The following is a 62,296-nucleotide window of genomic DNA, read 5'->3' on the forward strand; positions in this document are numbered from 1 at the left end:
CTTTGAAAGGAGCCATTTAGTACATTTGGAATTTTTATTTGAGTACAATTTTTAACGCACAACTTTTTTGCAGGGGTGTTTTTTGCAGTGGGGCACTGCTAAATTTACCCAAGTAGGAGAGCTGAACAGTTGTCCCACCCCTGATTACAGATACTGCTTCCGCTGTTAGTACAACTACTGCTGCCACTGGTACAACTAGGCTTCTCTTACGGTTAAGAGTGAAATATGTGGGCAACACAAGTTAACATCAGTGAACACATACAATATATTCAATATATTGGTATCTGTTTTAAAGAAATTGAAAGCTAAACTCCCCAAAATCTATCTGTGTTCTTTATTTTTTATAGTGCCAATAATTAATAATGACTCATGTCTTGATTGATATTTTAATATACCAATATAATATAATAACAATTTATCAATAAATGACAAAAACTGAACATTTCTACGTTTCCTTCCTCGAAAATAATTTATTTTTAGTCGCATACTGATCCACTGAGCCTAAAACATTATGTTTTTATTAAAATGTATGTTGCAAATTTAAACCACAGCCCTCTGCTTCACATTCCTGCTGCCTCTGCCCTCAACTGGCCTTTCTCCCCTTTTGCCTTGAATCATTAAACCGCTGTGTCTCTTTGCTCAGGTCTTTAATGTCTCCTCTCTCTGTCATCTCATTAACTAAAATGTAATGCCCGGCCATGTTTTCACCCCCCTCCGCATATTGTGCAAAACTGTGAACAAAAGAGGAGCAAGGAAGAGCAAATGGACTAGAATGAAAGTGGACAATGGACCACAGAAGTAAAAGGTTAAAAGGTCACTGAGGTTGTGACCCCTGTGGTCAGATTGTAGTGATGTGGTCTGTGCTGCCACCAGCTCAGCAGCTTGTTTTTGCTGGTCAGGTTACCTCTATCTGTCCTCTCATTTAACCACACAAACACAGCAGGCTTACAATAATATGTGGATAATATACAAATAAAATCAATTTGCTGGAAAATGTGAATTTTTGTCATGTCTTCTTGTTACTTCTACGTTATGTTTTTTTTTTTATGTCTTTGCTATCTTTCCACTTATGCTAACTGACACAGTGTGACCTCCCAGAGCCTGCAGAGACCTTCCCAATATTGCTTCTGAACAGGGTCCAATAAACAAACAATTACAAGAGAGGAAGACGTATCAGGGATGAATTGCGTTTAATTTCTGATTTCACAGTCTTTTGGAAGAGGGGACAGGGGGCCAAGCCAAACAGCAGTCACTTTCCCAGGGACACACACGCTGGTTCTCTCTCCCTCGCTCTCTGTTTTTCACACACACACACACACACACACACACACACACACACACACACACACACACACACACACACACACACACACACACACACACACACACACACACACACACAGTTATTTTCATGCCCCTACTGTTTTTGAACGACCTGCAATCACATCCCATAGCTCTTATGTCATGGATCCCATTTTCAATTTAGTGTATAGATGTAATGCATTGTGGCCCGAGGAAAACATCCATCTCTATCTGGGTTTTTACATGCTGCTCATAACTGAATTGCATATTGAATAATTCAATTTGCAGCCATATATAATCACTGCATATTGCGGAGAGTAACCACAGTTTCAATACTCACCTAATGGATTGATTCAGTTATAACGGTGGGCTGGAGTAAGTAGTTTTCCTATTGGCTTGTCTAACCGCATTGTAGCCATAAAGACCAACATTAAGCGACATAGATCAATACATACCACTGGAAAGGGGGTTGAAGGAAAATATCTTGAGTAATATCATGATGAAGCCTTTTCCTTAGTGAAAGTTAAATGTTAAAAGATATAAAACATTAACATGTTCTACAAACATTACACTTATCTTGAATCTGAGGTTAACTACAGCAGTGGTTTCTAACCCTGGAGTCATGATCCCCCAATGGGTCTCACCATTAATTTGAACGGGTCACAAGATAATTCACAATTATTAAGTCTGCTTTATTTTCTGTCTGTAATTGTAAAATGTAAAATGTGTATTTAATGTAAACATAAAAATTTAAAATACTGATAGTTTTATCTCTTCAGGCTTCTAAAAATGATTGTGATTAAACAATCCAAGAAGGTAACGTTGAGAATCACTTTGATTAAACTTCTCGCAAATTATAAACATAGCCCACTGTATGCAACCCTTGACGAGAAGTCAGGAAGAAGTCTTGCTTTGCCAGACCTTCCTCCAAGGCGCGCTGAAGGAGAGTCTGAAAAGTGCTCTGGTTTAATAGGATTTCTTTTAACCAATCAGAATCGTCATGGGCGGTGCTAAACAGAGCCGCTGCAAAATAGTCGTGCGAAATAAAACTCAGATTTGACAGTCTAGCTAGCTGTCTCAATTTACCATGCAGAGATATGAGGAGCAGTCAACAATAGTCCTCATAAATCCACCGAATTTGAAATTAAAAAGAAAGCGGAAGGAAACAGAAAATACATGCATCTGATGGAATTTCCTGCAGCAGTGGAATGCAAAGGATATTGACTAGTCAGGAGTAGACTTTGAGTCACAGCAACTTCATATAGCCAACATATACATATTCATAACCTTCAAGAAAAAAAAGAAGCACCAAAATGTACAAAACAGTCCAATAAAATTAATTCAAACTTTATTTAAAAAGTAAAGAAGTATCAGCTGTAAATTGAACTGTAATTGAATGTATCAAAATAACTCACGGGGCAACCTCTAGCTCACGCAGTTGAGTGTGTGTCCCATGTAGGCTGAGTCCTTGGCAGCTGCACAGGTTCAAATCCGACCTGCAGCCCTTTGCAGCATTTCGTCACCCCCCCTCTCTGTCCCCTTTCTTGTCTTCAAACTATCCTGTCAATTAAAAAATAATCTTTAAAAAAAATATGACTCATTCAAAGGACTGGTTCATTCCAAGTTGTTAAATTTTAATGTCTTAATTTGTTAGAAGCATTGTAATGGTGTAGCTGGTCCAGGTGCTGCTAGATGTTATTGTTGCACTGCACTCATATACTGTTAGGTTGTCATGTTGTTTGAAACTATTGAAGGTAGCAGGTAACTACAGCCTTTATATGCTGCAGTAAAAATTACACTAGTTCTTATTTTTTCTTCTGACTTTTTGCTTGTTCTACTCTATTATTGTTACTTTTATTATTATTATTTGTTAATTTAGAGTTTGCACTACTTTACCTAAAACTGTTAAAACATGATGAATTTGGGGGTTAAGAACCCAGTCATGGCGTGATTAATAATGTAAATTAATGATTAGAAAAAATAAAGTATCCTATTTCTTTCTGAACGTAGTGGCATGAGAGTCTCACAAAAAGAAAATGCTCAATTTTGATATATGTACTTTTGTGCTAATGCGCAAAATTCTCATTTACAATAAAGAATATTAAGTGTGAGTGATGTAAAGACTCATATATCCCCTCACTTTCTCCTCTGTGCCCTCCCTCTTTTTATTGCCTCTTTCTGGACGGACACACACACACACACATACACACACACACAAACCGACACGTGCGCTCGCCTGCTCCCATTGTTCCTGTGGTATTGTTCTCAGTGGATTTCTGCATATCATTCGCCCCCCCGATACATCTGCCAGCCCTACTCCATTGTCCAGCAGCGTGCCACACAAACAGGCATCAATTAGACAGGCCGTCCCTTTACTGTAGCGATGTGATTGTTTTGGCCTGGTCTCCATTGTAGCACTTGTCTCACACATGTTGGAGTCCTTTGATGGGCCCTAACTTAATCCCTGTTCAAATTACCCAGGGGTAAAAATAGCACGGTCAGATAATGATTAGTTCAGTTAAAATTTCTTTACTGTACAAATTATTACAACCAACCACAGGACAGCGTGTATGCCATTTTTCATTCAAGCCCAGTTGAAGATCATCATGGGTATTAACACATATAAAAGGCATATTGTTAAAATGTCTCTATATTTCAGTGATCACACTCGACTGATACTGCTGTTCTTGAGGGCTTTTAGATTAGTAAGGTCAGTACTGGCAGAGCTCAGTTAAATTGAAATTGAGGAGATTAGTTGATGACAGAGTGCTCAATCATGACAGTAATCATAGGGTCACACAGGTTATCTATTTACTAATGTATTAGATAAGTATCAGACATATAGCTTCAAAAATGAATCTGTTAATGCTAAAATTGTATTCCATTGTCACACATTATCTATTCACTTATTTATCACAAATATTTTATTTTATTTTTTTGTTAAAGTTATATTATTCTGCCATCATGGATGTACATTGCTGTGATATCATCCGGGCGCGTCTCTCAACAACAAATTTCAAAATGGTTCATAGAGAGCGTCTCTATGAACCATTTTGAAATTTGTTGTTCCTTTCTTCAAATTATAATTGCATCTTAGTTTTCGATGGGCTTTCTATGCCTTTGTTAGAGTCAAGTAGACAGATATATGCGGGAGGGGGGTTCACAGCCAGACTCTATCCTTCCCAACCTAGGACTTGCAATCCATGGTCAGTGTCTTCAACCCCTACCGGGGCACCTCATCTCTCTATAGACTTTAACACATTTTAGTTTACAGTTTAGTTTTGCTCATTAAATTCACTTGTAATTGAGTGTAGAACTGCCTCAACCACTTCCTAAAAGCACATCGTTATAATGGGATTCAGTTACATATAATTCTCCACAGTCTAATTTCTGTTTCATGGGATTTTCTACACTGCCAAGAATAGAAACAGTATTACTAACTGCTAAAATCTTGTTTTGCTTTTGTTGACATGGCAAAGTTTGAGAGTATTGGCAGAAATGTCAGCACTGGCCTCCAAAAACAAAACTGAATATCTGTCCTGATAAAACTACCACAGCTAAAGATGTCATCCTGCATATGGATCTCTGACATAAATGTATTGTCTCTAAACTCTGAAAATGTCTTGATACAAGCATTGCAGATGCTTTCTTTTTTATTGTACTCTCTGTAAAATAAAAGCAGGCCCGAATAGTACCATAATGTAACATAATTTGTTTACCTAAAGCAGCAACCTCCAGTGCTGAAAAATGAAGCCAATGAGGAAGTGCCAGAATCTGCAGTTCATTATGTGGCCACTTGAGGCTGCCTCCAAAAGGAAGTAAATCGCTAGTTTTATACAGTCTATGGTCAATCCTCATAGACCCCCATTTTAAAATGCCCAATATGTTTACAGCCTGGTACAAAAAGATGGGGGGGGTAAATTATATTCAGACGTCACAGAAGGCGAGCAGAGCCTGAAGGCTTCAATCAGCCTGCCTCAGCTCCTTTAACCATTTTTAGCCCATTGCCAAATGGCGACGGCCAGAGCCACCGGGAGCTGCCCACTTTGAGCATCAGAAACCTATAGGGACGTCCCGGAGACTACGTCCATTTTTTATACAGTCTAGTTTGTTTTCTCCCAACAAAGACTGCAGGAAGTGGAGTGAGTGATTCGATAATGAAAGCCAGAGCCGAGTGCTGTAAGGAGCCAGTGAGGAACCAGACAGTTCACTCACAACTCATGTGTACAACTCATATACATTTGTAACAATCAGAAATACACAACAGCTGATACAAGCTAGTATCTACACCAGTCTCTGACCTGCAGAGTTGTTACTCATTCCAAAGGGTCACAGTGCTCCAAAAAGGCCCTTTATTTTGGCTGAAATCACACCAGCTACACCATACCACCCCATAATAAAAATAAAGTTGTCCACATCATAGATGTTTTTATTTCAAACCTTTATTTATTAAGATAATAAAAAATAACAGATTTGTTAAAGAAGTAGACTATGTAGTAAACTGACTGGAAAAGCATGATTTCACCATAGTGGATCAAATCCCAGTTTGTAAACATTTCATGCAAATTTAATGCAAATCCACACTGAATTATAGAAATGTGAAAATATACAAATTATAGCAGTGTAGAAAAAGACACAGTGTGTCTGTGAAACAGAAGCCACTGCATACTTCACCAATCATAATATGAAACTGACATGCTTTTGTAAAATATTAAAGAAGCAACAGTGCAAAATTAAATCCTTGTTTTCTGTGGTTTCCATATGTCAACATCCACTGATGTGCATTTCATCTATGTCCGCTCGGATGGTGCAGAAGTAAATATTAGCTTGTGTACAAAAAGATACGGTTAATCTGTTCTCAAACTTAATGGTTTAAAAAAAACGCAGCTAATTAACCGCACACCAAAACAGGAATACATTTTAATATTGATCCCCTTATGTCCCTGGTGCATTGTGTGTGTGTGTGTGTGTGTGTGTGTGTGTGTGTGTGTGTGTGTGTAGACAAGAGTATGATTATGAATATTTTAAGAGCACATTTAACATGGCGAAGCCAGAGCAGCCTCGGTGAGGGATTTGCGCCTACTCTTCAGCTAATGACCCCAGGCGCTTCCAGCAAAGCTTCTTCATATTTTAAAGAAAGTCGATAGAGCTGCAGCCCAGTCAGCAGCATTAAGATTCATACAGATGCCACAGGGATCCTGAAAAAATTAATAACACGCGTGTCTAACAATCCTTCCTACGATTTAGTGGAGCACCCAAGCTCTCTGCCTGAAATGCAAAGTAGTAATGAACACACAGTTAAGATCAATTCTGAACATGCATCCCCTACACCTCGAGTCAGTGTAAAAAAACTTAATCTTTACACCCACTCTTTCCTTCATCTCCTTCTCAACAAACACTGACCAAAGATATCCAAACACATTCTTAAAGACCCAAGATGGCACAACTGAACAAAAGCTTCTTCTTTTTTCACTTTGCCTGGCTATAATGAATTTTTCAAGACTTGTCGTCTGCAGAGGCATTGACAAGTCCTCTTACTGCAAAGAAGGCCTTTGTCTAGAATCCATCTCAACAACTCTTTACTTGTTTGCTGTTCACCAGAAGTTTTCACGCTGTACTGCTACCGGTCAAAAGTTTGGGGTCACTTAGAAATTTCCATTTCACTCCATTATAGACAGAATACCAGCGGAGATCAGCTGCATTGCTTTTTTAACCAGGGCAGCAGTTTATGTGCTTACATAATTGCAAAAGGGTCCTCCAATGTTTTCTCAATTAGCCTTTTAAAATTATATCAGATCAGTAAACAGAATGTGCCTTTGGAACATTGGATGAATGGTTCCTGATAATGGGCAATGTAGATATTGCATTAAGGATCAGCCACTTCTTTCTACAACAGTTGTGAACTCTTTTGCAATTATGTAAGCACATAATGTAATCTGAAAACTGCTGCCCTGGTTAACAAAAACAATGCAACTGATGCAACACTCAGCTGGTATTCTGTCTGTAATGGAGTGGAATGTAAATTTCTTAATGACCCCAAACTTTTGACCGGTAGTGTACATTTACAGTATAGTTGTATGTGTTCCTTCTTTCTTTGACAAAATTACAAGAAAACAAAAAACACAGAAAGTGTTAGCACACTCATAAAAGAGAGCTTGTATTCCTCAATGCGACTTCCCAAGTGTAAATAAAGGTTAAATGAATATATGAATGAAAATACATGTTCGGTTTTGAATAAAATCAGGATAGTTTATTATCTGTAACGTATCAGAATTTCTGTTTTAGTTAAACATTAATTAAATATCACACTGAGTGCATCTCTGCAAGGGCTGTCTCAAAGCTTAGCAAGTTGAAAAAGAAAATTACATAAAATGTACAGAAATAAGTTGAGTTTTAGGACTACCAGTAGGTGCGGTGTTGTACTGCAGTGGGCTTCCCTTAGAGTCAGGACAACAGTGCAGTAGGCTCTAGCCTCCCTGGGAGGCTAGACAACATATGGCATTGTCTCCCAGAGAACAACACACCACCCAAGCAGCCTGGCAGCCTCAGTGTGTTTGTGTGTGTGTGTGTGTGTGTGTGTGTGTGTGTGTGTGTGTGTGTGTGTGTGTGTGTGTGTGTGTGTGTGTGTGTGTGTGTGTGTGTGTAGGGGCAAGTGATGGTGCGTGTGCCTGCCTGTAGTACTGTATGTGCATGTGTGCAGAGGATGGAATAAAAAAGACCCTTGCCAAGTTTCTTTGCATGACAGAAGAAAATAAATTGATGATGCATAGAGAATAATTTAATCATAACACACATTTAAAAGGCTTTCAGAGAGATTAGAAACAACTATCTCCTGATGTGAACTCTTTTTTATCTAAGCTGTATCATGAACATGCTTTAGAAATGTGATAGAAGACGGACAACTAAATATTTCACATATGGAGCAACCATATGCACCTTTGGCATGCTTGTTGGGATGAGATGCTGTAACCCTTTTAATGTTCAGAGGCAGCATATTGTTCAGGATGCAGGACAGAATTAGTGAGCTGAATTAGATGGGGGGGTGGTGGGCGGAAGTCCTGATCGTCTAGCAGAATAGTTTCCATTTTCATGTGTGTGAGTTAAAAGGGAAAGAGGAGAATCAATAAGGCATTAGTAGAAAGCCATCAAACAATTCTGCAGCCATCTGAAGCTTATTACAGCCAGTAGGTCAGGAAGTTGGATATCATTTATTTAGGGTGAGTTACCTTAAGACTACAGTTAAATCAACTTTATTCCATCCATTTGACCACGCCGTCTGCCTCAGTTATTCAGAGAACGTGTAAATTACAATAACAAGTTGCAGGCATTTTCATATAAGCTTTGTGTTTTTCCACAATGAATTTAAAGGACGTTTTATTAAAAAATATAAAGGGAGATCATCTCTGCAAACAAACATGTCTACCCTCCACAGTAAGTATCTTGAATCCAAGGTCCTGTGCTAACCCAAACAATGCAGACCCGCAGCACAAAGCCACTTCAAATCCTCCAGTGGAGACATCGCTCTCTGAGGCCACGATGAGAGGCTCATGTAAGCAGCTCAACAGCAGCCTGTTTGCCCATATGTGCCTCACACCCCACAGTCTCCAGTGGGTTCTGGCTCTGTGCAGTGATACCATCTCATCTGCCAACATGGACCACTTGGAAAAAAAACAGTCCCTCTTCTGTTTGGCCTATTCTGCCCTCATTGGCTCATGTTATGATCTGCATAGATAGTGCAGCCAGTCTGTCCACCAAGTCAAGTGCCCAATCAAGGGCTGGCCAGTAGAAACAGAAGAAATACAGGTGAATGAAATTAAGCAATGACTGAGATGCAGAGTCAGGATTACAACTGAAAATCAGTGGAGGTACAGTGCTTTAACAGAACGAAAGAAAATCTAAAATAAAACACATAATCTAAAGTAATTCAAAAATCTTTACAAATTCACTTTATCTGATAATCAAATGTATAACAGACATGAGCAGGAGAAGGAGAAGCAGTAAGTAGTGGTGTTTCGTCAAATCACCAAGGAATCCTTGGGGCCAGTATTGATGATGACATATACTGTGGAAAGGAGACAGACAGGAAAGCAGGGTCCAGTGTCATATCAGCAGTGTGTGTCTGCAGGTCCCGCGCGGCGTTTGCTTATCCCCTTGCCACCGCACATATGTTTGGGAAATGGAACAGTTGGACGTGGCCGAGGGCTAAAATGGGTCAGACCGACACAGATGGTGAAAAAACTCCCACTGGGTCACTGTCAGATGACTAACACCCACAGAAAAACGTGAGAGAATATTTGTGTGTGTATGTGTGTAAGGGAGAGATGTAGTCAAATGTTGACAGATTTGAACAGCTTGCCAACATTTTTCTTGAAACAAGGCTAGAAATAAATACAAACACAACAAGTTTTGAATTCCAATTGGGTCATGCTATGCTCGAGTAGCCGAAAGCAAACAACAAACACTAAAGAAATCTAGTGGATGTCAAAAATTCCTGACATTAAATTTCTGCTTTTGTAACTTCTCTTCCCTGCTTCCCTTGACTTTACTTCATGCGAGCCAAAACTATATGATCAATAACTTGAGTCACTGCTCATGTTGCCATTTACTACTGCAACTGTAATCACAATAAACACACTGTGCATTTTATTTTAAATAGTGCTGCTATCAAACTTGTATACCATGAGATCTGACATTTGGGATGAATTAAAAGCTTTGGGGTTTGGCCTTGGGAACGTGGCGGCTTCTCTACAAGAAAAAATCAATTAAGAGTTCAAGAGAACCCAAACACATGGAGTTGGAGTTTAATGCACATCAGTGATGAAATGGAATCGTCCAGACCAGTAGAAGGTATATTCTGAGACAAAAGTAAAAAAAATAAAAACATAATCTCACTGAAATAATGAGGTAATCTTCAGGCAAAGCTGTCCTACTACTGTAGTTTTCACCAATTCATGGTGTCACAGCTAAAATGCATTCAGAACACTTCAGGCAAATGCCCTTGGTTGTCAAAACCTCCATCGGAATTGGAATGTGAGGCAATAATTGCAGAGATAAAAGGTCACTCCATTTGTTCATTATGAAAATCAGAGGGAAATTCCTTTCAGTATAATCCTTGGCTGCCTTTTGATTTGATCTTTCAACACCATTTCCCAGCACGAAGAGACGGTCCAATGCCGTCTGGTGAAGCGCAGTGAACCCAAAACACATTGCCTTTCTGAATGTTAGGTTACTGCCACTTATGTTTATATTTTGCTAACTGTGCTTTTATTGATTTGATGCTTTTTTAAATCACTTTTTGTAAACCAAAAGATTCCAGTTCCAGCCTCTTTAAAAGAACTTGTGTTTGACATAGATACACGTAGGAGAATCATCACAGAGCATCCTTCGTCTTTCACCTCAAATAAACCATGCCATCATATAAGACACACAAGTGTCTTCGCGCAGAATACAAGCCATGTTGTCAACCATGCATTGGTATGTGGGTGGCATGTGCTCTGTGAGGCAGTCATATGTTCACAGTGAATCTCTTGGATGAAAGTCAAGTTTGCAGCTGCAGCCTTGGAATAATTCATCCCTTGCCTTTTTACCCAGGAGGAGCCACAGGTAGTTGATGAAGTGGCAGTGCCAAGACTCCCAACTGGCGAAGACGAAGCGCAGCTGCCAGGAGTCAGCGCGGCCAGATGCCGCTGCTGATGTACCATGTGTTCCAAGCAGGGCAACAGTGTGTTTGTGTGTGAGCTGGGGTGGGAGGGGAGAGAACGAAACGCTTGCCAAGAGATTCCCACATTGATGCCAACCTGACACATGCTTGGGTACTCCCCACGGTTTGTGTTACCATCTCAGCTCTCTCACAGATCTGTGGGGGGTGCCCTCTTTCCCTCTTTCTTTTTCCCTCAAATGCAGTCCTTTGCCAAGATGCGAGTTGGCGCCTGCTCGTGGCCGTCCTGCCCATTAGTGGCGAGATCCTTTCAGGTGGTCGTTGCTGAATGGTGTGTTGGCATCAGGCCATTGCAATAGAATTCCGGCTTCTGCTAGATACTCTGTCTAATCATGTTTTTGCCATAACCATAACCATTACTCCTTATAGTAGCCATTTCTTGTCCCCTCACCCCTGACAAACATACGTGATGCCCTTTATCATCCACTCTTCGTCCATCCTGGCACGTCTCCAGTAGCTGTAGATAACACCCTCAATGGCTCAGATTCCAATCCCCGTATAACGCATGTCAAAAAATAAGGCCAACTTCCAGGAAACAAATCCAAAAACATGGGTCATCTGTGCCTTACTTTGTTTCATTGGAGACGACATTCGGTCATTTTTAGGTTGAATCCTTAAAAAAATGCGGCAGTGCAATCTGCATCAAAAAAGACTAAAGACTGTACAAATGCCTTACAAAAATAGGAGTCTCTGGAAATTACATAGCTGCTGGGGTAGCATAGCATCCCCTTGAATAGCGTTTTCCCCACGAATGGGAACGAGTGGTCTTTGACGATACTATTCCTGAGAGTGGAGGGGAGTTTTCTGAAACAAAGGCTCCAATTTCGTTAGGAACATGCCATCCTCGTTTGCAGTGTAGGGGGTTTGGGGAGGGAAGTGAAAACTTTTTGAACGTGTGCCATGTCTGTGCCATTCTCTTATCTGAGGCACGCGACTGCCAGCTGGCGGCTGAATGTGCCCACTTGCACCGTGATGATGAAGCCAGACAAGCTAGTTGGCACACTGAGTGGTAGGACTGGCATGTGATCTAAAGCCAAACACAGCTCTGTGTGAGGTAGTTGTATATGCTGCACTCTCCCTTCCCCAGCCTCTCCACTGGATATGCGGGTCCTCAAAAAGGGGTGTGGGTCTTGCCAAGCAATAAGCTTAAGAAAGTTAAGAACCACAGGATGGCAAACAACAACAAGTCATTCTAGTAGCTCTATAATCAATCTGAAACTAGCTATCTGTGGGCATGTAAGGAAACTTGTAAGGAGGTTTGAAATGACTGTGTTGCCCCTTGTGCAAAGTACTGCATCAGATCATGTGTAACATTTAAAAATATAAAAAAGGCTGAATGATCTAAAAAAAATAATAATAATAATAATGAATCCTAAAAGCAATACAATTTCATAATTATCTGTGTTATTGTGCATTTTAATCAATTCGTGTAGGGAAGTAAGAGTAAGTAAAACGACATCAAAGTAACAAAACACAATGTTGGCCGATTAAAAACTGTATTTTTGAGTCTCAGTCTTCACACAAGAGTTGGGTTTGCAGCATGGATTGTTCTGAGACAGGAACCATTTAATTTGTTTCATGCCGGAAGAGTAATGCCGTTGCGCCGTCCTTCACTACAAGACGCACCGGTTATGTTTTGGGCAAGGTAAATATGAATTAAAGTACATTATGTGAACAGCTGAGCACGGTTATTACTGTAGAAATATTGATATATTATTCTCTGTAGAATAGGGCTTTGTATGTTCCGTATTTTGGGCTGAGGTCCGGTCAGTATCGGGGTCGTCTTTCATCTGTCGCTTTCAGTTACCTAACGTTAACCATTACCTAGCTAACGTTACATAATGTCAAGTATCATGGGATCAGCATCATCGGGTCAGCATTAGCTTTAACGTTAACGTTAAGTTACTTGTTCGACAACGTTAACGCTAGTGGCAATTACAAAAAGATCAGTCCCTGTTGTAACTGGACATTGTTTTATTAACTTGATTTTAGTCGAGTTACACTGAATAACGTTATACTTGTGAAAAGTTTATCGTTAAACATAATCGACCTTTTAAATGAAACCAATTATCGCATGTTTATAGACGTTATTAAAAATAGGTAAAAACATTGATTTTAGCATATAAGAGTCATAAACAGTGGTGATAATCACACAGTTACGCTCAAAAACTCAACATTAATAACTAAAGAGACACTCCACCGGTTTAACTGCACTTTAATTGTCACCGAGAGATCCTGTGCCTGGGAGAACATTTAGCTATAGGTCCTATAGTCAATTATAAAAAAAAAAAAAAATATATATATATATATATATATATATACGCACACACACACACACACACACACACACACACACAGTACAGGGACACATTCAATGTGTTTCTTTATTTTCATGACTATTTACATTGTAGATTCTCACTGAAGGCATCCAAACTATGAATGAACACATGGAATTATAGTACTTAACAAAAAAGTGTGAAATAACTGAAAAGATTTCTTATATTTTAGATTCTTCAAAGTAGCCACCCTTTGCTTTTTTTGATAACTCTGCAAACCCTTAGTGTTCTCTCAATGAGCTTCATGAGGTAGTCACCTGAAATGGTTTTCACTTCACAGGTGTGCTTTGTCAGGGTTAATTAGTGGAACTTTTTCCTTATTAATAAAAAAAGCAAAGGGTGGCTACTTTGAAGAATCTAAAATATAAGACATGTTTTCAGTTATTTCACACTTTTTTGTTAAGTACATAATTCCATATGTGTTCATTCATAGTTTTGATGCCTTCAGTGAGAATCTACAATGTAAATAGTCATGAAAATAAAAAGGAAACGCATTGAATGAGAAGGTCTGTCCAAACTTTTGGCCTGTACTGTATATATTATTATCCTATTTTATATAATATTATTTATTATGTCAGGAAGCCTGTGTTACAAACTGGAGTTGTGGGGTGCGTGCAATGGATTATGGAAAATGTAGGATCCAGTATAGTCCAGGGATTGAGCTATATTTGAGACCAAAAGTCAGAATTTCTCAGCTTCTTCTGCTTCGATTTTAACAAAATATTCTTTTGTAATTCTTCCATCTTTAAAAGAAAAGTGCAATACTAATTTGATGGAGTGCTTCTTTCATTTTTCAATTAATCAACTAATATTTTTTTTCAATCTACCCCTTTTTCTGCTCACTATGTTTAAAAATGATAGAAGAAGAAACACATTTAAGCCAGTGAGTGTGATAGAGATAATGGAAATTTAAGGAAAAGTAATTGCCAATTTGGTCGATTAGCCTACATTTTACAAAAGGAGATCAGGAGGATACTTATATTGGTGATTCCTGTTTTGGATCAAATTTCCATGTCCCAATGATTTCCTTACTCTTATTCTAAAATTAGACAAATATTTATAACAAATTAATTGTATTATGTGTTAAGGTGTTTTCTATTGCTTTAACATAGATAAATGGAAGTACATCTGGTGAAACTATATTTGTTTTCTGTAGTTATATAATATATTATATGTTCTCACAGTTCTTTTCCACCCTGTTACTCTGTATTTCATGTGACACACCTGCTTGAGGCACCCTTAAAGTTCCACCCTGTTAGTGTATATTATGGAAAATGTTTTTCGGATAAAATATTTTTAAAAACATGTTGGAAATAGTTATTTAAGTCCTGTTCATCTGTAGAGTGTGTGCTAGCTAAATGTTGCTAACTCAAAGAGCTACAGCTAACTTAGCTAAAACATTGCATAATTATAATATTTTCAGCCCCTGAGTTTGGCCAACATGCATGCAAATGTTAAAAACATCAGATAAAATCATTTGAATTTTCAGAAAATAGGAAGCCAAACATTTTCTCCAAAACCAGAATCACCCATATGGTATTTGCCTTTAGGAGAAGATGTCAAACTTTGTGTGCTACTTGATAAAACCAAGCCTTTGTTTCCTGTCAACTCACAGAGGTCTGATACTAGCGGATGCAAGAGGTTCTGACTCTGGAAGGTCTGAACACCTCAAACATGCTGTCAGGACTTGTTTCTGCTGCCTGCCTCTCTCTGAAGTGGCCTCACTGGAAAGCCACTCTTCACAGAATGTATAGCCCATCAAAGCCAGGGCAATGGCTACTTGAAACTGTGGTTCAAAGAGGGGCTCATAGATGGTCTACAGCACCATCATCAAGGATAAACGACAAGCCAGTGTTTACCAGGGCTCCAGCATTTGGAGATAAGCTTGCTATCATAGACAACAGTGGCAGCCACAGCTACAAGCAGCTGTATCGCAGCAGCTTAGGACTTGCAGGTAGAATCAGCACCGCTCTCAACTCTGACTTTGGGCGTCTAAAAGGAAAACGAATCTCCTTCCTGTGTGCTAATGATGCTTCTTATACGGTGGCACAGTGGGCGGCTTGGATGAGTGGTGCGATGGCGGTGCCCCTCTACCGAAAACACCCTGAATCTGAGATGGAATACATCATCTCTGACTCCCAGAGTTCACTGCTGGTGGCCGGGCATCTCTATGCTGAAACCCTTGAGCCACTGGCACAGAGATTGGGGCTGCCCTGCCTGACACTGCCCCCTACTTCTAACCTGGGCACTTTAGATGGGGAAGACACCCAAGAGAGTGAGACAGGAGACTTCACGGACTGGGCAGATCGACCAGCTATGATTATCTACACCAGTGGTACCACAGGGAGACCCAAGGGAGTTCTACATACACACAGCAGCATTCAAGCCATGGTAAATGTTTTAATGTCTTTTAAACCATATTTATATATATTGGAGACAAAGCAAATTACATTTTAACTTCTTTTTGTCATAGATTCATTTGCTTCTAGTTTGATGAACAGGACATGTTAATCAGCAGTCAAATTGGTTGGTAAACAGCTTTGATATAGCAGAAGATGGGACAGCTTGTGCTAATAGCCTAAAATGCGATGGCTAATTAAAATAAAGAGCAGTGTGGGTTGTCTGTGGTTATCCAAAACCTTCATGGCAGCTAAACACAACACTGTTTTACATTAATTGAAACATACACAAAAATATGTTTTGTGTACCATAGTCTTTATGTAATCCTGTTTTAATTGATTTACCTAATAGATAACAGCATGGTAATATTTAAAATATTTGTAATGTTTCTGTGTTAGTTAATATTCAATTCATACAAGGGGACTTTATTAAACTTAACTTTTAATATTACAAATATACTATCTTAACTATCTTACCTACTATGTCTGTAGTCATCAGAATATTTCATGGGTGGTGCCTCCTTGTTGGTGTGTTGAGGCGCTTGTAGGAAGCTCAGAAATTAGTGACTCAGAGTCAGAAATCTACTTTTCCGATGCAAGAAATGTAAATTTTCTTTGTCATGCTGTCCATGTTTGTCTTTTAAATTTGCATTATTTAAACCATGGTATTTGATATGTCATACAGTGGAGGCAGAGATTATAAAGGGACTATCCAGAACTTCAACAAATAGAAACCCATTAAATGAGTGCAAGAAGTGTTTCGACATCCCTACACCCACATTTGACTCCCTGATTAGCATCATTCCTCTTTTGTTTCAGTCGAGCTTTCTGAATAATCACTAATTTATGCCATTAGAGATCTGCTGAAGCTTTTCCTGTATATTTTTAAGCGAAATTGACCTACATGTCTAATAGTGTGGAAAATTAAATTCCTCCTGAAAGAACGAGCTTCATTTGTCTCTGGTTGGCCCAGGGAAGTGAGTGAGTGAGTGAGTGAATGATTAAGTGAGTCTGTCTTGGAAGGCAACAACATCAGGTTGTCAGTCACTGGAAAGCTCTTCTGTCAGGTTAATGTGCATGAAGACTTGAGGCAAACTTGGAAGGAAAATAAATTATATATAACTTCCAAATGTAAGATCTGATCCCAATCTTCCACCATTTGTGATGTCTTTGTTATACACTGAATGTTTTTAGCATCATTTTAGGTATTGAAATGCCTGATACTGCCTACACAGACAGCTATTCTGCAACTTTCTCCCAGGGAATGGCAAAATAAAAAAATCAGTTATTTTGAATTTACATTCAGAAGCATGGGGTGGAAGTTTCACAAGACAATATTATACTTTATTATCTGCTTACACAAACATACAGTGAACAGGACACAATAACCAAAACACATATGCAATATAATGCAATTCAACCTTTAAGGTACAAATAATCCATTTTAGTTGCATGAACAGTTTATCTCACACAGCCTCAACAGAAGTTGAACAGTATAACTTTACAAAGGTAGTGTTTAGATTAAGACTATTGTAACACGTTTCATTTCAAATGTTCTTCCATGACTTGATATTCACAGTAACAAACATACAACTCACACAATTATACACAGGCAATAGTTTCAGGAGCACAAAGATAAAGTTCAATCAGTTTCGATATCCTCCATAATCAAATCTAATTTTGGCAACTAAATGAACCTTAATGGCGAGTAATTTGAGTTTCTCCATATTTGAATCAAGGATCTAAGGATAGAGGGGGTTGTACAAATTTGTGATTTTTTTTTTTTTTAGCTATATAAATAAAATTGACTTTACTAGAAGAACTTCAACGTTCTTATCCTTAATTCCTGAAGTAATTTCTGTGAGAAATAGTCCAGCAATCCACTATTTAAAATTCAGGCCTTTTATGAGACTTAAAATGTGGTATTGCATAATAACAACAACTGGCTTCTTAAATCAGACACTTCAACAAAACAATTGGCTTTACTGAACTGAGGCTATTTTGTTGGTGATTTGTCTTATATTCCTACTAACTGCCAAAAACCTACAATGACATGACATCAGGCTGGGATATTTAATTTCAAAGCAGTTTTAATGATGGTATTTCAAAACATAAATGATAAACACTAGATTGTTGATGTTCTTTCTATACTTACAGTTTGCACATCATGCAGGGATAAATTAATTGTTGAAGAGATGTATACAGTTTTCTCCACCAACAGAGTCTCAATAGACCATAATGCAGTTATATTCTAATAATCTTGAGTTATTATTATGCTCTCCAACTGCAACTAAATTCATTGTCCGCAGGGGTTGTCAGAAGTCATTCTTGCAGCAGCTGGAAATTACTAATTGAGGTGTGAATATAGCAGTTTAGGAGGAAATTAGGTACAAAAAGTAAAACAACTAAATTGCACCCCAATTCACAATTATCAGAACAAATGTCTGCAACAGTGGAAGCTGATTGAGGTTGTTGCTGACCCCCTTCTCTCTTCCCTCTCCTGTCTCCCCCCTCACCCTCAGGTCCAGTGTCTGGTTTCAGAGTGGGCGTGGTCCAGAGATGACGTCATCCTCCACACCTTGCCCCTCCACCACGTGCATGGCATCGTTAACAAGCTGCTGTGCCCACTCTGGGTGGGCGCCACCTGCGTCATGCTGCCTGAATTCCAGCCTCAGAAGGTCTCGACTGCACTCTGTGTCTTTCTTGTTCTAACTCTTTCTCTTGGTACAGAACACCTTTTCATTAAAACATCCGAACAAAAGAGCCAAGCAATCATTGAGAGTAAGGCTAAGAAGTATTTCAGTTTCAGAAGTACTGTGTGGACAAGGTTCTGCTTTGTTGAACAAGCTTTTTCTACATCAATCCTTATTTCTCTATCAGGGTTTCCCTTTCCCCTTCTTCTATTCTCCCTCCTTTCTCCTCGCTTCATCTCCGCTCCCTCTCTCCTTCTATCAGTCTCTCCTCATCCTCCTCCCTCTTTGACTGTCAAACTAAGTGTTTGGGGCTCAGTGATGAATTGCCTTGTGTGGCTTTGTATCTGACCAATGCCGACTCACGGCAGGGGCTTAAGCAGCGGATCAATCGATGAGCTGACATTGAAGGATGATAGTGCTTGTTTGGCCCTTAGAAGGGAGGGGTGTGTGTGTGTGTGTGTGTGTGTGTGTGTGTGTGTGTGTGTGTGTGTGTGTGTGTGTGTGTGTGTGTGTGTGTGTGTGTGTGTGTGTGTGTGTGTGTGTGTGTGTGTGTGTGTGTGTGTGTGTGTGTGTGTGTGTGTGTGTGTGTGTGTGTGTGTGTGTGTGTGTGTGTGTGTGTGTCAATATATGTGTGTTTTTGTATGTCAGGACCTCTACAGCTTAATGACAGTGAAGGTAGATGGAAAGGAAAGGTCTTTAAAGGACATATGTATCTGTCAACATTGGTATTGCTACACTGTAATATCAGTATTCAGCTGTTATCCCTGACCTTGTGTACCAAACCGCAAAACCCCTCTTCTCAACCTCAGAAAAAAGCCTTTATTCTCCTCCTCCTGAAGTAACAGTGCATTGATGATGAAGTAATCGATAGTCTGTCTCTTCTATCTCCTAAAATCTCTGAAGGGTAGCCTGGGCAGCAGAGCCCGGCATTGATTTATTCTGATTTTGCCTGTAGATAGTGACAAAAAATTTCAGTGCAGGAATTGTGATCCAGTAAATCACACAAAAGTCTATTTCAAGTGCTGCTGCAAACTGACAGTGGCCGGTTCACAGCACTGGTCAGATTGTTTTGTTCATCACAGCAACTAATATTTTGATTAACACATTAAGCGCCCTATCTTGCACTCAGCGCAATTGCCTTTGTACACCGACGCATGTATCATTCCTATTTTGCACCCAACGCACAGAGGACTTTTCTCTCCACAGACGCACGTCGGTAAATTAGGGAATGTATTTGCACTCCCGGGGGCGGTTCAGCAAAAAGAGGAGGCGTGTTCTGGCGCAAACGTTCCCCAGGGCTATTTTGCAGTTTCAGAAAACAATTCCGCCACAGGAAAAACCTGATCTAAAGTCAGTGGCGGAGTTATTCAGATGCTATTTTAAGGGTGCATGCTTGGCCATAATGTAGCATGTACACAACGCTTATACACTTTTCTTCTCTCATCTACACGGACGCAGCAGTTCCCATTTTTTCAAATCATACATAATTACAAGGAAAACTATTACTGAAAATGTACAGTCCTCAAAAAGTGTGTGTGGCTTGTTGTGTTTTACACAACATTTCCATGAATTATGGATGTGTTGATGACATAAATGAGGAAATATTAGAGGACTTAAGGAGACGTGATGTTGAACTACGGCGGGATCTGGTCCGGGAGTGGCAATTTGCGATGCGCTCCTGGTGGAGCGGGTGGACGGAGATGGAGTGGGGGGAGGAGGAAGTGGCACAACAGGTGCAGGTGGTGCGTTTGGAGGCCCACGCTCCATGGCTGCAGCAATCCTTTCCAGACTTGAGGAGATGCGCCTGAGGGGCCGCAGCAACTTCGCCACCCGGTCAAGACGGGCATTTATTACTTTGCCGCATCCCGGACAGGTCCCGCTGGCGTGCACCAGGCAAATCCGCCGTTATAATAGCAATCCGCCATGGAACAAGCACGCCTGCTCTTAAAGGGAATGTGAGATGACGCTCTGATTGGTTTATTGCACGTTACGCCCAAACCACACCTAGCTACTTCAGACCAACCCATTTTAGGTTTGCGTCGGGCGCAAGAGTCATTTATCCTGCCGGTATAATAACAACAGCGGTGGAGATCCGCCCACAAAGCTACTTGCGTTTCGCGTTTGATACTTGCATTTCAGATCGTTAAAATAGGGCCCTAAGCATTCATTTAGCCATAGGGGTGTCACGATTCTCCAAATCCTCGATTTTATTACATTTTCGATTCTAAGGTCATGGTTCGATTCGATTCTCGATTTTTCAAATTATTTTTTAAAGCACAGGTTGCTATGCCATTATTCGAATAATATTCGAAGATTTAATGCTCAAATGCAGCCTGTTATTAATATGTACTACACTACTCAGGCTTATGCATTTTTAATGTCACTATAAGCATGTGGTTGTTGTTACATATTCTGTCCACTAGAGGGACTTCCAACATTAGCCTGGCCTTGAAGGGGACCTACGTCACAGCGCATTGCATTTCCGACACGCCGCTCTCTGTTTACATTCATTTCCCACCACGAGCACACAGCGGCAAACACAAATCAACAGAGAACTATGTAATGAAACAATATCTAACAAGTGTAGTGAAGCAGCTCTGTTGTAAAGGCTAACGGTGCTCGGTTAGCACAATGACATTGTGTTAGAAAACAGAGCCGAAATGATTTGTCAAAAAATAAAGTAACAAAAGTGTTAGCCACGATGCTAACATCATTGATAACTAAGCCAAACGGTGCTGTCACTGCTATCAAACGTTGTCACTCACTGGAAATCCAAAATACTTCCACACCGGTGACTTCAGTGAAAGAGGAGGGGGTTCAAGTTCTGTCGATGGGTCTCCTGCATCTGCAGTTGCCATGCTACCTTTTGACTGGCTGTAGCTAAGCCAACTGGGTGTGACGTAGGGGCGTGGCAGTATCAACGATTCCATTTTTTTTTCTTGTTACCAAAATAACCCAAATGCACCAGCGCTGTGCAAAAACTTTCCTAAATAAAGCACTGTGTGGAATTAGCAAATTTATGATAGTTGATCAAAGGAAATAGCTTATCAAAGATTAAGTAAATTAGTAGTAATGCTAACTTTTGATACCCTGACAGTTTGGGATACTCAGTGCTACAGACACATTCTCATTCAACATCCAGCCCTTCTCAGGAAGAATTAGCAAATGTATTCGAGTCCAATGTTGAGTGTTGAGGCCTGAGCCGATCATAGAGTTGTTTAGGATGCAGGCCATGGCCCCCGGCTCTCATCACATCCTGTCCCCTAGGTGGAGTTCAGCTCTTTGACGGACATAAATTGCCTTCCTCTCCCGTCCAGACTGGACTTGGTGGAAGCGCTCCACTGCACTTGATAGACACCTCCCAGAATGGTCAGGGCACACTCCGTTAATAATCTGTCTCGCTGCACAAAGTTTTATTCTGTATGTGTACAGGTGAACTGTGAATGCCTCACAATGTTTTCGATCAAGTTGTAATGATATTGTGAGAAATGGGATACCAATCTGATTAGACTGTTGACAAATCTTGATCATCTCAGCTCTATTTGTCTATATATTTCAGTAGGGCTGGTCCGAATATCATTTTTTGAGCTTCGAAGCTTCGGTAGTAATGAGCATCGAATATTCGAAGCTTCGGAGAGAGGGGGCTGAACATATTATTATCTCTAATAAAGGCAGGAATCTCTATGTGTCTGTTTGTTTGCATGTTGATTATTTTGAGAACCCTTCATCCAAACGACTTCACAAGGGAGTGCAGTGTCGTATTTGGTGCAATATAGATAGACAGGCCAGACGCGTTCAGAATTAATAAACTTTTAACCTCTCAAGGATCACCCTCCCGTCAACGGGACACTTTGTGACTGGGGCGTCGCTGTAACCTCGATAAAACTTCCACTCGTGAGCGTTTTTATAACTTTAAAGCATTAAATCTTCAAAATATACAGCCATGTACACAACTGTTACAAAGTAAAAAAAAAATAAAACAACTCAGCCATAATCTGCGCCGCCGAGAGTGCATGCATACCTGTTGTCGTTGTCCTGTCAGCAACAAAGTGGTATTTTGACCAAAACTTGATTTTCATAAATCCCCAAGAGTCCAAGGAAATGTAATATCCAAGCTTTATATTCCAAAACAATCTCTTTGCCTCACAATGTTGAAGTTTCTGGCCGAATCACAACGGAAAAACGGGAAACAGTTTTCCATTTCCGCACTTTTTATCGCCGCTAGCTTCTCTGCCCAGCTTGCTAAATGCTCAAAGTGGGCGTCATCCAGCGTCATCGTGTACCAACAGTCTCTTCTTCTTCTTCTTCTTCTTCTTCTTCTTCTTCTTCTTCTTCTTTGTAGTTTATTGGTAGTTGGCAAACCAACTTAAATGTGCATTACCGCCACCAACTGGACTGGAGTGTGAACGAGAGATAAATGCAGAAAATAAATAAACCAAAATAAAAAATAAAAAAAACGAATATTCGAATACCAACCCACCGAACAAATATTCGAATATTCGGATCCAGCCCTATATTTCAGTAATGCTAGTTTATTAGAGGCAGAGGAGGTGAGAGAAGATAATAGATTAGGTGAGTCTTCGACAAGATGACTCAAAGGAGAAGTGGAAGGAAGAGTCTAGAAATTGCTGGCACATTAAGAAGGATGTGGTGCTATTGTAGGTGAGAGGGCTGATGGGTGTGTGTGTGTGTGTGTGTGTGTGTGTGTGTGTGTGCGTGTGTGTGTGTGTGTGTGTGTGTACGTGCAAGAGACTGCAGAAGCAGTGAAGCAGGAAATTACGAAATGGAGAGAGAAGGTAAGTGAATGTGAGATAGGAAGGAGAGGGGAGAAAGAAAGATAAAGGAAAGATAGGGGGTCAGAGATGAAAGTAGAGAATGAAAAAGAAGCACTCGGGGAACGGAGGTAGAATGAAAGAAGAAGTGAGGATAAGTAGACTGAGAGGGGAGGGGAATGAAAGGCAGCTGGGGAGGAGCATTTGTCTCCCGGGGTGGGGGGAGACGGGACTTAGAGAAGCTGTCGTTCACCTTGACTTAATTCATGCTGTCTTCCCATCCTCCCATCGTGTGTGTGTGTGTGTGTGTGTGTGTGTGTGTGTGTGTGTGTGTGTGTGTGTGTGTGTGTGTGTGTGTGTGTGTGTGTGTGTGTGTGTGTGTGTGTGTGTGTGTGTGTGTGTGTGTGTGTGTGTGTGTGTGTGTAGATGAGATGAGATGAGATGGAGTGAGTGGGTTGTGTAAAATAGCTTTGTCCTTGAACAAGTGAGTTTATGTGATATTTAAACCGTATTTTTATATTTGCATGTAGTTCGCAATGTATGCTCATGTACATAAACACCTGTGTGTTTAAACCAGCATGCTTGATGCAGTGGCCGATATGAGTGGCTCCTTCTGTAACAGTCAAAAAGCACATTTGTCAAAAGTAGCTGTACAGAAGGCCTTTTAACTGCCCAACATGACGGGTCTGCCCTACAGCAGTCTGCTGTTTTCCTCCTTCTGACCTTTACAAATCTGGACTTTTTTTCTTGTCTTTTTTGCCGTTGTGTTGACAAGTTTAGTATGAGGCTACTGTCTGGGCATTACATCAAATAAAACAAAAAAATTGCACTTTCACAGAATACATTTGGCTGTAATAATTTAGTTTGCATGGCCCCATCCATCAGATATACTTCTTTCCTTTTCGCCTTTCCTTATCTTCCTCTCCCTTCCTCCCTGTTCAGTTATATGTTGTGCTTATCTCTCTGTGTGTGTCTCTCTCTCTCTCTTTGTGTCCCAGGTGTGGGAGATGCTGTTGAGCTCCAAGGCTCCCCTGGTTAATGTGTTCATGGCCGTGCCAACTATCTACTCTAAGCTGATCCAGTACTATGATCAGCACTTCACACAGCCTCACGTAAAGGACTTTGTCAAAGCAGTCTGCAAAGAGAGGATCAGGTACTGGCTGTGGGATCAATGACAGGTGTTTACTCATGGGTTGATGTATTTGTGGATAAATGTATGTGTGTGTATACAGACTGGTGACAAATGAAGGAAGGAAACGCCCTAATAACGTAGATACGTGGGCAAACATAACCAAGTTACTTCCTTACACAGCCAAAAGTGTCATTGAATCGTTTTCATGAGTATGAAAGTGATGCGTATAAATTAATGAATTATACACTATGGCCCCCGCTTGTCCCCAGATCTAAACCCAATTGAGCACCTATAGGAGATTTTGGTCCAAAGTGTATATAGGCAGAGCTCTATGTTTTGATAATGCACAGCAATAATGTAATAACACATTGCATATTTTTTCTAATTTTTACATTGTTAGATGTTATGTGTCATCACTGTTTTTCGTAGTGTCCGCATTTTTTGAATTCATTGGCGATATTTTTTTCCACAACTTCATGGTTTTTTATCAAAATATGCAAACATTTTCTCCCCCGAACACCGTGGAAAAAATCCTCTACTCATTGACTCACATCACATGCAAATGTCTGACAATGCATAATATGACCGTGGATGTACAAAAATAGTCTTCCTAATTATCTGAAACATGTTTTTCAAATTTCACAGGCATTTCATAAACCTCCAAGGCCATTATTAACCTGCTCCCCTGTTAATTTTCATTCCTATAGCATAGTTTAATCTAGGAATGTGTTATTAGGAGCATGTTGTGTTTCCCTCATGACTGGCCCTCACTTCCCTTCGCTCTCCAGGCTGATGGTTTCGGGCTCGGCTGCTCTCCCTCTTCCCACTCTGCAGCGCTGGGAGGAGATTACAGGACACACACTGCTGGAACGCTACGGCATGACAGAGATCGGAATGGCACTGTCCAACCCTCTCAAGGGCCCACGCATCCCAGGTAAACAAATTTGACTGACTGGATACACTTATACACCCACCCACACACACACTTATACTTGTACTCATTATGGGAAAAACCCATATAGGGGGGAACCAGAAAAAGTAAGATAAAAGTAAACTAATGTCACACTCAGACCTGTTTCAGAGTTGTTTATTGTAACTCCTTCACTCTGGTGGATGATAATCATGCTCAGGTGTCGACAAACTAACAGCACTAAGACAGCTGAAGATGCAGGTCTTGGTCCTCTTCCAGGCAAACTGTGGTGAGGTTACAAGCCAACTGCTGGATCAACGGCAGGAAGTGAAGCCAAGACAAGACATGTTTGACATCTGATAATCATCTGTTACTCTTTTATGATAAAACCTTATCGTGGTGGAGAGGTTTGTGTGTCTCTGTGAACCTGAGGGCTGTGTTGTCTGGAGCTTTGTGCTCCTGGTAGGGTCTCCCAAGGCAAAGTGGTCTCAGGTGAGGGGCCAGACAAAGAATGGTTCAAAAACCCCAATGAAAAAGCTAAGCAGAGATGGAGTGACCCTGCCCGGAGGAAGCCCGGGGCCCCCGTCTGGAGCCAGGCCCAGACGGTGGGCTCGTCGGCGAGCGCCTGGTGGCCGGGTTTGCCACGGAGCCCGGCCGGGCACAGCCCGAACAAGCTACGTGGCAACTCCCTCTCCATCCCATGGGCCCACCACCTGTGGGAGGAACCGTTGGGGTCGGGTGCGATGCCGCATGGGTGGCAGTGAAGGTCAGGGGCCTCGACGGACCAGACCCGGGCAGCAGACGCTGGCTCTGGGGACGTGGAACGTCACCTCTCTGTGGGGGAAGGAGCCGGAACTGGTGCGGGAGGTGGAGCGCTACCGGTTAGATCTGGTGGGGCTTACCTCTACGCACAGTCTTGGTTCTGGAACCATACTCCTGGATAGGGGTTGGACTCTTTTCTTCTCCGGAGTTGCCCAGGGTGTGAGGCGCCGGGCGGGTGTGGGGATACTCACAAGCCCCCGGCTGAGCGCCGCTGTGTTGGAGTTTACCCCGGTGGACGAGAGGGTCGCCTCCCTACGCCTGCGGGTTGTGGGGGGGAAAACTCTGACTGTTGTTTGTGCATATGCACCAAACAGGAGTTCGGAGTATTCGGCCTTCTTGGAGACCTTGACTGGAGTCCTGCATGGGGCTCCAGTGGGGGACTCCATTGTTCTGCTGGGGGACTTCAACGCACACGTGGGCAATGATGGAGACACCTGGAGAGGCGTGATTGGGAGGAACGGCCTCCCTGATCTAAATCAGAGTGGTTGTTTGTTGTTGGACTTCTGTGCTAGTCATGGATTGTCTATAACGAACACCATGTTCGAACATAGGGATGCTCATAAGTGTACCTGGTACCAGAGCACCCTAGGCCAAGGGTCAATGATCGATTTCATAATCGTTTCATCTGATCTGAGGCCGTATGTTTTGGACACTCGGGTGAAGAGAGGGGCAGAGCTGTCAACCCATCACCATCTGGTGGTGAGTTGGGTCAGAGGGTGGGGAAGACTCTGGACAGACCTGGTAAGCCCAAACGTGTAGTGCGGGTAAATTGGGAACGTGAGGAGGCCCCTGTCCAACAGACTTTCAACTCACACCTCCGGGCGGAGCTTTTCGTGCATCCCTGTGGAGGCTGGGGGCATTGAACCCGAGGGACAATGTTCAAAGTTTCCATTGCTGAAGCTGCAGCGAGGAGCTGTGGTCTTAGGGTCTTAGGTGCCTCAAGGGGCGGTAACCCACGAACACCATGGTGGACAACGGTGGTCAGGGAAGCCGTCCGACTGAAGAAGGAGTCTTTCCGGGATATGTTATCCCGGAGGACTCGGAGGCAGTTGCAGGGTACCGAAGGGCCCGAAGGGCTGCAGCCTCTGCCGTGAAAGAGGCAAAGCAGCGGGTGTGGGAGAAGTTTGGAGAAGACATGGAGAAGGACTTTCGGTCGGCACCAAAGTGCTTCTGGAAAACTGTTCGCCACCTCAGGAGGGGGAAGGGGAACCATCCAAGCTGTGTACAGTAAGGATGGGACACTGTTGACCTCAACTGAGGAGGTAATAGGGCGGTGGAAGGAGCACTTTGAGGAACTCCTGAATCCGACTAATACGCCCTCTATGTTAGAGGCAGAGCTGGAGGATAATGGGGGATTGTCGCCGATTTCCCAGGCGGAAGTCACTGATGTAGTCAAACAACTACACAGTGGCAAAGCCCGGGGATTGATGAGATCCGTCCAGAAATGCTCAAGGCTCTGGGTGTGGAGGGGCTGTCCTGGTTGACACGCCTTTTCAACATTGCGTGGAAGTCTGGGACGGTGCCAAAGGAGTGGCAGACTGGGGTGGTGGTTCCCCTTTTTAAAAGGGGACCAGAGGGTGTGTGCCAATTATAGGGGTATCACACTTCTCAGCCTCCCTGGTAAAGTCTACTCCAAGGTGCTGGAAAGGAGGGTTCGCCAATAGTCGAACCTCGGGTTGAGGAGGAACAATGCGGATTCCGTCCCTGGTCGTGGAACAACGGACCAGCTCTTCACTCTCGCAAGGATCCTGGAGGGAGCCTGGGAGTATGCCCAACCGGGTCTACATGTGTTTTGTGGATTTGGAGAAGGCGTATGACCGGGTCCCCGGGAGATACTGTGGGAGGTGCTGCGGGAGTATGGGGTGAGGGGTCTCTTCTCAGGGCCATCCAATCTCTGTACAACCAAAGCGAGAGCTGTGTCCGGTTCTCGTAGTAAGTCGGACTCTTTTCAGGTGAGGGTTGGCCTCCGCCAGGGCTGCGCTTTGTCACCAATCCTGTTTGTAGTATTTATGGACAGGATATCGAGGCGTAGTCGGGGTGGGGAGGGGTTGCAGTTTGGTGGGCTGGGGATCTCATCGCTGCTCTTTGCAGATGATGTGGTCCTGATGGCATCATCGGCCTGCGACCTTCAGCACTCACTGGATCGGTTCGCAACCGAGTGTGAAGCGGTTGGGATGAGGATCAGCACCTCTAAATCTGAGGCCATGGTTCTCAGCAGGAAACCGATGGAATGCCTTCTCCAGGTAGGGAATGAGTCCTTACCCCAAGTGAAGGAGTTCAAGTACCTTGGGGTTGTGTTCGCGAGTGAGGGGACAATGGAGCGGAGATTGGTCGGAGAATCGGGCGCAGCGGGTGCGGTATTGCATTCAATCTATCGCACCGCTGTGGACGAAAAGAGAGCTTAGCCAGAAGGCAAAGCTCTCGATCTACCGGGTCAGTTTTCGCTCCTACCCTCACCTATGGTCATGAAGGCTGGGTCATGACCGAAAGAACGAGATCCAGGGTACAAGCGGCTGAAATGGGTTTCCTCAGGAGGGTGGCTGGCGCCTCCCTTAGAGATAGGGTGAGAAGCTCAGTCATCCGTGAGGAGCTCGGAGAGCCGCTGCTCCTTTGCGTCGAAAGGAGCCAGTTGAGGTGGTTCGGGCATCTGGTAAGGATGCCCCCTGGGCGCCTCCCCAGGGAGGTGTTCCAGGCACGCCCAGCTGGGAGGAGGCCTCGGGAAGACCCAGGACTAGGTGGAGGGATTATATCTCCAACCTGGCCTGGGAACGCCGATCCCCAGTCGGAGCTGGTTAATGTTGCTCGGGAAAGGGAAGTTTGGGGTCCCCTGCTGGAGCTGCTCCCCCCGCGACCCGACACCGGATAAGCGGACGAAGATGGATGGATGGATGGATGGATGGATGGCTCTTAACTGGTGTGAACACCAGTGGAGGTAAATTTGTTATCACTGGCTTTGGGTGAAAAAAACTACCTTAACTTTACCTCCTTTGTCTGTTTATTGCTATGTAGTAATCCTAACGTAGCTGGCATTACCTTTTAAGATTTTTCTAGCTTATGATTATCAATCAACAAACTTGCAATTAGTGATTTCTTCTACTATAATCACATTAAACAGATTTTCTTTTTTAAAATCTGTGTCCAGGAAACATGGGCAATGAGTAAGGTTTTGGACAGAGCTTGAGGCTTTAATGGAGACTATTTAAAACAAAAATGACTTCACAGAGTAGCGGATTGGGGGTTCTGCTTTCCGTTCTTCTTCCACAGTTGAAAGTTTGTGAGAGTAACTGATAATAGTAGATCCCATAAAGTGTGGTTTTGCTGATTTGTTGGTGAAATCTGCTGGGCGTCTATTAAAACATTTAGATCTTAGGTATAATCATTATTTCAACATAAGTTTCATATATTTCAATATGTAGCAGATTCTAAGATGTCATGGACATAGTTCTCTTTACATAAACAGTAATGTGCAATCTTTTACACTACAGCATTATTGCCTGGGTATTTCAAATGAGATGCCACTGCAGTAATGACACCTTGTTTAATTCTGCCACCTTTCCCGAATTATTCTGCACTTTTGACCAAAGAAACCAAACTGTTAGTGTGACCACTAGGGCTGCAACAACGAATCGATAAAATTCGATTACTCAAAAAGTTGGCAACTAATTTAATTATCAATTCGTTGTGTCGCGCAACTATTACGCCACCTAGTCGCGGAGATAAAAAACAAATTGAGTTGAGCGCAGAGCGGAGCAGCGCGGAGCGAAAGAAAAGAAAAAAGAGCAGAGCGGGGGTAGAGGAAATACGGAGAGAGACCGGAGAGACCCTTAACGTTGTTCTGAAACACTCGGCGGAGGCAGAGAAATCAGTACGACTTAAGTCATCCAAGGTGTGGGAGCATTTCACACTAAATAAATCAAAAACGTGTTAATTGCAAGATAAACAAAAGCAACACGGCATGGCACGGGCGCACCACGGTGATGAGTCAGCACCTAAAACGTAAACAGGGAGTCGTTGATGAGGAGGAAGGGAGTTCAACAGCAGGGTAAAGTCACTACACTATCCTACTTCTGTTCCGTTCTGAAGTGAGGAACGTACCGTCCCTCCAGTAGCTCTTCTGGTGCTGCTGTTTACTCGTTATCCAGCAGACTAGCATGACAAGCTAGCGTTAGCTCGGTAATAACAGTAATAAAGCAGGGGTGGTATAGTTTGCAAGACTAAAGACACGGTTTTATTCACTCGCCTTTTTTGGCCCATTAATTTTTCAATCTGTTGTCATGTATATATTATGTGCTTTGTCCCATATCAGTTATTGTTGACAAATATAATAGTGTGTGGTATGTATGGTGATGGTAATAATTTAATGAATAAGTGTCTGTCTGTCTGTCTGTCTGTCTGTGTGTCTTGTCTGTATCTGCTATTTGGGTTACTTACCTTTACACAACTATTAACTAAAACAACAAGTATGTATGTATTGAGTTGATGTAAATTAATGTTTTTTTTTTTATCCGATTCATCGATTAATCGAAAAAATAATCGACAGATTAATCAATTATTAAAATAATCGTTAGTTGCAGCCCTAGTGACCACACACTTAGCAACGTTCTTGATATTGTTCCCACCCTCACCAGTTTGTTTCAGTACTTCGCTATCATGTGTTGTGTTTTGATCGTAGGCAGTTTTCTCTGGTGTGATGTCAGGTAAAACCCCACGATCCAAACGACAGCTCCCTCACACATGCAGAAACAAAGGCAAGGTCTGGAAATGAGGTCAGACTTGAGGGGGTTGCTTTCTTCTCCCGTCTTCTCCTGTCCCCCCTTCCTCTCTCTCCACACCTTCTCTTTCCCTTGCTGTTCCCCAGCCAACTCTTCTCTTACAGGTAAAGCTAATTAGCTTGCAAGTGGATTGGGTAATCCTCTCTCTGCTGTTTTGTTTGGGTATTGTTTTGTTTGTTTGTCAGGTAATGTTTGGCATAAACTGAGCAGGCTGTGTTAGATTCCTCTCTGGTGATTATTACGAATGGCTTTGGTTCTATTGATGTTTCCACTGCAGCACAGAGACTTGTGTGTGTGTGTGTGTGTGTGTGTGTGTGTGTGTGTGTGTGTGTGTGTGTGTGTGTGTGTGTGTGTGTGTGTGTGTGTGTGTGTGTGTGTGTGTGTGTGTGTGTGTGTGTTTGTTTGTTTGTTTGTTTGTTTGTGCCTGTTTGAGTCAGTCTGTGTTCTTGTCTTGTCTTTAAATAGGTTAAAATAGATCAATAGCAACCACAGGAAACACTTTCAGAAGAGTAGTAGAGTGGAGTCACCCTCTCCCCCCTCTCTTACACACACACACACACACTCACTCACTTTCTTTTTTCGGCCCCCCTCCCCAACACCAACTTAGTAGCAGACAACTCAGCTCTTAATACACTTATTGACAGCAATTGTATAAATCATTTTCTACTGTATTTAAATCATCTAATTGGTCTGATTTTGTTGTGTAGCTTACAGTTTTGGAGCATTCCAGATTAACAACAGTGTGGCTTTCTAGGTCATATTGCCCTTGTTGAAATGTAAATATTTGAGATTAGTTAATCCTCCTTTTTTCCCATCTCATCTTCACCTTTGATTATTTTTCTTGATACTTTTCAGCCTTTTTGGTCTTTTTACTGACATAGAGAACCTTGAGTCTTGCCTTCCTCCCGATGTCATCCAGCCAAATCATTAATGTCTTGGAAGAATAACTGCAGAACAATGCTATCTGGAGCTTTGTCATTTCTTTTCCACTCCACACAGACCTTTTCCCAACCAGTATGTAGCATTTATAACTTGCCTGTACTCTTCACATTGGCACTCAATCTTGTTGAATCATGGAGACCGGAATGCTACAAGTCTCCAAGATTTCTACAGCTCCTGACGTGGGGGAAAAAAAATGATGATAGAGGAGGGCGTAGATGGGGAGAGAGATTCCCTGAGTTGAGGCGTAAATGGATTTTGAAGACGTTGTCGTTGAGGGAGACAAGTGTGTTTTTGTCATTTTATAGATGGCAAAAACTCAAGAAAGATTACTCTGTCTACACCTCATCACCCCGATCAGAGGAAAAGAGGACGAGTGGCTGAGAAAATTACCTTTTTTGCTTGGGTTTTGTAATCTCTTTTTTACCAAGTTTGTTTCAAAGGATAATTCAGTTCTTTTAGACTTTCAGTATTTTTTTCATAGTATCGCCCATCATTCCGATCGCTAATAACATTAACATCACTAATCACATTAACATTGCTAATCACTGAGAAGTCTGAGGGTGCAAAAACACAATGCATAGGAATTATATATAGGCTGGCAAATAATAACACTAAACCCACTAATAATTACATTATCTTAATGCAGTGTAACTACTGTAGCATGTAAATAATGAACATAAAATACAAACGTGAGCAAGGGCGTTCAACAAACGCCATTATATTGAATCAACAGCCACGTGCAACCTTGCTAGCAGGTGAAGAACACAAACAACGAAATCACCAGCTTACAATGAACGGACGACATAAGTTATACAACTTAGAGTTCTCAAGGACACACACACGCCATCTCCACTGGCTAGACAGCCAGTCTGTTTTTTTCTTTCTCTCCCTTTTCCTGCCGGGTTGCGCGTGCCCGCTCGCGTTGTGAAGCACGTGTCCGCGCTATTTTCGCACATGTAGGAAACCTTGTGAATTAACCTGCAACATGTCAGCTGTTTGGAACTGCAAGGCTATATTTATTTGCTTTTTATTTGTTATTTATATATTATTGTAGCGGCAGGTCAAACTCAGTGAGAAATCGGAATCAGCCTAGAAAATTGTAATTGGTGCATCTCTACCATCGGATTTTGCAATATAACGGTGTTCCCAGATCAATCATCTGATGAGTAATCAAAAAAAATAAGACACAAGTTAAACCAGCATTATCTTATAAATAAATATAACTTTTAAGTAACGTACACCTTGACTAATCTTTCACATTAATTAGAATGACCCCGACAGCCTTGATTTAAAGGGGGGTTGTCGGAAATCAAATCCCATATGTTTATAGTTGTTTTAAACAGCCACGCTTGAAGTGAAAAGCCGGCCATCATAGAAAGGGGGAGACACAATATGGTTTAAATTAGAACAGGCATTTATTGTGTTGCACTCTGAAAAGTGACAACAATAGTTGTGTAACGAATGAACAAAGAGAGAGAAAAGTTCAAACCCTGCCTCCTTTCTCACCTCCGCACAGCTGGCCGATCACAGGGTTAAGTGGGTGTGAATGTTGGATTGTCACACAGCCCTACCAATCCCAGTCGAAAAAGGTGTTGGGGGAGGAGGTTTCCAAAGGCATATGACTGCCCGACAAGCAGGTTTGATTAAGCCTAATGGCAGCTTCACCCTGCTCAAATGTCTGAGCAAAGCAGTGAATGTCCTCCAGCTGTAGCTGATCCTGATCCATTCTATCCCCCATACTGTCAGTCTAATGAAAATAAGATACCAGAGCCACTGTGTGCTTTAGATCTAAATTAACCTTGTTCGCACTGTCTACAGCACTTCAAGATGCACTGATCATTATAAATTAGCTAGATTCAGCTTGTCTAACCTTCTGCATCAAGCTTGTTCGTTATCCTGCTTCTCCGCTGAGAAACAGTTCTGCGGTCAGTTGGTTCTGCGGTCAGCTGATAGCCTGCTGGACTGAGTGCAAGTGATTGTGTGTGTGATAGACATTGCTATTGAGGACTGGAGTGGATCAGATCAATATGAAGTGAGAGAATCACTCTTGAATCAGGATCTGACCTGCTTTTTATTGGGAGAGCAATGGTCTGTGAAATGGCATAATAGCCTACACACACACACACACACACACACACACACACACACACACACACACACACACAGAAGACCACTGAGACCTTCCTTGTATCCCCTGTGCACTCTTTGCTATAATTACTTAACTCAGGAGGTAACACTTGCACACACACAAAGATGGAGGCTGCAGGTGACGTCAGTACATACATGTGTGCGTATTTTCAATTTGTAACACTTTTTTTTCCCACATTTCTTATTAATAGTTTCATTTAAACATTACTGCAGCTCACAGTTAGGAACAGTTTTGAGTTGTTTCATAATTTGTCAGCTCACTTATAACATTTTTATGCAACTGTGCCGCAATAAAAAGCCTTGTCAAGCACTCAAGGCAAGGCAGCTTTATTTGTATAGCACATTTCAGCAATTCAAAGTGCTTTACACAAAACAATTAAGAGCAGCAATTAAAAATATAAAAACTGATAAAAATACAAGAATAAAAGTTACAGTGCAGTATAAGAAATGCACAATTATTTAAAGAAAGGCAGCATCAAATGGCGCTTACCCACTGCTAGTACCAGCTCTGCTCGGCTCAACTCGGCCGCGGTGCCCCATCCTCAATTTTTTTCAATGCAGATTTAGTACCGCCTCATGCGTGAGGCGAGCGTGGCTGGTCGTCATAGCGACGCCGCAGGAAACTGCCATGACCTAACGCCACACACACGCAGAACGTCGAAGGTGTGTTGTTTTTAAATCTCGGCATGTGGCTGTTGCCACAGCCAGAAGACAAATTTTGTTTCAAAAGAAGCTGGAGGCAGCAAAAAGAAAACCGCTGGCTAAACTATTTAAAAAAGGCGGGTTTGTTCAGGACACCCCCGTCTGTCGCTAGCAATGATGACTCAGTGAATAGTGACGATTCTCTCTGACCAATCAGTAGTCTGCAGGTTTTCACATCACCTTTTGGTATCGCCTCAGCTCGCTTGGAACCTCGACAGAGGTGATACTAAAAATAGTACCTGTTAGCTAGTACCAGGGACTTTTTTTCATAATGGAAAACGAAAAAAGGCGAGTAGAGTCGAGGCGAGTCAAGCAGGTACCATGTAATGGAAAAACGCCAAAAAAGAAAGGTCTTCAGCATTGATTTAAAAAAAAAAAAAAAACAGAGTTGTGGTGGACCTGCTGTTTTCTGGGAGTTTGTTCCAGATATGTGGTGCATAAAAACTGAACGCTGCTTCCCCCTGTTTAGCTCTGACTCTGGGGTCAGAAAGCAGACGTGACCCAGACGACATGAGAGGTCTGGGTGGTTCATATTGTAGCAGCAGATCGGAAATATATTTTGGCCCCAAACCGTTTAGTGCTTTATAAACTAGCAGTATTTTTAAATCAATTCTTTGAAGGACAGGAAGCCAGTGCAAAGACTTCAGGACTGGGGTGATGTAATCCACTTTCTTGGTCTTAGTGAGGACTCGAGCAGCAGCGTTCTGAATCAGCTGCAGCTGTCTGATTGATTTTTTTAGGAAGATTTGTAAAGACACCGTTAAAGTAGTCGAGTCAACTGAAGATAAAAGCATGGATATGTTTTTCCAAATCCTGCTGAGACATAAGTCTTTTAATCCTTGATATATTCTTCAGGTGATAATAGGCTGACTTTGTAATTGTCTTAATGTGGCTGTTGAAATTCATGTCTGAGTCCATGACCACACTAAAATTTCTGGCTTTGTCCGTTAATATTGTCGATTGAAGCTGAGCGCTCCCTTTTAATTGTTCCTCTTTTGCTCCAAAAACAACCTCTTTAGTTTTTTCTTTATTTAATTTAAGAAAGTTCTGGCACATCCAGTTAATTTGTTCAATGCACTTACTCAGTTTTTGTATAGGACTGTAGTCTCCTGGGGATAAGGTTATGTAAATTTGTGTGTCTTCCGCATAACTATGGTAATTTATTTTGTTGTTTTCCATAATCTGATCCAGTGGAAGCATGTAGATGGTAAACAGAAGAGGCCCCGTCATATTTGTATGCTCAGATGCATAATTACCTATAGACACCTATATACCTGTTCTTTAAGAGGATTCAAACCAGTTTAGTACTGTGCCAGAAAGTCCAACCCAGTTCTCCAATCGGTCTAGTGATATGTCATGGTGTCAAATGCAGCACTGAGATCAAGTAATACTAAGACTGAAATTTTGCCACTATCTGTGTTTAAGTGGATGTCATTAAAGACTTTAACAAGAGCCGTCTCAGTGCTGTAGTATGGTCGAAAACCTGACTGGAAGGCATCAAAACTGTTCTTTAGTGACAAGAATAGATTGAGTTGTTGAAAAACCGCTTTTTCAATGATTTTACTTAAAAATGAAAGGTTTGATATCGGCCTATAATTGCTCATTAGTGACGTGTCTAGATTGTTCTTTTTTAAGAGTGGCTTGATGACTGCAGTTTTCAGGGCCTGTGGGAAAATACCTGAAAGAAGAGACGTGTTTATAATCTATAGAAGATCTGAAGCCAAACAATTTGAAACATTTTTGAAAAAACCCATTGGCAGAATATCAAGGCAACAGGAGGAGGCTTTCAGATGTAGTATAATGTCCTCCAGGTCTTTGTGGTTGATCATATAAAATTGCGTCATATTTTAATTTTTTTCCTGGATACTATGACAACACATCCTGTACTTGATATGGAGGCACTGACTGCTTGTCTAATTTTCTGAATTTTGTCACTGAAGAAGGAAGCAAATTCATTGCAGTCCTCGGTGGATAAAAGTTCCAATGCTACTGGTACTGAAGGGTTTGTTAATCTATCGACAGTAGCAAACAAAGCATGTGAATTATTAATGTTTCTGGCGATAATATCAGAGAAGAAGGACCGCATTGCATTTCTAAGTTCCAAATTATAAATGCGAAGTCTCTCTTTGTAGGTGTCATAATGGAGATTTTTTTTTCACCGCCTGTGTTCAGCTTTTCGACACTCTCTTTTTCTGTTCTTACCAGTGTGGCATTTCTCCATGGAGATCTTTTCTTACCAGAGACAGCTTTGACCTTAGTGGGATCAATGACCTCAATAACATTTGTAATTTTACAATTGAAATTAGCTACAAGCTCATTGACTAAGAACCAAGAGAGGGCGGGTGTGGAGGAGAAAAGCTGAATGAATGTTTCACTGGTCTTTTCAGTGATAAACTGTTTTATTATTACCTCTGTTTGAACACTTGTGTGCACAGAGATAGTGCTGTTAAAGAAAACACAGGAATGATCAGAGAGAGCAACATCAGTCACCATAAACTTGGAAATGTTCAGACCCTTGGAGATGATCAAGTCCAGAGTGTGCCCTTTATTGTGTGTGGGATCGGTCACACGCTGAGTCATAGTTATCAAAAACACAACACAGTTATTTAGTCCCTCTGTCCTGGGGGTTGTCAACATGAATATTAAAATCACCAGTTAATACAGATTATTGACAGCAGTTCAGTGAAGTCATCAAAGAAGGTTGCACAGTATTTAGGTGGCCTGTAGATATTTAGAAATATAGCTTGAGGGGAGAACCTCAGTTGAAGAGCCACATATTCAAAAGAAGCAAAATTTCCATAAGATATTTGCGCACATTGGAATGAGTCGTTAAAGGTCCCATGGCATGAAAATTTAATTTTAACATTAATATGTGTTCCCCCAGCCTGCCTATGGTCCCCCAGTGGCTAGAAATGGCGATAGGTGTAAACCAAGCCCTGGCTATCCTGCTCTGCCTTTGAGAAAATGTAAGCTCAGATGGGCCGATCTGGAATCTTCTCCTTATGAGGTCATAAGGAGCAAGGTTACCTCCCCTTTCTCTGCTTTGCCCGCCCAGAGAATTTGGCCCACCCATGAGAGAGAGAGACATCATGGCTTTCAAACGAACAAAGTGGCAGTTGGTCAAGGCCACACCCCCACTCTCCACCTTGCCCCTCCCCTCTCTCCTCCTCAATAGCTACAGACACAGAAATGGCACATCCTAAGGAAAGCTCATTGTGCGACTGGCTCTAGTGGCTGTAATTCTGCACCAATGCTGAATTTCGGGAAAGAGACTTCAGATACAGTATTAAGGGACCACTAAGGCCTATATAAAAGCATCCAAAGAGCACCATGTCATGGGACCTTTTAAACAAAATGGCGACTCCACCCCCTTTCTTATTCACTCAGCAGCAGTCTGGACTGAAGGGCTGACTTCCACTGTTGAGTCAGCAACAGCATAAAACAAAATAGTAGAGACTGTGGATTATCGAGGTGTATGGAGTATTATTGACATTGTGTGTGTCAGAGGAGCCTGATATTGTAAATTTTGGGTTGACTTGCCAATGCCAAGGATGCTGTTGTCATTTAAAAAAGACTGCCAATACCTTTGATAGATTGCAATGTCCTGGAGTGTATTCTGTGCCCGGTATCTCATTTTAGCAGTTCTTTTAGGAGTTTCTTTTTGAGTTTACTTAATTTTGGACAAAACAGCTGCATCAGCCATTGCCCCAGAAATCCCCATTACTGTCCAAGTAAGCTGACTTGTGGTGACTGAGACGAATGGCTTTCAGTTTAATGTTTTACAAGCTCAGCAAACCATTTAGTGACCCGTTGTGCCCTGCTGTCATCGTGAGGTTAATGCCGTATTGGAAGAGAGCCCTCCCACTGTGGTAGAAATCCTGCACTAAAGGTTGATGATGATCATTCCACTGGTTATTGTTCAACTCCTGTAAAAAGGACACAAATCATCCCATCTTGCTTTTAATAGTCCACCTTCCCTTTGTACTCATGCATTGTTTGTGTGTGTTTGTGCTTGATTTGTTGACAGGGGCTGTAGGGTTGCCTCTTCCCGGTGTCGAAGTCCAGATTGTCATGAGTAACACAACCAACACCACCATTGTGGAGGGCAATCACCACGAAACTCAGGTAGTCAATGAACGTAAAAGTTATGAGGCAGATTTATCAACAGACAGTGGAGGAAAAACAAAAAATGTGATGAAGTAGTGTAATTGATTTTAAGTTTCAAACCCTAAACTCTACTGTACAAGCCAGGATACAGATAGTTCCAGAAATAAATATAACATATCATGGGATATTTTTTTTTTCTGTATTTATTACCAATGGAAACAGTATTTTACATTCATAACTCTGAATGCTGGTTAGATTCAGTTTAGCATGTGTTGTCTTGCTGTTGTTGGCTTGTATATCACTCAGCATCAAGTGGATAGTGTATTAAACTCTTTTAAACTGTCTACTTTATCTATCTTGGTCTCCGTAAATGTATCACAGGTACGTCAAGGTCTGGAGGGGAAAGAAGGGGAGCTCCTGGTTCGAGGTCCGTCCGTCTTTCAGGAGTACTGGAACAAACCTCAAGAGACCAGAGAGTCTTTCTCTGATGATGGCTGGTTCAAAACAGGTACCTAACCCTCCTGTCCTCTCCCCTGTTCTCTTAACTCTCACTTCAGCCCAGTCCAGGTAGTACACACACTCAGACAGAGTGTGTGTGCGTGTGTGTGTGCGTGTGTGTGTGCGTGTGCATTTTGGGGGACTATGAAGGAGTGATAAATGGACTATGTGTGTTTTTGGTGCTGCAGGGCATTTTTCCTCCTAAGTGGTTGTGACTGCTCTGGGTCTTGAGAAACCAAGTATTGCTCTCTCTAGCCCTCTCTCCCTCTCTCTTTAGTGTGTGTGCGGCAGCAGACAGGGAAACTGTCATCAGAGGCTCTCTCTCCCTGAGGCCCAGGAATTATTTTGCTGCCCCCCCAAAGGAGCTCTGCTTTACTGCAAAGCCACCAGGAGACAGGCGTTAGGTTGGCTTGGGGGGAGTGAGGAGAGGCGAAGCTGGGGGATGCAGGAGGGAGGGCAGAAGCAATTGGAGCTTTTGATTGTTATGTAGACAACAGGAAATAAGAGCCAGAAGCAAAAGAGTAAGGAAAGAGCTAGAAGTATGTGGTGTTGGTAGGGTTAGAGAGAGTCCGCTACAAAGGATGGCCCCAGAGAGAGTGGGGACGGATAAGGTGGGGATGGGTCGGAGGGTGAAAAAAAGCAAGAAAGAAGCGAGTGATGGAGAGCGATGCTGGCGAGGCAGTTGGAGAGCAGGGCAGAGTGTGTTTAATTGGCTTTGCAGGCTGGAAGGACAGAGATCCAGAGCACAGCACGCTGCTGTCACACTCCATTACAGCCACTGGCCACATAATGAGAGCCTGCGCAATCAGCTCCCCACAGACCAGTGCCTCAGGCACACGCGCACACACACACACACACACACACACACACACACACACACACACACACACACACACACACACACACAAACACAAACACACACACACACACACACACACACACACACACCATGGACTACTCAATAGGAAGCTATCACACATTCCTTGCCCACCCACCTGACTGTGTTCCCTGATGCCAACTTAAACACACACACACACACACACACACACACATAAAGGTGTGAAGTAGGAAGAGTTTTTTTGGGCATCCAGGGTACTAGAAGAAGATTATTTTTGCTTGTGTTAGGTGGCAGTTAAAGCACTTGAGCCAAGGCTCATGGGTATTGTACAAACCCCAATTCCAATGAAGTTGGGATGTTGTGTAAAAATAAAACAGAATACAATGATTTGCAAATCCTTTTCAACCTATATTTAATTGAATACACTACAAAGATAATGTATTTAATGTTTAAACTGATTAACTTTATTGTATTTTGCAAATATTCACTCATTTTGAATTAGATGCCCACAACACGTTCCAAAAAAGCTGCGACAGGGGCGTGTTTACCACTCTGTTACATCATCTTTTCTTTTAACAACACTGAGGACGCTAATTGTTGAAGCTTTTGTAGGTGGAATTCTTTCCCATTCTTGCTTGATGTACGACTTCAGTTGCTCAACAGTCCCGGGTCTCCGTGGTCGTATTAAGCGCTTCATACTGGCCACACATTTTCAATGGGAGACAGGTGTGGACTGCAGGCAGGCCAGTCTAGTACCTGCACCTTTAACTACAAAGCCACGCTGTTGTAACACGTGCAGAATGTGGCTTGGCATTGTCTTGCTGAAATAAGCAGGGATGTCCCTGAAGATGACGTTGCTTGGATGGCAGCATATGTTGCTCCAAAACCTGTATGCACTTCACAGATGTGCAAGTTACACACTAACACACCCCCATACCATCACAGAAGCTGGCTTTTGACCTTTGTGCTGATAACAATCTGGATGGTCCTTTTCCTCAGGACATGACGTCCATGATATCCAAAAACAATTTGAACAATGGACTCGTCAGACCGCAGCACACTTTCCCACTTTGCGTCAGTCCATCTCAGAAGAGCTCAGCCCCAGAGAAGCCGGTGGCATTTCTGAGTGTTGTTGATACAGTGGGGGAAATAAGTATTTGACCCCTTGCTGATTTTGCAGGTTTGCCCACTTACAAAGAATGCAAAAATCTACAATTTTAATCATATGTACATTCTAACAGTGAAAGACAGAATCCCAAAGAAAATTCCAGAAAAATCACATCATATGAATTTATTAAAATTGATAACCATCTGATGAGGAAAAACAAGTATTTGACCCCCTGGACAAACACCATGTTAATATTTTGTAGAAAAGCCATTATTGGCCAGCACAGATGTCAAACGGTTTTTATAGTTGGTGACAAGGTTTGTGCACATTTCGGCAGGGATGTTGGCCCACCTCCCTGCAGACAGCCTCCAAATCATTCAGGTTCCGAGGTTGTCGCCTGGCAACTCAATTTTAAGCTCCCTCCAAAGATTTTCAATCGATTCAGGTCTGGAGACTGGCTAGGCCACTCCAGAACCTTGATGTGCTTCTTCTTCAGCCACTCTTTTGTTGCTTTGGCGGTGTGCTTAGGGTCGTTGTCGTGCTGAAACACCCATCCTCGACCCATCTTCAGCTCTCTCACTGAGGGAAGGAGATGTCGGTCCAGAATTCCACGATACATGGCCCCGCCCCATCCTCCCCTCAATACGATGGAGTTGTCCGTCCCCTTGGCTGAAAAGCACCCCCAAAGCACGATGTTGCCACCACCATGCTTGACGGTGGGGATGGTGTTCTTTGGGTTGTACTCGGTGTTCTTTGCCCTCCAAACACGACGAGTTGAGTTGAGGCCAAAAGTTCTATTTTGGTCTCATCTGACCACATCACCTTCTTCCAGGCCTCTTCTGAGTCGTCCAGGTGGTGAATGGCGAACTTCATGCGGGCCTGTACATGTTTCTTCTTGAGCAGGGGGACCTTGCGTGCGCTGCAGGATTTCAATCCATGACGGGCGTAGTGTGTTACCAACCGCTTTTTTGTAACTGTGGTCCCAGCTGCCTTCAGTTGATTCATCAGTTCCCCCCTTGTGGTTTTGGGATGATTCCTCACCGTTCGCATGATCAGGGACACCCCACGAGGCAAGATCTTGTGTGGAGGCCCAGACCGAGGGAGATTGGCGGTGGTGTGGTGCTTCTTCCATTTCCTGATAACTGCACCGACAGTTGATCTTTTCTCTCAAGTTGCTTTCCGATTCTCTTGTAGCCCATCCCAGCCTTGTGCAGATCAACAATCTTGTCCCTGATGTCCGTAGAAAGCTCTTTGGTCTTGCCCATGGTAGTGATGTTGGATGCTGGTTGTTTGGGTGTTCACAGGTGTCTTTTATACAGGTAACGAGGTGAGGCAGGTGTATTTGATGTAGATAATTGGTTCGGATTGGGGCTGTGTCTTAAAGAAAGACTAACTGGCTTGTAGGAGCCAGAATACTTGCTGTTTGTCCAGGGGGTCAAATACTTGTTTTTCCTCATCAGATGGTTATCAATTTTAATAAATTCATATGATGTGATTTTCTGGAATTTTCTTTGGGATTCTGTCTTTCACTGTTAGAATGTACATATGATTAAAATTGTAGATTTTTGCATTCTTTGTAAGTGGGCAAACCTGCAAAATCAGCAAGGGGTCAAATACTTATTTCCCCCACTGTATATGGCTTTCGCTTTGCATGGTAGAGCTTTAACTTGCACTTGTAGATGTAGCGATGAACTGTGTTAACTGACAATGGTTTTCTGAAGTGTACCTGAGCCCACATGGTAATATCCTTTACATAATGATGTGGGTTTTTAATGCAGTGCCGCCTGAGGGATCGAAGGCCACAGGCATTCATTGTTGGTTTTCGGCCTTGCCGCTTACATGCAGAGATTTCTCCAGATTCTCTGGATCTTTTGATTATATTATGGACTGTAGATGATGGAATCCCTAAATTCCTTGCAATTGTACGTTGAGAAACATTGTTCTTAAACTGTTTGCTCACACAGTTGTTCACAAAGTGGTGAAACTCGCCCCATCCTTGCTTGTGAACGACTGAGCCTTTTGGGGATGCTCCTTTTTATAACCAATCATGATACTCACCTGTTTCCAATTAACCTGTTCACCTGTGGCATGTTCCAATCAGGTGTTTTTTGAGCATTCCTCAACTTTCCCAGACTTTTGCCCCTGTCCCAGCTTTGTTTGTAACGTGTTGCAGGCATCAGACTCAAAATGAATGAATATTTGCAAAAATCAATTTATCAGTTTGAGCATTAGGTGTCTTGTCTTTGTAGAGTATTCAGTTGAATATAGGTTGAAAAGGATTTGCAAATCATTGTATTCTGTTTTTATTTACGTTTTACACAATGTCCCAACTTCATTGGAATTGGGGTTTGTCGTATTAAGAGCAATCTATTATACCAAAGTGATAGAAGAAGCATAATTTCTCAGAAATAAAGTTGTTATAATGTAAACTGACAATTTTGACTGACTGGTGAGGATGACCATAATGTAAACATATAGCACTGTTGAATGTCCCTGTGTTTCTATGTTGTGGGGTTGGTGTTGGGCGGGGGGGGTGTTAGATAGAAACTCCTTGCACTTATACCTCTCCCTAGCTTCTGCCTTCCCTCTCACAGCCTTACCCTTTTTACCCTCACACCTGCTCCATGTGTCACAGTCCACCTCTCGCTCTACTCTGTCTCCTCATCATCACACTCCATCTCTGACGTGCTAACTCTTGCTGATCTTGTGTCACCTTCCCACGGAGCTTTCTGTATCTCACTTTTTTTCTACATCCTCCAGATTTGACCAGATTTGAAAGGTGTTCAGCACTAAACTGCTTTTCAGGCATCTGACTAAGACGCACTTTCTTTAAACTTAGGCTGTCAAAATCGATGGTTTAACTTTTTCAGTGAATTGCAAATTTAATTTAATAAGATGATAATGCAGAAAGATACAAACATCTCATGCATTCACTAACTTGATCACAGTGAAGTGTTTAAGGGAAGTCCCTTTAACATCCCTGCCCTCAATTGTGCATCAATGATTTTTAGTGATCGAACTACTTGAGCTACTCGAAGAATTGTTTCAACTCTAATCATTTATTTGTCACAACACACTTTCTGCAGCATATTCTTATTGAGCTTTGACATACAATTTTCAATTTTCTTTAATGAATCTTTTTCAAGTTTCTATTCAAATATAATGCACATTTTAACCAAATGTCTGGAAAATCAAGTTTCAGTTTTGATCCATCACTGTTATGTGAATATTAGGAATTAGGCGCATCAAGGTAAAGAGCTAGTAGTACTAATTTTCCAGTTGGGTACCATTGAACCATTACAGAAGAAGTCATATCAAGATGATGTTATTAAATGAGTGGGAGGAGGGTCATTTTGAGGAAGTTTACAGTCTCCTCATCGCTCCTCACAGATCTGATGTTTTGGTCTACCAGCTTTGCCATCTCCGCTGTGGAACTGAAGCTTTAGTGGACATTTAAGTCACGTGCTTGTACATCTTTATTTATTCGCTAAGTCAGTTTCCTTTTGTACTTTGTCACATTTTCTTTTTATCAAATGAAATCAACATTTCCACTTGAGCCAAGTATAAAAACTTTTTTTGCAATATCTTTCCGGTGTTGGTGTTGAACAGGTTGATGGAAATGCACTTACTGTTGCAGAAAATCATGTTCCTCCCTGTTATCCAAAGCTAGATTTAGTCAAGCAATTCATGCTACCTAATTCAAGACCTAAAATTGCAATAAACTGCATTGAACTGAAAAAAGGTTTAAAATCCATTGCAGTCTTAAAACACATTCTGTTTGTGCTGTGTGGCTGACAGAGGGGAAGATGAAGAGAAGAAAGTAAAGCTTAGTGGGGAGACTGACCAATAGGAAGAGGAGACAAAGGGAGAGAGAAGGAAAGTGGAGTGTAAGAAGTGGAGAAGGAGCATAAGAGTTTTAGATCAATAGGTTCTCAGCTGGCCAGAGGTGTCTTCTTTAGTGCGAGTGGGTGATATGTAGCATGACTGGCAGCTCTATATGGAAGCTGTCACCTCTTCCCGAGTGCCCTCTCCTTCCACTCATCTTCGCAAACAACTTGGTGCGCATTGATGCCATCGCGCCTTTTTTAACCCTCTTTTTGTGCTCGTTGTACAGTATAGTGCCTGCTGTCCAGAGCTACACTAAGAGTTCAGCTCAAGTTGACAAAACTGCAAGAGCTTTTGTTGTTGGATTTGGTGTACACATGTACTGTAAATACAGCAAGTCGGAGGCAACAAAGGAGAGCAAGAGACTAAAATTAGTGCAGTAGATTTGGGTTCAGTCTGTGCCTTCCAACAAAGAGAGCCTGATACTACACCCGGAATGAGTAATGATGTTCTGAAATAAACCATAACTAAATGTATGAATACATAAATTAATAATGACTTGTGGGAAGAGAAGGAAGCTAGGCATTAGTGATTTAGCAGAAGCTGTGTTTGGGGGCTAACTATTAACCCTGCCTTATCTGATGTTTAATTATTTATTTGATGAACTTGGAGATACTCGGGCTCAGAGGCAGAAAAGTTAACAAGGGGGTTAAATCTCTGTCGTTTTTCCTCAGTTTCACACTCTTAATTGCTCATTCCCTACTTGTGTGAACCAGCTGAATCCTGGAAAAGCCAGAACTAGCAATAAATGTGGCAAAATATTATTTGGTTTCAAGTTAAGATTTAGTTGTTGCAATTAAAACCATTTCCACAAGTATTTTAGGATGCGCCTGCCAGGCTTATATTATGAACATACTGTATGTTGCTGGATTTCAGTCTCAAATTAGACAAAGCACAAGTGTTAAACGACATTCGATTGAGAATTTGTGTGTGCGTCTTCTTGTAAAAGCATGTGTGTTTGTTTGTCTGCTTGTGTTTGACTGAGAGAGATGTAACCACAGCTGTAAAGGTGAGCTTCAGGTCTGCAGGGTAAATTCTCCACAAACAGAAGTGTGGCTCATATCCTGCAGAGCCATCACTAGTCATTTGTGCATCGCTCTTTTGCTCCCAGATGTGCTCTCCTCTTCCCTGCCTATATCCCTCTCTTGTGTTCCCAATGTCATATTTTACCCCAAGTCACTATATGTCCTTGTAACTCCAATGTCAAAGCTCCCTGTGGGATTCACCGACACCCCACGCTCCAAAGAACTTTGTTCAGACCAGTCGGCCCTGGAACATTTACAGCCAAGGTGTCAACACACGGCGATCCGGTTTTATTAACACCAGTTGCAGGTACATGTAGTTAAACACTGCTTCATGTAAGCCATTAAACCCACTGGAGTGTTGGCAAACTGGTGAAGCAGCTGCCACTTTGTTTCCTGTATATTTTCCTCCAGAAAACGTTAAAAAAGACAATTTTGTGGGGGGGGAAACATATTTAGCCTTTCAAAAGCAAAACTAATGTCAGTTTTGGAATCTGGTTTGCTCAGTGTTTAGGATTTATAATTGGCGGCTGTTTTCTGGAGTCGATGTGTCGTGGTAGACTATCAGATTTGTGTGATTCAGTGCAGAGAAGGAGCATGCAAACGGCAGTTAAGTAGTTTGCTTGATGAACGTGGCAGATCTGAGACAGACATCAATCCTCAAATTCAGCTTGCTATCTGCTGGTGGAGAGGCAAACCAGCAAAGAATAGAATCAGCAGCACGAATATAAAGCAATTGAAGCTCCTTTAATTGCATTATATTAAACAAATTAGATCACTCATCCAAGTGCAAAGTGCTTTCTTGTACGATATTAATTACTAAAAAAAAAGAGCTGTGACAAAAGTTAAGGATGATAAATAATGTCAGAGCTGGGATTTCACTGCTTGGCTGTCTGTTATTTATCCTCATTAACTCTTCCATCTTGGCATCGGGGGTTTAATGTGGAACATTAATATTCATATATGCTAAGTGTTTACAGTCACTCTGAGAAGAGGCATGACTCACATCTAGACCTCTTTCATCTTTGTGCAGATAAGGCTCTCCTCTCCACAGTGATGGAGGACACTCAGCTTTAGCAGAACATGGTGTAAGACTGTGACTCCACTTGTTCCTTCTCGCAGAGGAGAAGCATCTCCTGATCATCTTTAAACACTTCAGTGATGCTAGTGCAGAGACATGAATAAACACAGCAAGCATGGTGTATATCAAATATCTCTACAAAGGAAAGACACTTTTGAGTTTTGGCAGATGATAGGTCTTTTTTGAAACTATTTAATGGGTTTTAAAAAGGTTGTATCCTCAGGCCTAGGTGTCTGCAGAGATGGTATACAGAAGACTACACTGTAGCTTCAGTGCACGTATTAACTCAATTAAAATACAGTTATCGCCTACACAGCTCATGCAACATCCACAAGGATTGTAACCGGTCAGCTCGAAGCACTTTTTTGCCTTTCTGGATTGAGCAGTGATTGTCGATTAGTGAAGTTTATTCATTAGCTTATCAAAGAGAGGCTAGCGAAAGATGTACAACATGTTGACTACACACTATGAGGACAGCCATGTGACTCTGAATTTAGGGTTTGGGATCACCTTAAACATTAGAGTAGAACATGGTTTTACAGCAGTTATACAACGAGTTAATAGACAGAGCCTAAAGACGTATAAATCACTCACTATGCTGGCTAACGTCTCAATTAGATTTGTTTGTTTTTAGAGATTCGGACAGGTTTGAAATTGTTGCTAACTTGGGGCCTGTAAAACCCTTAAAACGTTGGATGTGATATTACATTATGGAACAAATTTCAACTTGACCTCTACAGTGTCTACTGTAGCTATGGCAACACTTTAACACAGAAGTGTACTTTTCAGTCAAAGAATGTTGTAATCCATCAAATGCTGTGAAAGGAAAACTGGAGTTAATGAGGATTTCACATGACAACAGTAGCAAGTGGGTGGTGATGGCGCAGTGGATATGACAAATACCTTTGGTGTGGGAGATCTGGGTTCAATTCCCACTGCGATACATCAACCATGTGTCCCTGAGCAAGACACTTAACCCATAGTTTGTCCAGAGGCGTGCGGCCTCGGACGTATGTAGCAATTGTAAGTTGCTTTGGATAAAAGCGTCAGCTAAATGACATGTAATGTAATGCTCACTATTAGGAAAGGACACATCTGCTTTGTTTAGTTATGAAGAGATCCAAACTGGTTAAATTTAAAATGTTGTGTAATTTATGACCATAGACTGTTAATACTAATAATATACAGTCTGTTTATGACTGAACAGTTAGCAAGTGTGCCAATTTGTTTTTCTAGTGTAGTAGTCCGTATACTGTTTTTTTAACCACCCACTTGAGTGCCTGGAAGTGGATTTCTGAGCCATACCCTACCCATGGATAACTGTCCTCTTTTTTTCAAGCTGTTGCAGTCTTAGTTTAAATGTGCAGTAAGTCAAAGCCAGAATGAGGTGATAATGTGAATGTGGACATGTTTTCGTTTTATCACTCAAAGTGTGGACTTTACAGGAGGCTACATGCCAGCCACATCTCAAAGATTGAGTGGGGTGTGCACACAAAATACAAGTACGCAGTACTTTCATCAAGGTCGGACTCAAATCACATACAATTACAAACACTCATATAACAGTTTTTTTTCTATCTATTTCAGCTGTTATGGGACTGTCACTGCTACAAAAAAAACAAATTGTTTTTGTGCATTTTTAGTTGATTCTCTCTACTTCCAGCGACGCTAGTGGCAGACAGGCTGCAGTGTTTTTTGTGATGTTGGCCTTTGTCATATGTCACACTCTGCCCTTTTCTTTCACACCCTTTTTGTCTAAGCATAGCAACATGTCCAGACAATGGCTGCGTTCAGACTGCAGGCAAAGGTGGCCCAAATCAGATTTGTTTTTTTTGCTGCTCATATGTGACTCAGATCAGTTTTTTCATAGCAGTGTGAAAAGCACAAATATTATGGGTTGATCTTTTCAATTTGGGTCAGTTTCATATGTGCTCTTAAATCTGATACATGTCTGATTTTTTGCAGTGCGACCTCTATCTATCATATCAGAATTCATGTGACTTTTAAGTCACTCTGGATCGACATTTGTCATAGTTCTGTGCTGGCGAGGGTCCCTCACGTCACCATTCCTGGCTCTGACTCCGCATCCACACACACCTCCCTACAGAAGTAGCAGCCATTGCTTCACAACAAAACATAATGTAAAAAATGTGTCTCTCTTTCTCCTCGTCCTCAGATGCTCACAAATTAGATGGCTTCCACTGCACATCAACTTATAAATGAAACCATAAATGCTGACATCAGTGGTCTCCATATTAACTTCCGTACGACAACGTGCTGGTTGTGACGTCTATTTTATTGTTCTTTTGCGCATGCAGGGTCAGTTCAGGAGTGTGACCAGTTCACACTGGATGTCAACAACAAATATTGTCAACAGCCAAACAAAAAAAAAAAATCAGATCTGAGCAATAAATCCGAATTGAGCACTAAGGCTTGAAGTGTGTGTCTGTGCCTTTGTAGTTTGGAATAGTTGTGTGGACCAAGGCCTCGACAATTAATTTTTTGCCAAGGCACATGTATGCACCCAATCATAAATAATTCAATGACAACGATGAATGATTTGGGGAAAGCATTGAAAATATACCATAGATACTTTTTACTCTTGTCAAATCATAGTTCACATTTTCACAACTGAAATGTTACCATCACTGTGGAGCCTCCATGCTGCTTCCCTGCCTGCTCTGAGGGTTTGATGATTGGGTACTTAGGGAGAGAGGCAAACCGCTTGTTTGATAGGTGTAGAGCCAACACCCTGGTGCAGCCATAGGGATCTTACCTGTATCACATGTAATGTAACTAAATATCAAATAGACTTTGCATGGTGGAAATTGTGTTTAATATATTGGAATTGTTGATTTTTTTGTGTTTAGAAATGTGGTTATATAAACTTTTTCGTTACAGTCAAAGATTATATGGCTGTTTTATGCAGTATAGAAGCATCATATTTTATAATTCATTTTGCTTTTACATTTTTCACGTAAAATTTTCTGTCATCAACCTGGGTTTTGTTTAGTGTTGTGTGTTGTTTAACTTCCTGCCTTGTGTGTTTCCCGCCTTTGTGATTGTCTGCCCCACCCTGATCTGTTCTTGTCAGCCCTCATGTCACCTGTCCTTCGTTGCCACTCTCCTTTTCTTGAGTATATTAATGTTCTATTGTTTCACTAGTCATGTTTCCATCAACGTATTTTTATGCACAATCTGAAGTATCACAAACTTCGAAAAAAAAAAAAAAAAAAATAGTTAATGCTCAAAATGGGAGATGACAAGCCAAAATGCTTCTAATTCGCATTTTCTTTTTCTTTTTTTTTGCAACATTTTAAAAGTTCGCTTAAAATTCGCTTGACAATTAGATAATATTAGAAACATGACTGCTGTCTGATTGTCTATGTTTGTTCCTGGCTCTCAGTGTATCTTCTAGTGTTCTTGTTTTTTTGGATTCAGCCTTATGTTTTTTAAAGCTCACTTTTTGTTCTGGCAACCGGCCTGACTGGCCTCCTGCTTTTGGGTCCTCCTTTTGAAATCTTTAAAGCGCCCATATTATGCTCATTTTCAGGTTCATAACTGTATTTTAAGGTTGTACCAGAATAGGTTTACATGGTTTAATTTTCAAAAAACACCATATTTTTGTTGTACTGCACAGCTCTCTCTCACTGCTGCAGATCCTCTTTTCACCTGGTTTCTGTTTTAGCTACAGAGTGAGACCTCTTTTCATTTTCTTCTTCACTACTATCTTTGATTGCACTCGCACATGCTCAGTAGCTCAGATGTAGATCATGTCAGCTAGCTAACTCTAGAGACAGTAAAAAGCCTGTTTCTCCAACTTTGGTCAGTTACAAGGCAGGATTAGCTGGGAGACTTCTAAATGAGGGCGCACATGTAAGTAGTTCTTTTGCTTTGCTATGGAGAACGACGTAGCATGCTAGCATTAGCATGCTAACGCTACGAGCTAACGGTTGTGGTTAGCTAGCTCATTTCGGACTGTGACGTCACAGCTCACTAGGAGACTGAAGGCAGGACACATTCAGAAACCTTATCTCACTCAAAACACCATGGATGGATTTTTTTCAAAGTTTGTATGTGTGTGGAAGCACCAGAGACACAAAAGAATACCCAAAATCCCAGAAAAAGTGTTTTTTTTCATAATATGGGCACTTTAAACCGTGACTGATCTCCTCTCACTGCAGACCATTCTCCTCCTTTTTTCCTCTCGTTTGTTCAATAATATGTAATAATAATGCTTGGTTTACCATTATCAATGTCAAGAATGACACCAATGTCAACTTCTTTGAGTAACCGAAAAGATGTCAGCAGGCATGAAGGTCAATTACCAGAGTTCTGCTAAAATGTTAAACGGTCACACTGCAGCAGAAATTCCTCTTAAGGCAATTTTGTGTTACTCTGAAAAATTGCTGTAGCTGGAAAAAAAAAAAAAAAAAACCTGTTGATAACACACTTCTCTGCACAATTAATGATTTAAAATAATGTAGTGTTCATGTTAACAAAATTTAAATTATTTTAACAGAATGAAGTTTTCTGCCAAGCCATTTTCTTGTTTTTTAAAAAACATGATGGAAGTTTTCTCTGCCCTCCATCCTCCAGTTAAAGTCTTGATCTGTTTTTCTTTCTTTCTTTTTTCCACACTGTGTGCCTTCACTTTCTTTAATGCCTCAGAATGAGATGAAAGCCCAGTGCAATTAGGCTTCTTATCGTTTTAATTAAGAAAGCCATTCGGCCATATCTGCCTCCGACGCCATAACACATAATGGCAGAGAGTCTCTGATGCCTGAAGTAGTGTTTGTGTGCGTGTGTGCTTGCGTGCGTGCGTGTATACATACAGTGCATATATGTGTACAAGCTTGTGTGTAAGTGAACGTCCTAGTAACACAGTTCCCTACAATCTCTCTCCCGCTCTTCTTTCCTCTTTTATCAGTCTGTGTTCCCCAATCACTATTCCCACTTGTGCCTCTCTCCAAACATGCTGTTCTTTCCCTTGTTATTTCCTCCTCCTCAAAGAGACAAGGTCAAAGAGTCCTGTATAAATACTTCAAACTCAATTCAAGTATGTTGAGTGTTTCCTTTCAACCCCTTTGTCAAACATTGCCTCATTAATGCTGTTTTCTCCCTCCATGCTTAAACATTTGCAGCCAAATGGACGAATTTGATGGTATTTTTATTAGTTTCACCACACAGTCAGGACACAACAGCTTATCAATGTGCATGTAAACTGCTCTTTTCCCCATTTCTATTTGCATAAGATGAGAGAGCTATATAGCTGTAACCAAATTATTCCTACACTTTATTTTCTTTTTTCCCTTCATCCAAAAGATAAGGAGAATAGGGGAAACTGTAACTACCCTGTTAGTGGTGTTAACACCCAACCAAGCTTCTCTACTCCCTCCCTCTGCTCTCTCCCTCCATCCTCCCTCCCCTCCCCTGTTACCCTGGCCTATCAGTGCGGAGCAGTGGTCTGTGAAGAAATTCCCAATATCTAAATTTACACACTGTATCAATCTTGTTTAATAGACTGGAAAGCTTATAGCCGCCGTGGCAAGCCGGCAGAGAGGGCAACGGTGATAAATTGTCGGTGTGCAGGCGACAGCCGCCCGTGATGTATAATGAAATATTTATGATTTATCCCAGCTAATAAACTGAAATGAAGTGCGTGATGTATGGGAACAGATGGGCCCTCTATTGATGCTGAAGCAGAGAGGCATAGGGGGACGAAGAGACAGGGAAGATAGGTGGAGAGAAGGAAACAGAAGATGAGGTGATGAGAGATTCTCCAGAGGTAGTGAGAAAAAAAATGGAGGGCAAGGATGGAACAATACAAAAATAAAAAGTTGTTTGTGTCTGGCTGACACTGAAAAAGTGTACAAAAATGTGAGATGGATAGAGAGATACATGGTTAGAGTAGAGAACAAATGAGATTAAATGATGAAGTAGAGGACAGAGGGAAGATGGCAGTAAAAACAGACCACCATCAAAATATAATCCTTCTCCTAAAAGGTTTTATCGTGTTGATTCGAGGTGAGGCAGGGCCTGTCCTTTTCTGTTATTGTTTCCATATTTCAGATGTAGACTGTTTTCCTGCTGTAGTGTCTGCAAATACTCAGTTTAACCTGGTGGAACCCAGGATTTTAGAAATGCTGAGGGAATGAGTCCAAAGTCTCCCAGTGCAACCCCACCCCTCCTTAAAAAAAAGGAATAGTTCAACATTTTGGGAAATACACTAGTTAAAAGAGGAGATTGATACTGCAGTAAATAAGTGTATTACGCAAAATGTCGAACTATTACTCTGACTAACCAAAACAGTTTTGTTATAAATTTTCTTAGTATTTCATTATCAATGGTATTGTAAAGTATTTCTAGTATTTGATTGCATTTTCATTCATTCATTCATTATAATTTCTGTAAATGTAATGGAAAAATAATAAATCTTGTATGTCTGAAGAGGGTCTATAACCAAAATATTGTGTCAAATTGAATAAAAAGATTTTAGTGTACACATTTTTTTTCTTTTTTTTTGCCTTACTGAGTAAAAAATGGTCATATGTAAGAATAAACTCGCTGGGCCCTATCTTGCACCCGGCGCAGCACAAAGCCAGACGCAAGTGTCTTTGCTAGTTTAAGAGTGACGCAGTTGTCAATTTCCCGCCCAGCGCCGGCGTCGTTTAAATAGCAAATGCACCTGCGCCCATCTTTGCACCCATGGGCGTGCTGGTCTTACAGGGAGGTATATTCAGGTGAATTCTTGGCATTTTGCTATCGCAAGGCAGTTGGAAATGATCGCGCTATTGACCAACAAAAAGCTGGTCTAAAGCCAGTAGCGCAATTTCATTATTATTTTAACAACAAATTAGTAAAATGCGCCTTGGCTTATACACAGCGCGCACATACTATGCTTGTTACACACACACACACACACACACACACAGGGAAGCGCAGCAGCACACAAACATGCAAAAGATTACAAATAAAAATATTACGGCGCAAATCCACCATCATAATAGCAATGCACCAAGGTATAAACGCACCTGGCTTTTAAAGGGAATGGGAGATGACACTGATTGGTTTATTGCACGTTAGACCCAAAACACAGATATGAATTAATGAAGAAACAAGTACAACCGTTTTGAACCATGTGCCCGGCGCACAGACCCTTTTTTCCACCTTTTAACCGAGCAAAAGTGGATGTGGACACGCCCTAAACGTACCTGCGCCACACTCTTCTCGGCGTGAGCTTAGATCATTAAAATAGGGCCCGCTGTGTATATTTGTATGTAATTGTGGAATGTAAACTCCTCCTCATCCATCCTGCAGATAAATTGCCCTTAGTTGTAATATAGCTACAGCCGCGGCCCCTATCCCTCTACTTTGTTGTTCTCTCAGTCTACACCCTGTATTCAACCCTCCAACCTTAACTACAGCGTATCACACACACACACACACACACACACACACACACACACACACACACACACACACACATCCATTCCCTCCTCGGTCGCAGCTGTGGACGAACCACCTGTAATAATCCAAAAGGACACCTTCCTGTTCCTGCTTTTCCTCTCTCCTTTCCTTCTCTCCTCTGTCCATTTTTCTCCTCCTCCGTCTCTCTTCACTCATCCATACTGACCTATTTCCTCTGCTCGTCATCCCCCGGCCCAGCTGAGCCCCTCATCCCACATACTGTACTCCTCCTCCCCCACACCTGTCTGGGGAACAGGTGTGGGTGGGTGTGTGACTGTCTGGAGGATGATGTGGGGGGATCTTCAGCACTCATCCATCCACTGCACTCTGACTTTCCCTGTGTGTCACACACACATGCATGCATGCTTACAGACACACGCACACCTTGTATTCAACCAAGTTTCCTTACCCTACATTCCTTAAATCTAGTCATAAAGGTGATATGAATGTCACACATTAAACTAAGAACATAGAGCAGACAATGTGAAGATGTAAATAGTAAAAGTAGTAAGTAGGAAAATAGTAAATAATGTACGCCTATTGCACATTGTAACGTAAAGTGCTGGTGTGTAGCAGCATGAGTGGATGAAATTGTTTATTGTTATTTAATGTGCAAATTGCTTGGGGCGAAAACTGAGAAAACTGTCCCTGAATCTAGAGGTGCATGTTTTGGCCGCCCTATCTCCCAGAGGGCAATAGTTCTAAAAAGGTGATGACAAGGGTGGCAAGAGTCTGTTGCATTTCCTCCTGGAGTCCAGTATCAATTCCTTGGTTTCGTGGTGTTCAGTGCCAGGTTATTTACTGAATACCACCCATATGCTTCAAGTAATGAAAGAGAATACAATAATGAGGGTAAAATGCTAAGAAGCTGCTTATCATGCTGACATCAGCATTTAGCTCAAAGCACCATTGTGTCTACAGCCTCACAGAGCCGCGAGCATGGCCGCGGACTCTAAGTCTTGTTTAAAAATACAAAATAAGTTTACAATTTATTTTCAATCAATCTATCCCTTTTCTAACCTGCTCATGAACAACCAAAAAAGTTCCTTTCCTTTCTTAATTATTTGGTACTGCCTCTCTCCTTGTATGTCTTTTAGGTGACACTGCGGTCTATAAAGACGGTGTGTATTGGATTAAGGGCCGCAGCAGTGTTGACATCATCAAGAGTGGTGGCTACAAGATCAGTGCACTCGAGGTGGAGCGTCACCTACTGGCTCATCCAGAAATCATAGGTAAGAGTGCTGTACAGGTTTAGTTTGTAGGTAGAACAGGAATGCATTTGTCTTTGTTTTGGCTCTGTAGCACATTGAGTTAAAGTTGAAGTGTCAAGGAATTTGAGGGCATTTATATACTCACATCAATATTAAGTGAACACTTGTCTGGCTTAATTTAATACAGTTTTTAATGACTAAACAGTGGAATGTTCTTGACTGTCCCCTAAAATTCATAACCTATCTAGGAAAAGGACAATAGTTCCTACACTGTTCATCTGATGGGCATGTAAACACCCTCTACTTAAAGATAAGTCAGCACTTTTAACCCAAGTCTTTGTTCTGTTTTAAAACCAACTGCTGAAGTACAGAGCCAATAGAACAATAAATGGGGCAGTGTCCTAATACTTAAACACTGCACTGCAAGATGATATAAATTGAGCAGTTGAAACTTAATAACATGTCTGCCTTGTGTGATTTTTATCCTTGCAGATGTGGCTGTGATAGGCGCCCCAGATGCCACTTGGGGTCAGAAAGTCACCGCAGTGGTGCAGCTGAAGAAAGGGCAGAGTATGACCCTGCCAGAGTTGAAGACCTGGGCAAGGTACTGTGACTCAGTTAAATAATCTTTTTCGTAGTAGACACTGCCTGTTGGTTAGCTCTCATTAAATGTATGTGGTATCGTGTGTATACTTGCTTTTCAGAATGATGGTAAATTTGTGACACGGTTTCACAGATTATTAACTGACCTTTATAGGCATTTTATAATTTCTTCCTCTGTGGAGGGTATGTCGGCTCCAGTATTTTTTTCTCACATGCATTAAAGTGGGGAAGATGCTTGCCAATTTGGGCATAAACCTGCATCCTTCAGTCAAAGGTTGTTTTCAGTACTGCATGAAAAAAAACACAACTCCTTCATTAATTCTGGTTTCTGCCCAGCAAAAAAAGTTGAACCTGCCTCAACTTTTGCAGCACCACAAGTTCACATTGCTGGTACAAGTAGAGTTTATAATTACTAGTATTATAAACCTTGCATCAGCATGTGGTTTCCAACCAGTGTTGCCACAGTTACTTTGAAAAAGTAACTTAGTTACTTTACAGATTACTTGATTTTAAAAGTAACTAAGTTAGATTACAAGTTACTTTATTAGTTACATTCAGCAGCTGCCGACTACACCCCCTACAGCCTCAACATAAAAATGACAACCGGTTTACTGTCAGGCAGCTCGGCATTGACAGTAGTAGGATCTGGTTTATTATGGCACAAAAGAGAGCCAGTCAACCGTGTTTAAGGGCAGCATTTCCTCTACAACATAGGCCTACTGCCCGACCAACTTCTTCAACTCTCCCCCACTTACTGGTTTTGCACCGAAGTCCAGCTTTTGTTGTTTGGGTGGTGGGGGACCTCCTCTCTGCTTCGCTCCACCTGCTGGGACTTGCTCTGTAAGTTTGACTGCAGTGCTGCGACTCCAAATGTTTCTTCAAATTTGACGTAGTGTTTTTGTAGCTAGATAGCACTTTGTCGCCACCAGCAGAGAGTGTACAACGAACCTTAATATTGCCATCTTTAGCTGGCACAAACTCTAAATAATGACTGTATTTCCAGCTAGAAGCGCGCATCTCTCTCCTCCCTCCATTGTTGTTTACGTTTACAAGTTACAAGGAACGCGTTACGTGGCATCACTGTCTCCAACCCATACCACTAGTGGAGACTGTGACCTGAATAACAATCCACTATCCTGAATTCAACAAAAACAACAAAAAGAGTACCATATTCCATTAATACAAAGGAGTGCTGACCCTGTCTTGGTTAAATCTTATTACACTGATTCAAAAAGAAAATTTCCACAACTCTTTGTCAGTCTTTTAGTAAATGGGCTCCTATTGCAGACTCTGCCGTTCAGCACACACATCCCCAGTGACCGGCCCCGGAGTCCTCAGATCAATAGGAAGGGATGTGAGCGAAAGAGAGGCCAGAGATGGACTAATGAGGGGCGCTGAAGGAAAGACAGGAGATGAAAAAGAGGAAGATGTGGAGGAAGTGAACAAATGATTGTTATGGAGGGCTTTGTCTTATGTGCTAACAGTTGTTTTTTTCTGCCCTTTTCTAAATGTCAGTAGAGTTTATTTTGTCTAACGCACATAGTTGGTGGAGACATGCAGCCCTAAACTTTAGAGTGACTGAAGGCGCAAACACTCCTCTTCTTTTTTTATTTTCCTTCTCTTTTACTCACCCTCTACATAGAATTTAATCTAATTCATCGCAACTTTTTTTCTTCACTTTCCCACCATCTGTTTTTGTCTTCTATACTATTTTTCTACCACCCACCACTATCATTTATTCACATCTCTGAATTGTGTGTGTGTGTGTGTGTGTGTGTGTGTGTGTGTGTGTGTGTGTGTGTGTGTGTGTGTGTGTGTGTGTGTGTGTGTGTGTGTGTGTGTGTGTGTGTGTGTGTGTGTCAGTGTCAGTCACACTGCAGTGGGCCCCATATGGTGTGGGGGTTTTAGATCCTACTGCTGTGGCCTGGTGGTCCAGCATGGTGGATTACTACTGCTGCTTGTGACCCAGGTTAACATACACTTGCGCGCACACACACACACACACACACACACACACACACACACACACTCTTACCCACACAGTGTTTACAGCCATGGGTGCTGCCAGCAGACAGGCAATGCCAGCACACAGCCTACTGCTGAGGCCACGGTGTAGGGGAGAGAGAGAGGGAGATAAAAGGAGACATAAACAAGTAGATGGATGCTCACTCTTCAGTGCCCTGGCTTCAGCTGTCAGTCTGAATCTCTATCACACCCTCTGCGCCCCACACTGCCTTAAACACACACACACACACACACACACACACACACACACACACACACACACACACACACACACCGCCCTGGAGAAATTGGTGACACGAGCAAGCCCCATTACAGAGATGTGTACGTATGCACATACTCACTCACACTATACTCACTGAGTCAGAGAGACGGAGACATCTGCTGAAAGGAGTTGTTTGATGGCAGCAGTATGAGTCATTATGCTCGCTCGCACCACAAGCATGCACACAGGAACACACACAAATGCACACACACTCAGGCACAAACAAACAAACAAACTAGGTTAGAAGATAATAGAAAAGCTCCAGGCTTCAAGACTTGACGTAACAACCGTGCACTCAAAACCGAAAAAAAAAACAAGCACTTTTAATTATCCCAGCCTTCTGTTTTTCCTTTTATTATTATTATTATTATTATTTTTTTTTTTGGTTTTGTTTCATCTCACAGCGATTATATTGTTTTGTATGAAGGGAATTGTCTGTGTCTGGAAGGCGAATTGGGGATATTAGGGAGGAGAGCTGCAGAGTGTATGAAGGACATTTCTTATCTAGACTACTCTGCCACAGGGCTAGTCTTTGTTTTGCAATTGTTTTTTTTGTTTTTTTCCGTTGTTGCATATGTGTGCGTGTGCATATTCCCATCCATATGTGCACATTGATCAGGGATGTGTGGTTTTTTTTTTGTGCATGCCTGTCTGTGTTTATCTTCCTTTTGGCAGTAAACAGTCTTCACTGTATTAACGTCAGTGTTTATTGCAGGGAGCACATGGTGCCCTACACCATCCCCACAGGCCTGCTGCTGGTGGAGGAGATGCCAAGGAATCAGATGGGTAAGGTCAACAAGAAGGACCTCCTGCGACACTTCTTCCCATGACTGGACCCCCTCGATATGTATGACAACATACAGTTTCCTGGTTAAAGAACTTCAGATGTCGTGGCTGTCCCCATCTGGTCCTTAGATCAGATAAACCTCACAGACAAATGTACAGAGGAAATACAAATTAATGGAAAATCACCTCATGGAAAATGACTTAACCTCTGACTTAATCACAACTATGAGCGCTGCAACAAAGGTAATTCTATTACATTTAATGCCAATTATGCCAAGCATTGTTAGCCAGTTACGGTGTAAGAGAGGTCTGGAAATCGTTACTTGATATGTAATTTACTGAGGCGAAATGAAACAGAACTACGACAAGAGGACACAAAATGTGTGTCCACATTGCAACTGAGTTTAAGAAAAAGTCTAAATTATTTGAAGTTGCATTAATAAAAAGTGCTTAGAATTTAAACTAACCAACATGGATGTGACAGACATATAATTTCTAAGATGCTGTCAAGTACTGTTAATTGGTATGCAACCTAATATGACCCACTTTTTTTAGGGTTTGCAGTTGTAGTAGTGTCCCAGTTCCATAATACAATACTGTTATATTTTAATTATGATTATGAATTATAAGCAGATTTAGAGTATGTACTTTTGTATGTTCAAACTGGAAACATGACAAAAGTAAATATGCTCAAAAAAGTTATTTTTAACTGGCTTTTGGTGCAGTTTGTTGATTTCTTGAATATTAACTGCAAAAACAGTGTACTATAAAGATTAATATATAGTACAAAAATACTTAATCACAGCGATACCTATTGGTGAAAGTGATTAGAGCACTCATACATACTGGTATCTGATATTTTGTTTGTGAAAATTGTGTGATCAAAGAATACAATATTACTTTTGGTGGTCAAGTGGTGGTGTCTAGAATCATGGTTAATTACACCTGCACTAAACAAAATAACAATGTGGCGATCAGTGAGAAAACACTGTTAACATGAGGTCCTTGGCATTGTACTCACACTGGTGTACTTGAAATAACAGATAATGTTTATCTGAAAATTAAAAAGTTTTATAAAATACTTTTGCATGAAGCAGTGTTGTCACGCTCGTTTTTTCTGTGCGTGCGTGCAGCTGTGATTTCACAGGTGTGAAGAGAGCCTGATGGTGGATTCTCTAGCAAGGCACAACCCCACAACTGGATGCCCCGCACTTCATCTGACTAACCCTCTCGCTCTGCTCGCTCTTCTCACCTCTCATCCTTTCTCATCTCCATTTCTCCAGTACTTCACCTCTTCTGTCTTCATCACAAGTCAAAACAGATTGCAGCAGCACCGGGAGCAATGTGCCAGAATAGGCAGAGAATGCGTGAAGAGTTGAAAGAAAAGAAAAAACATAAAGCAGGACAGTCCGAGAAATTGGAGCCTAAACAAGAGCTGGCTCGAGGAAGTTAAAAGAAGACAGAAACGTAGATTTAGAAGAAAGTCAGCGTAGGGTTTTGACCAAGTGACATGCAGAGGATTCAGAGATACAGAAGAAAGGCACTAAAATTCAGTTGAGCTAAACAGTCGTGATGAACAGTAATAGAACTGAAGATGGAAAGAAACACAAGGGCAACCCCCAGCCGATACAAACTCCTGTCTACACACATATACACACATATACACACTTGTCCGCCCACAGTCACCAGAGACCTGATTAAGAGAGCAAAGCTATCGATCTGTGGGCTGGCAGGCTAGGATGGATGAGCAAGCAGGGCTACAAGAGCACTAGAGGACAGCTTCAGTGCCCCCAAATTCCCCGCCCCACCTAACCACCCACGCCAAAGCTGGGAGTTGGCCAGGGCCACGGGCAGGAAGGCTGAGGCTGCCACATCGAGGCTGCGGCTAGCAGCAGAGGGTCAAAATCAAAACTGAAGAGCTGGTGTGCAGTAATAGATACACTCTAGTGTAGGTGTGAGTGTTCAGGGGGGCACTCAGGACGGGTTCCAGTGCCTCCCTGGTGCACAAAAGGGGAGCGGAAGCTGGTGGATATTCCCTGGACTCGAGCTTGATGGAGTACTCGTGCCCTTGAACTACATCCACCTCCCTCTCTCAAACACACACATTCAAACACTCCCTGCCTGTTTGCTGGAGCGTGGTGGAAGAGGTTGTCTGCAGATGGCTGCTTATTGGGCCCCAGGGTCCTGGAAGGGGGGTTATAGGGGACACCGGTGAGGTTGTTTATGTGTTCGAGACACATGGAGAGATTGGGTAGAATGGCAGAGGTTTAAAAGAACCAGGTGATGTTATAAAAAAAAGATGACGGGAGAGTTTATATTGTCGTGTTGTTTTGTTGTCTTTTTAGTTTGTCACTGTTTTTTTTTTTTTTTTTTTTTTTTATGTAAGCCGGCCTGCAAGATCATATTTATTTATTTTCTAGACTACTTTAGCTTCCTGTTCAGACGATGGACACATTAGGTTATAACAGGAGCCAGCTGGCATCACAAGCCAACAAAGGATTGAAACAATATTACATTTCAAAGTGAGATTTTTTATTACATCGAGCACACTGATTGAATGCCAGCTCATTCAATCATTGATTCATTTTCTCTATCCGCTTTTCAGAATCCTATCCCAGCACAGTCCTGGTTGAAGGCAGACAGAAAAGCTCGACAGTTTGCAACTTCGTCACAGGGCTGACAGAGATCAATGGGGAGTCAATTATGTCGTTATAAGTGAAACAAAGGACACAGGGACAGGTATGAACTATCT

The 62,296-nt window shown here is 41.8% G+C and overlaps 1 protein-coding gene across 3 annotated transcripts; it reads left to right on the forward strand.

Moving 5' to 3' along the window:
• The first annotated feature begins 12,586 nt into the window (after nucleotides 1-12,586).
• Nucleotides 12,587-60,637, forward strand: acsf3 (acyl-CoA synthetase family member 3). 3 transcript variants are annotated; one of them, XM_028586656.1, is made up of 10 exons: nucleotides 12,587-12,665; nucleotides 14,972-15,747; nucleotides 18,278-18,433; nucleotides 24,219-24,373; nucleotides 25,141-25,286; nucleotides 38,676-38,773; nucleotides 39,137-39,263; nucleotides 55,755-55,889; nucleotides 56,361-56,472; nucleotides 59,474-60,637. In XM_028586656.1, the coding sequence occupies exons 2-10, from the start codon at nucleotides 14,989-14,991 to the stop codon at nucleotides 59,586-59,588; spliced, it is 1,803 nt and encodes a 600-aa protein (XP_028442457.1). In that variant the 5' UTR covers nucleotides 12,587-12,665; nucleotides 14,972-14,988; the 3' UTR covers nucleotides 59,589-60,637. The 3 variants fall into 3 exon arrangements, with proteins under 3 accessions (XP_028442457.1, XP_028442447.1, XP_028442466.1); XM_028586646.1 differs by lacking the exon at nucleotides 59,474-60,637 and adding an exon at nucleotides 57,759-58,197; XM_028586665.1 differs by lacking the exons at nucleotides 56,361-56,472; nucleotides 59,474-60,637 and adding an exon at nucleotides 56,117-56,343.
• Nucleotides 60,638-62,296: the final 1,659 nt, after the last annotated feature.

Source organism: Perca flavescens, chromosome 1 (assembly GCF_004354835.1).
Source record: "Perca flavescens isolate YP-PL-M2 chromosome 1, PFLA_1.0, whole genome shotgun sequence".
NCBI classification, from domain to species: Eukaryota; Metazoa; Chordata; class Actinopteri; order Perciformes; family Percidae; genus Perca; species Perca flavescens.

Bases quoted from the DNA above. Each gene is read 5' to 3' on its own strand.
- acsf3 (XM_028586646.1), top strand. From the start codon at position 14,989: ATGCAAGAGGTTCTGACTCTGGAAGGTCTGAACACCTCAAACATGCTG. The intron at 38,774-39,136 runs GTAGTCAATGAA...AATGTATCACAG, and splicing joins GCAATCACCACGAAACTCAG to GTACGTCAAGGTCTGGAGGG. The intron at 56,473-57,758 runs GTACTGTGACTC...CTCCTATTGCAG, and splicing joins GAGTTGAAGACCTGGGCAAG to ACTCTGCCGTTCAGCACACA.